Below are 72,089 nucleotides of genomic sequence, written 5' to 3'. Positions count from 1 at the left end.
TCAGGAGTGTGACTTGCAAATGTGTTCTTTCCTTCAGTAGGTTGTCTCTTTACTCTGTTGATTTTTTCATTTGTAGTGCAGAAGATTTTTGCACAGTCCCATTTGCCTATTTTTGCTTTTGTTTTCTCTGCTTTTGAAGTCATTTCTAAAGCATTATTGTCCAGATTAATGTCAAAATACCTTTCACTATGTTTTCTTATAACAGTTTTATAGTTTCTGTCTTAAGTTTACATTTTAATCCATTTTAGATTGTTTTTGTATAGGATATGAGTTAAGAGTCTAATTTTCTTCTGCATGTAGATATCCCATTTTCTCCACACAATTTATCAAAGAGACTCTTTCCTCCACTGTGTATTTTTCACACATTTTTTAAAATAAATTAACCAAATAAATCAGGCACAGTAAGACAAATAGTGCATTATCTTGCTTATATAAGGAATCTAAAATAGTTGAACTCATAGATGCAGAGTAGAATGGTGGTTGCCAGGAGCTGGATGTGGGAGTAAAATTGGGAAGGTTTTTGTTGAGGGCACAAAATTTTAGTTAGATAAGAGAAGAAGTTCTGGGATGATTAATAATAATGTATTGTTTCTTGAAAACTACTAAGAGAGTGGATTTTGTGTTATTGACACACAAAAAAAGATGTTTGTGAAGTAATACAAATGTTAATTAGTTTAATTTAGCCATTCCACAACTTATTCATACTTCATGATAAATAGGCATGATTTTTACCAATTAAAAATATAAATAGGCTGACCACAGACTAAAAATAAAATTTGCCAGTTACCAATTAAAAATATAAATAGGCTGACCACAGACTAAAAATAAAATTAGCCAGTCATGCCTGTAGCCCCAGCTTCCTGGGAGACTGATGCAGGAAGCTCAACTGATCCAAGAGTTTGAGGATGCAGTGAGTTATGATAATGCCACAGCATCCTAGCCTGAGTGACACAGTGAGACCTTGTTGCATACATATATATATATATATATATATATATATATATATATATATATATATGAGTTATGTATCCTTTATATAGTTATCTCCTATATATAATCTCCTATATTGATACATAGGATAGAGAGATATAGATATATATGTGTATATATATCTATACATACACCTACAATATATATTATTGATATATATTTCTAGCACATTAAAAATGATATATATATGTGTGTGTGTGTATATATATATTTAATATGTATAAACTAGAAAAACTTAAAAAGAACAATTGACTGTAAATGTGTGGATTTATTTCTGGGCTCCCTATTCTCTTCCACTGGTTTGTGTATCTGTTCTTACGCTAGTACCAAGCTGTTTTCATTACTATAGCTTTGTAGTATATTTTAGTCCAGGTACAGGTGGCGTGATGCTTCTGACTCCATTTTTGTTCAAGCTTGTTTTCACTATTCAGGATTTTCAGTGGTTTTGTAAAAACATGATTTATTTTCTATTTTTACAAAACATTTTAATGGAAATTTGATAAGGATTGCATAAAATCTGTAGATTGCTTTGGGCAATATAAACATTTCAACAATATTAATTTTTACAATTCAGGAACACAGAGTATCTTTTAATTTTTCTGTGCCTTTTTTGATTTCTTTCATGAATGTTTTCTTTTTTCAGTATATACATCTTTCATCTCATTGGTTAGCTTTATTCATAAGTTTTTTGGAAACTACAGTGAATAAGATCAGTTTCTTAATTCCTTTTTTGCACAATTTATTGTTAGTGTATAGAAATGCTACTGAGTTTTATGTGTTGTTTTTATCCTGCAGCTTTACTGAATTTATTAGTCCTATTTTTGGTGGAGTCTTTATAGTTTTCTATATATAATATGATGTCACCAGCAAACAGAGACAATTTAACTTTTTCCTTCTGATTCAGATGGCTTTTATTTTATTTTCTTACTTAATTGCTCTGGCTAAGACTTCCAGTAGTATTAGTAAACAGAAACATAAATTCCTAGGATGATATAACCTACTAAGACTAAATAATGAAATAGATAATCTGAACAGACTCATAATGAGTAAGAAAATTGAATCAGTAATAAAAAATCTCCCATCAGAGAAAAGGCCAGGATCTGGTAGCTTTAGTGTGGAACACTACCAAATATTTAAAGAACTAATTCCAATTCTTCTCAAACAACCAAAAAATTGAGAATAGGAGACTACTTCCAAACTCACTCTATGAGGAAAGAATTATCCTGATAAGTAAAGCCAGCAAAAGAAATCACAAGAAAAGAAAATTACAGCTCAGTATACCTGATGATCATAGATTCAAAAATCCTCAGCAATCTATCACTTTAAGCCAGTGAGATTTATCCCTAGGATGCAAGGATGGCTCAAGATATACTAAGTAATAAATAAGATATCATATTAGTGATGAGGAACAAAAACCGTACAATAATATCAATAGATGCAGAATAAACATTTGACAAAATTCAACATCATTTATGATAAAAACTCAAAAATTATGTATAAAAAGGACACATTGCAACACAATAAAGACTATATATAAACAAGCCCACAGCAAACATCATACACAATGATGAAAAGTTAAAACCTTTTCCTCTAAGATGAGGAAGAAATAATTTTATATTTATAATTTGACAGAATTTTACTTTAAGCTCTAGAAGATTCAATGTTAAACATCTTTTGTATATGCAGTTTGTCAAAACACAAGTGACAAATTGTAACAGGTGTGGAATGAAATTTATAACAAAATAACAAGCAAAAATAACCCAACATTGCTAGCTCTGATTCAAAAGATGTTAAGACATTGAAAAGTACTACAAAAAGGATGTCAATTTTTTTAACAGTAGACACAAGACACTAAAAAACAGCTTCAGAAACATTAAGAATCAATGATGTGTGAAATGTGGACATTTTCAGTATTTTCGTTCACACTGTTACACTGTTTGGAAGATGATTGCCTTTAGGATAAAATTCCCATCATTTCATGTCATACTTGAAAAATTTAAGTACAACAATATATATTGTCGTTACAAAATATACACAACTGCCTAGTCAGGTTCTTAACTCCTCTGGACTTAATAATATTTTTACTCACTTTACCAAGAAGTCTAACAGCTATATATTCCTATTATATTGAAACCTTGAAAATTAATGCTCATAAGAATGAGTGAGTAAAATGATTAAAGAATGGCCAGCTCACTGTGCATGATCTTGGCTCTTTTTCATTAAAATTATCTGTCAAGTACTGATAGAAACTTGAGACGCAGATAACCTGTAGATGTAGATGCTTTGTCATGCTACAATCTAAGCCATGTATGTATGCTAAATACACATTCATGTGTGACATTTATGAAGTGAAGATTTCAAATCTACCACAAGTTAAATAAATACAAATTGGCTCATGAGTGTCAAAATAAGACCATATATACATGAAATTACTTTGGTATCTATAAAATAATAACTAAGACAAATGATAAGAAATTCTTTCCCAAGAAAATTTTAGTGAAGTTTGCTCTACATGTATGCATTAATAAAAATCTCAACAGTGACATCCAATGGATACAGTTCACTATGTTTCCATTTCATAATCTTATGGTGCTTGTTCCACTCATGCTTGCAGGATGCATTAACTAGATTTCTACAGTCTGGTCTTTCCCGTTCCTCAACTATGTTATCATATTTTTTTCCATCTCATACCACTAAGTATCAATATAAACTATAAAAAGAGCATCAACTTAGCTTATGTCACATATTAATTTAGTGCCTTATCAGGAAATTTCCTGTTTTGAGTAGAAGAGGTCTGTCTCTATCCTTTTCTACTTTTATTTTTCAATCATAATGGACTTGAAAGTATTTTACTCATGCCTTGACAGAGCATCCAAGTACCTTATAATTTCCTTGCATTAACCAAAATTCTCGGCTTCTACTATCATAGGAGATTGGTTGCTGTCCCACACAACCAGCATCCTCCCACACACCACTATGTATAAAACATTTTAATAAGTTTAAGAGATATCAAGAGAAAGTACTATATGCATGATCTATGCCATATAGTATTTGATCTGTTACTACACTATAGGCATGATTTATGCCATTACACAGTTATGAATTTAATAGCCTCCTATATTATAATACCATAACCCAGATCTTTTAGTTCTTATGGCAAAGTAATGTGGAAGTTATTTGTAGTTACAGGTTTTAATAAACTATTCATGACAATAATTAAATTAAAATTGTAATTAAGTAAACAAATCATTTTGTATATAATTAAAATATATCAAATACACCTAATATATTGTTTAAAATAATTAAAATGAAAATAGATGATTCTTTATCTTAATTTATCTTACAAAAAGATCACTGGCCAATATATTAGCAGCTTGTGTGTGGTATGTCTCATTAAGCATGAAGATCACCATGTATACTGTATCATAGATTTCATGTTTTTCTCAAATGTAAGGCACCCCTTTAACTTTTCATAAACATTAACATATTCAGCATAACAACATATTTGTTTATAACATACTCAATTTAATAGTATGTGTCTGTATAAAACAAACAGATAATATGTATTTTAAATACCATTTGGGCTATATGAAACACCAGCCTCTTTATGTGAACCTTTCTCAACAAGAATCAATATGGGAACATTCATTCATATGTTTAAATTCTATTACTGAAAGCTGCTTCCTTTATCAGAATAAAACAGAATCATTGGTAGAAATATATTTTACTATTAAATAAATTCAAAACTGTGTTTCTACAGGAAGAACAAACTTAAATTCAACTACAGGACAGAGTAAATTTAGGAGACATTCCCCAGTTATGACTTTGAAAAAGAACAGAAGCATATTATGTGAGAGAATACATATAAAAATTTATGATACTATTGTATCTATACAAGAAATCTAAAAATGCCAAAATGGAAATGTCATTTATAGTGTTACTATGATATAAAATAGAATTAAGTCTAAAATCAATGAATATAGAAGGTATTATAAATATATTTTAAAATTTATTAATTGAAAACCTGTATCTATTAAAAACAGTGTGATAAAATGACAAAATATTTGAAATAATTTTTATTAGTGACATCGTATATCTTAGAATTTGAAATACATTTTAGAATAGTTTATGGTTTCTCATTATATTTTATAGTATGAAAGAATTAGATTTGTTCCCTATTAATGCCCTTACAAATTTGATAGCTTAAAACAACACAGATTTAATCTATTGTAGTTTTGGGGATTAGAAGTCTTGTCTTGAATGTAGCTGGGCTAAGGTTAGGTGTTGGCATGGTTCTGCTCCTTTTGGAAGCTCTAGAAGATAATCCATTTCCTGTTTTTCCCAATTTCTAGAAACCACCCACTTTCTTTGACTCAAGTCCCTTTCATTCATCTTCAAAGCCAGTCACTTCAAAGTGAGTCCTTTCCACACAATCGTGTCTCTGGATCTCTACGTGATTTTCTCTTCCACTTTTAAAGGACTCTTGTGATTATATTAGGGCTGCTCAGGTAATCCAGGATTACCTTTCATTGTAATATCCTTAACCTAATCACATCAAGAAAGTTCTTCCCCCCAGGTAAGGTAACACATTCACAGGTATTTGTTACATATTTTTATTTCTATTTATTTATTTATTTATTTATTTATTGAGATGTAGTCTTGCTCTGTCACCCAGGCTGGAGTGCAATGGCAGGATCTCGGCTCACTGCAATCTCTGTCTCCCAGGTTCAAGCGATTCTCCTGCCTCAACTTCCTGAGTCACTGGGACTACAGATGCACACCACCACTCCCATCTAATTTTTGTATTTTTAGTAGAGACAGGGTTTCACCATGTTGGCCAAGCTGGTCTTGAACTCCTGACCTCAAGTGATCTGCCTGCCCTGGCTTCCCAGAGTGCTAGGTTTACACGTGTGAGCCACTGTGCCCTGCCACATATTGTTACATATTTATAGGTAATTGCTTCAGCAACACTTTGTTTCCTGGTACAAAAGCTATATTACTTTCCAGTTGCTGCTATAAAAACTTACCATACAATTAGTATTACTGCATTAGAATCAAAGTATCACATGATTACTTCCTTTTTGAGGAATCTAATGGTGTACATTCATCAGGGTTCTCTAGTAAAGCAGAACCAATAGAACATTGTGTACACACACACACACACACACACACACACACACAGGGACATCAAAAAGTTTGTGGAAAAAATGGAATTAAACCAGAAAAAAATAAAATGTAAACATGATTTCTCAACATAATCTCCATCAATTTCATGACACCTTTGTAAGTAATGACAGCAGCCATTTAATCCATCCCTAAAGAACTGAGGTTCCTGGGAATTTGACCATGTCAATGTAGTCTTTTTTATACTATTAACCGGAAAAAAATATTTAAATATGTTTTTAAGATTAGAAAACAAAAATAACTCAGAAGGAGCCAAATCAGGACTATATGGTAGATGCCTAATGATTCTCGAAACTCATAAAATTGCCATTATTTGATGAAAGGAATGAGCACAAGACTATCATAATGGAAAAGGACTCTCAGGTGAAGTTTCCCCAGGCATTTTTTTTTTTTTCTGCTAACGCTTCAACAAACTTTCTCAAAACACTTTCATAATAGTCAAATGTTATTATTCTTTGGCCTTCCAGAAAGTCAACAAGCAAATTTCCTTAAGCATCTCCAAGGGAGTTTTGCCATGATTTTACTCCTGACCAGTCCACTTTTGCTTTGACTGGACCACTACCATCTCTTGGTAGCTATTGCTTTGATTGTGCTTTGTCACCAGGATATTACTGGTAAAGCCATGTTTCATACACCATTATCATTCTTCAAAGAAATACTTCAGGATCTTTATCTCATTGTTTAGGATTTCCATTGAAAGCTCTGCTCTTGTCTGCAGCTGACCAGGGAGCAATAGTTTTGGCACACATTAAGAGGAAAATTTGTTCAACTTTAATTTTTCAGTCAGAATTATGTAAGCTGAACCACTCGAGATCATCTATGGTGTAGGTTATTGTTTCTCCTGTTAATCATTGGTGCTCTTCAATTAGAACATGTACAAAATAAAATTTTTCTTTGCAAATTGATGTGAACGGTTTGCCACTGCAGACCCCATCTTCAACATTATCTTGTTTCTTCTTAAAACGAGGTTGGTATTTGTAAACTGATGATTTCTTTGGGGCACTTCCCACATAAACTTTTGGTAAAGTATTGATGATTTCACCATTCTTCCACCCACAGTTCACTATAAATTTAAGATTTGTTCTTACTTCAATTTTAGCAGAATTCATAATTCATTTGCAGTCAATTAATATTTGTCAAAGTTGCCAAGAAAACATAATAGAGGACGGAAAGTCTTTTCAACAAATAGTATTGAATAAACTGGATATTTACATGCAGAAGATTGAAATGAGACCCATGTCTTACACCATATATAAAAGTCAATTCCAAATGGATTAAAAACTTAAATAGAAGACCTGAAACTGCAGAGCTACTAGCAGAAAACAAAGGGAAATCTTTTTGACACTGCTTTTGGCAATGAATTCTTTTTTGGCTATAACCCCAAAAACACAGGCAACAAAAGCAAAAATAGACAAACAGAACTATGTCAAACTAAAAATCTTCCACTCAGCAAAGGGACAAATTTACAGAGTAAAAAGGCAACCTACAAAGATGAGGAAAATCTTTGTAACCATGTATGTAATCAGAAGTTAATATGCAAACTGTATAAGAAACTCAAATAAATCAATATAAAAAAAGACCCAGTTATAAAATGGGTGAAGGAACTGAATAGACATTTCTCAAAAAAAGACATACAAATGACCAACAGGTATAGAGTATAATATACAATGTCACTAATCAACGGAAAAATTAAAATTATAATGAATTATCACCTCTTGTATGTCAGAGTAATTATAAAAAGTCAAAAGATAAACATTGTTGGTAACACTGTGAATAAAATGGAACTTTTGTACACTGTTTTGATCGTAGTGTAAATTGGTACAGGCATTATAGAAATTTATGGCAGTTCCTCAAAAATTAAAAATAAAGTTATATAATCCAAGAGTCCCATTTTTTGGTGTGTATCCAAAAGAACTGAAGTCAGTATCTCAAAGAGATATCTGGAGTTTCAAACACATTGTAGCAGCATTTGTCACAGCAAAGATACAAAGTTAACATAAATGTCCATCTACAGGTAAATTAAGAAAATGTGGCTGGGTGTGGTGGCTCACGCCTTTAATCACAGCACTTTGGGAGGCCAAGGAGGGTGGATCTTGTGTCAGGAGTTCAAAACCAGCCTGGCCAAGATGGTGAAACTCTGTTTCTACTAAAAATACAAAAATTAGGCCGGGCGCGGTGGCTCACGCCTGTAATCCCAGCACACTGGGAGGCCGAAACAGGCGGATCACGAGGTCAGGAGATTGAGACCATCCTGGCTAACACGGTGAAACCCTGTCTCTACTAAAAATACAAAAAAAAATAGCCTGGCGTGGTGGCAGGCGCCTGTAGTCCCAGCTACTCAGGAGGCTGGGGCTTGAGAATGGTGTGAACCCAGGAGGCAGTGGTTGCAGTGAGCCGAGATTGCGCCACGGCACTCCAGCCTGGGCAACAGAGTGAGACTCTGTCTCTAAAAAAAAAAAAAAAATTAGCTGGGCATGGTGGCGGGTGCCTGTAATCCCAGTTACTTGGGAGGTGAGGCAGGAGAATCGCTTGAATCCAGGAGGCGGAGGTTGCAGTGAGCTGAGATCGCACCACTGCACGCCAGCCTGGGAAACAGAGCAAGACTCTGTCTCAAAAAAAAAAAAGGAAAAAAGAAAAGAAAATGTATATGTGTTTGTATATCACACATTTAATGGACTATTTCATGGAATACTTTTTAACCTTAAAATAGGTTAGTTGGAATACTATTTAACCTTAAAAAAGAAGAAATCCTGTTATTTGTTACAAATTGGATGAAAGGAGGACATTATACTAAGTGAAATAAGCCAGGCACAGATACCAAACACTGCATAATCTCACTGTATGTGGAATCATCTAAAAAAATCTGTCTCACAGAAGCAAAGAGTTGAATGATCATTGTCAGGGTCTGGGATGTAGTGGAAATAGGGAGATGTTGGTCAAAAGATACAAAGTTTCAGTTAGGCAGAATGAATAGTTCTAAAGATCTAATGTACAGCTTGGTGACTAAATCGCATGCTTGTACTTTGCTAAGAAAGTAAAAATCTTAAATGTTTTCACCACACACAGGCAAAATGGTAATTATGTGAGAGATGGACATATTAATTAGCTTGATTGTGGTAATCTTCTTAGAACATATACATATATCAAAATATCATAGAATACATCATAAACATATACAATTTCAATTTGTTAATTACATCTCAATAAATTGGAGAAAAATGAAAACATAAGGAGATAGAAACATCTAGTTTAGTATGTGTGAAATCCTTTCTTTCATAATATGGGCCATATTCAGTTAATCTTTCCATTATAAGATTGTATTAAATTAAGTTGTATTAATAAGAATACTTACATAATTTATATATTTCCTAAGAGTATTAATGATAGAGGCCTTTAAAGTTTTCACTTACATTTTTGATCTTTGCTCTGTTTGCACACTAATATAGAAGGCAAACATGTATAGCTATATTTTTGTGAGTGATGTTATCAAACGACTTGATATTTTAAAAATGAGAATATACTACACAATTATTCTGGTTTGTTGTAGTTGTTGTTGCTATTTTAACTTAAGAGTACATTCTTGTCCTTGCGACACTTTGCTGAGAATGACGGTTTCCAGCTTCATCCATGTCCCTACAAAGGATATGAAGTCATTTTTTATGGCTGCATAGTATTCCATGGTGTATACATGCAACATTTTCTTAATCCAGTCTATCATTGTTGGACATTTGGGTTGGTTGCAAGTCTTTGCTATTGTGAATAGTGCCACAATAAACATACGTGTGCATGTGTCTTTATAGCAGCATGATTTATAATCCTTTGGGTATATATCCAGTAATGGGATGGCTGGGTCAAATGGTATTTCAAGTTCTAGATGCCTGAGGAATCGCCACACTGACTTCCACAATGGTTGAACTAGTTTACAGTCCCACCAACAGTGTAAAAGTGTTCCTATTTCTCCACATCCTCTCCAGCACCTGTTGTTTCCTGACTTTTTAATGGTCGCCATTCTAACTGGAGTGAGATGGTATCTCATTGTGGTTTTGATTTGCATTTCTCTGATGCACATTGTGCACGTGTACCCTAAAACTTAAAGTATAATGAAAAGGAAAAGAAACCCCCCAAAAAACAAACAAACAAACAAACAAAAGAATACATTCTTAAAGTCTTTCTAGGCCAGATTTTATTAAGAGCTCCAAATTAGCATGTTACAAATACCACGCTGTTTACCAATGTCTTCTCTATTATTGAGACTTCAGGTCTCCTGATTTTGCTAACAAAATAACAAGCTTATAAACATGTTTCTATACAGAGCTTATATGACAAATCTTTTTACTGCAAGTGCTTTTACAGCAACATGGTGCTTAAAATGAAGTGTTAAGAGGTAAATTTATTTTTCAATTTGAATATATTATTTCAGATTTCCCTCCTAAAATGTTGAAGAAATTGGTCAATCTTTACGCATATTAGAATTATCTGCCTTGTGCCTACTAGTGGAAATTATTTTTCTTTGTAAATATTTTGCCAGCTAATGGACAATAGTGATATATCATAATAATTTAACTTGAAGTTCTAATTATTATCAAAGTAGATGCTACACTTTTGGTCTTATAAAGACCAAAATATACAATATTTTGATAATTTTTTACATATTTTTGAATACTTTACCTACTAATATATAGAGGCTCAAAGCACATTAGGAAAGTGAGCTATCTGGTTGCTATTTTGCCATATTTTCTCATATTATTTTAATTTCACTTATATTGATGTGTCAAAAGTTGTGCATGGTCCAGCTTTCTTGTTATTTATTTTCAGACACAAGAGTAATTGGTGTTTTTTAAGAAGCATATGTTTAACCCATATAATAGAATACACTTCTATTTCCGTCACATAGAAATATTGCTCATGGTTATACAATAGTTTGCCAGATAAACATAAATCAATTTATACTGATTGTTCTATTATTTTGTGTTAACATTCAGAAGACTAACACCTCAAAAAATTAGTCTCAAAGCATCCTGTTTTAAAAAAAATTTAAGTAAATATTGTATACTTCTCTCTTGTGTCATCATGCTTTACATTTTTAATAATATTTATTTTAAATAACAAGTATATATTCTGATATGTATATTCCAACACCTTTCATAGGTTTTGTCACAATTTTCCAGAGAATAATTTTTCATTTTCTTTGGAACCAACATATTATACTACAATTATTTTAATATACATGCTTTTATCCCTCCATCTTAGTAAGTTATCTTAGAAACTCTAGTAATTTTACAAGGTCTTCCTGTTTTTGTCACACACAATTATATCATTCATAAATCCTGATGATTTGGGTGTTAACACAAGTATGCTAATTATAATCTCATTACAGTAACTTTAGCTTTCTTCAATCATAGCTAACAATATTTGTTATAGTAGAAATGTTTATTTTACTGGAATTTTGATGAAAATTGTTTCAGCATTTTGTTATTTAGTAAAAAGTTTCCTGTTGATTTTTGGTAAATTTCTTTTAATATATTTATTTATTTTCATTCTGTTTTACTAACTTACCTACCTCATTGTTATATTCAACAATGAAAACAAAATCCATAAGGCTCTACCTGCCACATTTCTATAATTATTAAATAACTTTATGCATCCATTTGGTGATTAGAATTTCTAATTTTACAACAAGAAAGCAATATAAAGTAGATAAAACATGCAACATTGCATTTAGGCCTAGAATGTTAGTAATAGAAATAAATTAGAAAATATGTAGGTATGTGAACACAAAACATTGCTTTTTTGTGTGTGCATTGGAATAGAAAGTTCTCCACAAACTAATCAGAGGTAAATTTATTTCCACCTCATCAAACGACCTGAAAGGAGAGTCATTATTCCTTCTTTACCCTGCAGAGCAATATATACTGGACGTCAGAAAGATGAGAGATATTTCTATACGTGTTCTTACTTTTAAATAACTTGTTGAATAAAACTTCACCAAAGACCAATTTTACACACTTTTGAAGCAATTGTGAATGGGAGTTCACTCATGATTTGGCTCTGTTTGTACACACTTTTAATAAAAATAATTTATTTAGTTATTACATCAGTTATTGCATTTTGTTTGTAATATTAAATATGTGTATTTTATACATATAGAACTACTTTATTCAATAAATATTTCATAAGTGTATACATTATCTTTTCATCTGATTGTAAACCAGTACAGTATATCAGTATTCACAGTCTATTTAATGTGCTGAGTGTTTTTGTTTTTTGTTTTGAGATGGAGTTTTGCTCTTGTTGCCCAGGCTGAAGTGAAGTGGAATGATCTCAGCTCACTGCAACCTCCGCCTCCCAGGTTCAAGCTATTCTCCCGCCACAGCCTCCCAAGTAGCTGGGATTACAGGCGTGCACCATCATGCCCGGCTAATTTTTTAGTAGAGACGAGGTTTCATCATATTGGTCAAGCTGGTCTCGAACTCCTGACCTCCGGTGATCTGCCCACATCGGCCTCCCAAAGTGCTGGGATTACAGGCATGAGCCGCCGCGCCCGACCCAGTGTATCTGTTAAACAATGTTAACTTCTTTTATTTTTAACCTAGCAATGTGAATGGCAGTGCCTAAAGCAAGAAGAAAAGACATTTTCACTGTCACTGGATAGTTTAGTGATTTTTAATAGTGCAAACCAGTATAGCTAAATGATAGAGTTCTTTACATAATGAGTCTCCAGTTAACAATATGAGTTGGCCTTGGTTTGCTTTAAAATGAAACTTACCCATGCAAAAAGCATTCATTTGCAAGTAGGCTTGCACACACACTTTTAAGTAACACTTACACTGTATAAAGTGATGTAGATATGGGCCTATTTTCAGATTCAGTAATTTCTGTAAAGAGATGACTACTATATCTAGATAATGGCAAAGTTTCTTCAATTAGAGGCAAGGAAAGAATGGAACATAGAGTTCAATCATAATTATTGTAGACATTTCAATGGACTGTCACTATATACAGATTTAAAGTTCATTAGGTTCAAGTGGCAGTAACAATCTAAAATTGTATATAATTTCAAACAATAATCTAACAATGCTGAATAATGTCACTTGACATCAAACATTGACTAAAATTTCTCCTAAAATTATAAGCTTAGTATAGAATATTTCCACTTAAATACTGCCTTGCAGCAACAATAAATTTATCTAGTGCTACCACATGTCATCTTGTACTTAAATTAGGTGCATCATGCCCCTAAACAGCCTGTTCTTTTTTTTTAATTATATTATTATTATTATTATTATTATACTTTAGGCTCTATGGTACATGTGTGCAACGTGCAGGTAAGTTACATATGTATACATGTGCCATGCTGGTGCGCTGCACCCACCAACTCGTCATCTAGCATTAGGTATATCTCCCAATGCTATCCCCCCTCCCCCCACCCCACAACAGTCCCCGAAGTGTGATGTTCCCCTTCCAGTTCATGTCCTTTGTAGGGACATGGATGAAATTTGAAATCATCATTCTCAGTAAACTATCGCAAGAGCAAAAAACCAAACACCGCATATTCTCACTCATAGGTGGGAATTGAACAATGAGAACAGCCTGTTCTTACAACAATCTTCAAAAGTTATTTTAAGCTCAAACTCCTGTGTACAGTATCAACAAATTTATCACCTACTCTGCTGGTGAATCGTGTTGGAAATTGTTTATTTTATTTCATTGAGCTTTGAAAGTGATCATAAATTCTGTTCAATAAAAGGAGAATGCAAAGAATGTAGATTCACATGCCAGGTGGATATAGTAATAAATTTGACAGCTAGGATGACTATAATAAAATAAATAGATTTTATTGGCAGGGCAAGACTCTTGTACTAATATGTAAAAGACAAATGCCATAAAATATCTTATATTCAATGATATGGTATGTACATTTTTTGAAACATGTCATATTCTTTCAGAATCTTGCAATAATTGCTAACAATGAATGTTAACATAAAGTAATTATATCTTAAGGCAAAATAATACGAAAATTACAAAGTTATGTAGCCTCATTGAAGAATATAGAGAATCTGAGTAAACGATTCACTGCTCTGAAATTCCTGATATTAAAATAGTCTAAATAAAGGAAAAGCTTATTTTTTGTCAACAATTATAAGTTACTGAGAGCCTGAGTATTCCCTCTTGGCTTTTGTTTAACATGTTTTCCCTAGGAAATGAGTTAAATCTGGACAATAAGACCTTAGATAATATCTTCCTTTGTTGGGTGCAAGGCTTATCTTGGGCTTTCAGTTGATTTTTGGCATGTACAAAACTTCCAAATAAGCACAAAATATCATACCACCAGAAAAGTTTGGACAACTTTAAAATTAATTAATTTTATTGCACCCATCAGAGAACTGCGGTTTCAGAGTAAATTGCAATTCAGAAATTTGGAGAGACAAGTGCATATGAGTTTTAGCTGAACTTTGCTTACTTGAAGCCCAAGCCACCAAGTCATAAACTGATATGAACACTTAAATACTAATTTTGATGAGTAGCTGAAGGCTAAGGAAACAGCTGGCGTTCATAGTATTATAGGAGACCTTCACTTCCGTGACTTACCTTCAAGAATCCTATCAGGTTCTCATGGTGAAGATTCAAGAATAACCTTGTCTTAATCTGTTTTCTGTTGCATATAATAGAGTACCTAAAACTGGATAATTTATACAGAAAATGAATTTATTTCTTACAATTATGTAGACTGGGAAGTCTAAGTTCAAGGCGATGCATCTTATGAGGGCCTTCTTGGTAGCAGGGAATCTTCACAGAGTCCTGAGTTGACACAAGGCATCACACGGTAACAAGGCTGTCTGTTAGGGCCGGTCTTTCTTACTCTTCTTGTAAAGCCACCTGTTTCATTCCCTTGATAAACTATTGATCCAATAACCCATTAATCCATGAGTGGGAGTATGAAATTTTAATTTCTATAGTTTTCTTTGAATTAAAACTTTATGAATAGGCTGTGACCATTTTTATCTCTAATAATATATATGCCATACATTTTAATCTCTTAACGTGGCTTAAATAGCATTCTAATGGAAACCATGTGTCTGGCACATTGCTAGTATTTAGCAAATTTTTTATATTATGTTATTGTGATTAGTTATAATTGGAATTATTTTAATTTACTTTTTAAACATTTTCTTTTGTTATATATTCTTTTCAACAATTTCTCTTTCTCTTGCCTTACTTAATGTAATGATTTTTTAAACCTTAATCTATGATTATTCTCATCAGATTTGGGAGTTATACACCCTGTTACAAATAATTTTAATGGCGAGCATGGAATATAATTCATATAACCTAAGCTTCACGTCTTACACAAAAATTAACTCAAAATGGTTCATGGGCTTAAATGAAAAACACAAAACTATAAAACCTTAAGTAAATAGAAAATTTGGGGGATCTATGGTTAGGCAAAGTTTGGACTCTACAGTTTGGCAAAGAGTTCTTACACTAAACAACAAAGCACAACAAAGAAATGTTTAAAGTGAAATTCATCAAAATTTTAAAAATTTGTTCCACCAAGGGCATTTTTAAGAGAGAATGAAAAGATAAGCTAAAGAGAGAAAGTATGTTAAAAATATTCAGTAAAGAACCAATGTCTAGAATATATAAAAATACTGATAACAGTAAGAAAACAGTCTCATTAGAAAATGGGCAAAAATAAAAGAATAGCTATTTCACCAGAGAATCTATAGTTAGCAAATAAGCTCATAAAAATATGTTCTTTATTATTAGTCCTTAGGGAAATGCAAATTAAAATCTCAATGACATGTCATTACCTACCTATCACATTGGCTAAAATGAGAACAAGTGTCAATATCAAATGCTAGGAAAGATGTGGAGAAACCGGATCACTCATATATTGCTAATAGGAGTGTAAAATGCTACAACTTTTATTGAAAACAGTTTGGATGGCAGAGCCTTAAAAGTAAACATGCAACCACTATACAATCCAGCAACTGTACTCCTGAACATTAATATCAGAAGTAACAAGTAATGTTCATGAAAAACTTGTGTATGAATAATTATAACAGCAGTACTCATTATTGCCAAAATCTGGATAAGTCCAGATGTTCATTAATGGGTCTGTGGTCAAACATTCATAAAGCAAAATACTATTCGGGCCGGGCGCGATGGCTCACGCCTGTAAATTCCAGCACTTTGGGAAGCCGAGGTGGGCGGGTCACGAGGTCAGGAGATCCAGACCATCCTGGCTAACATGGCGAAACCCCGTCTCTACTAAAAATACAAAAAATTAGCCGGGCGCGGTGGCAGGCGCCTGTAGTCCCAGCTACTCAGGAGGCTGAGGCAGGAGAATGGCGTGAACCCGGGAGACGGAGCTTGCAGTGAGCCGAGATCGCGCCACTGCACTCCAGCCTGGGAGACAGAGCAATACTCTGTCTGAAACAAACAAAAAACTATTCAGCAATTTAAAAAGAAAAGAAAATAGTAATCTATTGACACACACAACAATCTGGATGAATCTTGGGGAATTATACAGAATCACAGAAGTTAATTCTGAAAAGTTACATACTACATAAATCCATTCACAAGTTGAAATGGCAAAATTACAGAAATAAAGAACAAATCAGTGGTTTCCAGCATTTTAGAGTGGAGGAATAGGTGTTACTATAAAAAGACATCATGAGGGATCCTGTGGTGCTGGCTCAGCTCTTGACAGTATCACTGTCATTATCTTGTTTATGATGTTGTATTATACATTTCAAGATGTAACCATAGGGGAAAAATAAGTAATGGGTATATGACAATTCTTTATTTATTTATTTTTTATTTTTAAAACTGCATGTGAATCTCTGTTTCTATGTTAAAAAGTTTAACTTTTGGAGGAATCTGTTTATTTCTTTTATTTATTTATTCTGTATTTTCTTCAACTTTTATTTTGGATTCAGGCACTACATGTGCAGTTTTCTTACCTGTGTATATTACATTACAGGTTTGGGATATGAATGATCCTGTCACCCAGGAACTGAGCACTGTACCCAAATAGATAGTTTTTCTACCCTTGCCCCCCTCCCTCCCTTCTCGTTCTAGTAGTGTCCAGTTTCTATTGTTGCTATCTTTATGTTCAGGAGTACCCAATATTTAACTCCCACTTATAAGCGAGAACGTGTAATATATGGTTCTCTATGTTAATTTATATTTAGTTTTCTGTGTTAAATTGTTTAGGATTATGTCATCCAGATGCAACCATGTTGCTGCAAATGAACATGAGTTTGTTCTTTTTCATGTCTGCATATTAGTCCATGGTGTATACATACCAAATTTTTTTATCCAATCCATCACTGATGGACATCTAGGTTGATTCCCTGTATTATTTATTTATTTATTTATTTATTTATTTATTTTTATTATATTTTTTATTTTTTATTTTTTTGAGAGGGCGTCTCACTCTGTCATCCAGGCTGGAATACAGTGGTGAGAATTCTGTTCAATGCAACCTCTAAATCAGGCTCTAAACCCTGGGTTTAAGCAATTTTCCTTCCTCAGCCTCCTGAGTAGCTGGGAATACAGGTGTGTGCCACCATGCCCAGCTACTTTTTTGTATTTTCAGTAGCGACAGGGTTTTGCCATGTTGGCCAGGCTGGTCTTGAACTCCTGACCTCAGGTGATCTGCTTGCATCGGCCTCCCAAAGGGCTGGGATTACAGGTGTGAGCCACCGCGCCTGGCCAATTCTTTGTCTTTACTATTGAGAATAGTGCTGTGACGAACATGCCAGTGCACATTGTGGACATTAATCCTAGAGAAGTAAGTAATATTCAAGCAAAAACTTGTGTATGAATAATTATATCAGCATTGCTCATTATTGCCAAAATCTGGATAAATCCATAAAAATAAATTGTAAATTATAAATCCATGATAATAAATCCATAATCCATAAATTCAACTATTGACCCATTAATGAGTCTATTGTTGAACACCCATAAAACAAAATATTCAACAATTTAAAAAGAAAAGAACAACATATACCTGGTAATGGATTGCTGAGTCAAATAGTAATACTTAGTTCTTTGAACAATCTCCAAGTTTCTTTCCTCAGTGTCTGAACTCATTTTCATTCCCACCAATAACATGTAAGTGTCCTCTTTTCTCCACAGCCTCACCAGCATCTGTTATTTTTTGACATTTAATAATAGCCATTTAGTATCTCACTGTGGTTTCTATTTGCATTTCTCTGATGAATAGAGATGTGGAGCACTTATTGATATATTTGTTGGCAGCACGTATGCATTCTTTTAAGAAGTGTTTGTTCATGTCTCTTTCCTATTATTTATTGGAATTATTTGGTTTTTTACCTGTTCAATTGTTTAATTTCCTCATAGATTCTGGATATTAAATCTTTTCTGGAGGCCTAGTTTGCAAATATTTTCTCCTATACTGTAGGTTGTATGTTTTCTCTTTTGATAGTTTATGTTGCTGTGCAGAAGAACTTTGGTTTAACTAGGTCCTACTTGTCAATTTTTGTTTTCCTTGGAATTGCTTTTATTTTTCCTTTTTTAAATTTTATTATTATTATACTTTAAGTTTTAGAGTACATGTGCACAATGTGCAGGTTAGTTACATATGTATACATGTGCCATGCTGGTGTGCTGCACCCATATATCTCCTAATGCTATCCCTCTCCCCTCCCCCCACCCCACAACAGTCCCCAGAGTGTGATGTTCCCCTTCTTGTGTTCATGTGTTCTCATTGTTCAATTCCCACCTATGAGTGAGAACATGTGGTGTTTGGTTTTTTGTCCTTGAGATAGTTTACTGAGAATGATGATTTCCAATTTCATCCATGTCCCTACAAAGGACATGAACTCATCATTTTTTATTTCTGCATAGTATTCCACGGTGTACATGTGCCACATTTTCTTAATCCAGTCTATCACTGATGGACATTGGGTTGGTTCCAAGTCTTTGCTATTGTGAATAGTGCCACAATAAACATACGGGTGCATGTGCCTTCATAGCAGCATGATTTATAATCCTTTGGGTAATATGATTTACAATCCTTTGGGATGAAGCCCACTTGATCATGGTGGATAAGCTTTTTGATGTGCTGCTGGATTCGGTTTGCCAGTATTTTATTGAGGATTTTTGCATCAATGTTCATCAAGGATATTGGTCTAAAATTCTCTTTTTTGGTTGTGTCTCTGCCCAGCTTTGGTATCAGGATGATGCTGGCCTCATAAAATGACTTAGGGAGGATTCCCTCTTTTTCTATTGATGGGAATAGTTTCAGAAGGAATGGTACCAGCTCCTCCTTGTACCTTTGGTGGAATTTGGCTGTGAATCCATCTGGTCCTGAACTCTTTTTGGTTGGTAAGCTATTGATTATTGCCACAATTTCAGAGGCTGTTATTGGTCTATTCAGAGATTTAACTTCTTCCTGGTTTAGTCTTGGGAGGGTGTATGTGTCAAGGAATTTATCCATTTCTTCTAGATTTTCTAGTTTATTTGCATAGAGGTGTTTGTAGTATTCTCTGATTGTAGTTTGTATTTCTGTGGGATCGGTGGTGATATCCCCTTTATCATTTTTTATTGCATCTATTTGATTCTTCTCTCTTTTCTTCTTTATTAATCTTGCTAGCGGTCCATCAATTTTGTTGATCCTTTCAAAAAACCAGCTCCTGTATTCATTAATTTTTTGAAGGGTTTTTTGTGTCTCTATTTCCTTCAGTTCTGCTCTGATTTTAGTTATTTCTTGCCTTCTGCTAGCTTTTGAATGTGTTTGCTCCTGCTTTTCTAGTTCTTTCAATTGTGATGTTAGGGTGTCAATTTTGGATCTTTCCTGCTTTCTCTTGTGGGCATTTAGTGCTATAAATTTCCCTCTACAGACTGCTTTGAATGTGTCCCAGAGATTCTGGAATTGCTTTTGAGGCCTTAGTCATATATGCTTTCCCATGGCCAATGTATATAATGATATTTCCTAGGTTTTCTTCTAGGATTTTTGTAGTTTGGAGTCTTACATTTTAATCCATCTTGAGTTGATTTTTGTATGTAATGAAAAGTGGGGGTCTATTTTTATTCTCCATGTGGCTAGCTGCTATCTCAGCCTCATTTATTGAATAGGTAGTCATTTCTCCATTCCCTACTTTTGTTGACTTTGTCAAAGATCAGATGGCTATAGGCGTGTAGCTTCATTTATGGGTTCTCTATTCTGTTCCATTGGTGTATGTATGTTTTTGTACCACAAGTACCACGGTGTTTTTTGCTACTGTAGCCTTATAGTAGAGTTTGAAGTTGTGTAATGTGATGCTTCAATTTTTTTTTTTTTTAGCTATTCTGGCTATTTTGGCCTTTGATATGAATTTTACTATAGTTTTTTCTAATTCTGTGAAAAATGATATGGGTAGTTTGATAAAAATAGTGTTGATTCTACAGATTGCTTTGGGAGATATGGCCATTTTAACAATATTGATTCTTCCAATCCATGAGCATGAAGTGTTTTTCCATTTGTTTCTATCATTTATGATTTCCTTTAGTAGTGTTTTGTTGTACCTGTAGAGATCTTTCACCACCTTGGTTAGATGTATTCCTAGGTATTTTAGTGTTTTGTTAATATCATAAATGGGATTATGTTTTTAATTTTGTTCTCAGCATGAATATTTATGTATATCTACTTTGTATTCTGAAACATTACTGAAATCATTTATCAATTGCAAGAGCCTTTTGGCTTATTAAATTTATACCTAAGGATTTCATCTTTGGGGTGCTAATATAAAGGGTATTGTGCTTCTACTTGTAAATTCCAATTGGTCATCACTAGTACATAAGAGAGAGTGATGTTGTGTAAGACAGCAAAATTTGCATCCTGCAATCTCACTATAACCATTTTATAATTTATTGAGTTTTTTTGTTGATTCTTTTATATTCTACATAGATGATCATGTCATCTATGAATGAAGGCAGCTTTATTTCTTCATTCCCAGTGTATGGCTTTTGTTTATTTTTCTTGCATTGCATTAGCTATTTCTTTAAGAACAATGTTGAAAAGGAGTGGTGAGAAAGGGCATTCTTGCCTTTTTTCTGGTCTTAGTGCAAAAACTTCTAGTTTCTCACAATTAAGTATGAGGTTAATATTATTTTAATGTTTGAATTTTTCTATTTTATTGACAGATATTCTTTATCAAGTTAAGGAACTTCCTTTTAGTTCCTAGTTCATTAAGAGTTTTTTGTTTCTTTTTTAAACCATGAGTAGAAGTGGTCTTTCACATTTAAAAGAGACTTATTCTTAAGTATTTTATATTTTTGATGGTAATTTAATTAGTATTACTTTTAAGTTTCAATTTCTAGTCTTTTTGGTAGTATATACAATATGTAAAAATACAATTGATTATTGTCTATTGTTCTTGAATATTGTAACCTTGATAAACACAGTTGTTAGTTCACCTTGGTTTTTGATGCTATATTTTTTCAATCCACAAATAAAAACAATGTTATTTCTACCTTTCACACTTGATGCCTGCTACTTATTTTCTTGATTATTACACTAGCTAGTTCCTCTACTACAAAGTTGAGTAGAAATGCTGAGAAGCTAGAATCCTCATCTTAATTCTGTTAGGAAGAAAATATTTTATTTTTTATTCTTAAGCATATTTTTATTTGTAGGCCTTTCTTAGATGTTCATCATCAGATCAAGACATGCTCTTCTACTATTAATTTGCTAAGATTTTTATTAGAAATGTATTCTGGAAACTATGTAATAATTATATACATTAAGATAAATAGGTTTTTTTTAGATTTTTATATAATGAAGCGCATTGTAATTTTGTAATGATAAACCAATCTCACACTATTCAGACAAACCCATGTATCTCCTGAAGTATCATTCTTTTAAAACATTCTGGCATTTTCCAACTAGCAAATACTAGCAGTCTTGGTCTACCTGAATGCTCAGCTCTCTCTCTTTAACTCAGGCAGTTTGGCAGACTTGCTTGAATCTACCATCATGGCTTGGAAACTGGGTCAATGCAGTGAGTTGATAAGGCTCAAGTCCTTTGCTCCCATACTTTAAAGATTTCTCTCCTTTGTTGTCTCAAATTCTATTTCTTGAGAACTGACATTTATTTTCTTTTTTCCATATTTGGTTGTTTCAAATGGGGGCCAAATATTGTCCCCGTTATCTCATTCTAACCAGAAAGATATTTTTCACAATCTATTCTTTAATCTCAGAACTATACCTTTTAAAAATTCCCCTAGTGACTCTCAGTTGGAATTTAATATAATTTTTTGTCTCCCCCTTGAATTGATAGTTTTAGTGGATATAGAATTCAATATTAACATCTATTTCTCAAAGCATGTTGAGAATATTCCTTCCCTTTTTTAAACTTTCGTTGCTGCTTTTGTGAAGTATTCTGTAAGTCTATTTATTACTCTTTAAGTGATCTATCTTATCTTTTTGATGCTTTTAAGTTGTTCTCATTTTTAGATAACCCGATTTTAATTTTATTGGTCTAATTTGTAGTCCTTTATGTTTATACTGTTCAGAATATAATCATTTTCTTAACTATATGTATGTTTTAAATTCTCTAAGTTTTTTTAATGTTTCATTTTTTCTCTTCTTCACTTTTAAAAAAGGACATATTTCTAATTAACTGCTCATAAAAAAAGCAAATATTTGTTTCAGTCTTGTATCATTGCCCTTCATCTTCCCTTATGTTGATATTACCTAGAATATTAGTTCCAAGTTATTTTATCTATTGTTTCTATCTTACAAATTTACCTTATGTTGAATGAGTGTTTTTCTTTCCACATGTAAAATACTTTATCAAGATGTGTGATCACATTGATTTCACATGCCCCCTACAGAATTTATAAATTTGTTTCTCTTATTTATGGTTTTGAATTTTCAATCAAATCTACCCTATAGCCTCATTTTTATATTTCGTACCCTAATTTTTTCCTATCATATTTTTCAATTCCTACTTTATTTCTTTATTTCTATTAAATATTGTGTGATATTTAATTTTATGTGTAAATTTGACTGGCACATGGGGTGCCCAGAGATGTGATGAGACATTATTCTAGCTGTATCTGTGAAAGTGTTTCTTAATGAGAATAATATTTGAATCAAAAGACAGTGAAGCAGATTGCCTTCCCCAACATGGGTAGGCCTCATTGAATCTATCGATGGCCTCAACAATAGGTTGAGTAAGGAAGAATTTGCTCCTTTGCCTGACTGTCCTTGAGATAAGAGTTTTCTCTTGCCTTTGGACTAAGACTCAGACTGGAACTTACGCCTTCAGTGCTCCTTAATCTCAGGGCATCAGACCCAAATAAAACTATGCTGTTTGTTTTTTTTTGGCTCTGCAGCTTTCTGACTGCACATCTGGAGACTTCTCAGCCTCTATAACTACATGAGCTCATTTCTTACAATACATTTCTTTCTGTATATATGTGTATATAAATATAGATCCATTTCTCCTAGGAACCTGAAGACATGTTGCTTTTATTTTATTTTTGTATCTGCTGTTCATGTGGGTCTGATTCTGCTATATTCATTTTTACTATCATTTGTGGTACTTTGTTTCTTTATGCTTCAGAGACTGATGTTGAGGAAATTTAATTCTAAAAAAAACTATTAAACTTTTAAAAATAATTTTCTCTAAAAATATTTTTAAATTTTTTGTTTGCTAGTTGTCTGAATGATGACAAAGCAGTAATTTTAAAATTTAAATTATATAGCCATTGTGGAGCTGTTTAGAACATGGTGATAGTGTAAACTAGGTCCTGAAATTCACATGAAGGTAAGATTGCTATTCGAATTTTGTGTGTGTGAGTGTGTGTGTGTACGACACACACACTTAGAATTTAAAGAAAAAATAAGTAAAAATTTTATTTTCTTCTGTAGAAGAATTATATTTTCTTTACATTTGTTAATCCTGGTTTTATGCATACTCTTTGATAAGATCTACTATTCTGCATGGTCTCAAATTTTGTCTTCTATTTGTAAGCTGTAGGTAACTTAGAGACTGACAGATGACCCGGAGGCAGCATCAACTCTAATGTTTGAAAATCATTTTTAATTTATGATTTCCCATAGTTTCTGGACTCTGACTTTTCTTCGTACTTTTCTGCTTATGAATTCATATAAAAAGTTGTTATTGTTATTTTAATTGTCAAGCATTTTCAGATATGTTGTACCAGGAAGTTGCTAATGAATATACTAGAAAACAAGTTACCAGAAAAGTAAGGCCAATGACATAAAATTCTTAAGAAGTATGAAAAAGCACTGTGCTATCCTATTCATTTGCTAAATGTTGCAAAAAAAAATGAATAGCCTAAGAAAACATAATATGTCTACACATATTGAGTTCATTTTAATGTTTACATAAAGTTTAGAATTAACTGAAGTCTGAATAGTTATTAAGAAGCTCCTTTTATGTGTTAAATACGTATTTTTTGTATTACATTTTGTGTAAGAAATTGTTACGGAAATACTAACATAATCTATGTCTCAGAATAGCTAGAAACAAACATGAATAAATGTGATGGGTTTAAATAAAATATTTTGGAGGTTGCAGATAATTGATTTATCTCTGAAAAAGGTTGAAAAAAGTCTTAGTGAGATTTGAGAAGACAAATAAAAGTTACTGCAACAATAACAACATTATCTGACTGTGGAAGAAAAAAATAATGCCTCTAATCTCTCTCCTACCAGTAGGGGAAGGGTGGTAAATGAAGAAAGGCCTGGAAAAGAAAGAACGAACTATTGAAGAGTATAATGCATCTGGATGGTCCCTAAGGAGGTTTAAGAATCTTCCTTTTTTCAATGACGTGTCTGTATTGCCTTTGATAGTAAATCACAGTTGCTTTTTAATAAAAGTTTATATTAAATTCTCTACTGAGCACTTCTTAAATGACAAAAGCAAATGGCAGTATATACTCTCTAGACAAGTGATGTCTTTATTTGTGGAAAAATGCAATTTTTGTAATAATGGCTGTGTAACCACTCTTCACCAAGCTAAAAGCAGAAGTTTTACACATGTGCCTCATCTTATTGCCTAGTAGCTGCCTAGTTTATTTTATGGTAGCAGCTCTTGGGTGTTAATCAAATCTGAAGTTCTCAATGCCCCTAGAACCAACAGTCGCCCATATTAGGTGCTTAAATGACTTTGTTGCAAGATTGGATAACTGAAGTGTCCTTTGGCTTAGACCTGAGAAATGAAAGACAAATATGTAAAATAAAAACATTACTATTTTCAATTCTTCAAAGATAAATCAGTAAATAAATTAAAATACCACTAAAATGTATTCCTATTATATGAAACCTACCAGCTATTTAAAATTGCTCCTCCATTCTACATTTACTATTTCTTAAGCATAAGAAAAGTCAATGATATCCTTTGAGAATTAGTCACAAATGCTTAATATTAAATGTATAGAAAACTTTCTTTCTGTGTAAATAAAATCTTATAATATTTAAAAAATAAAATCAAATAGTATGTTATATATGAAAAACACTATATGCTTTTGCTTTTTTGGGTCCACACTTTAAAAGATACTGGAAAAACACTTAGAAGGTCACTGCATGAAATGTTTTTTTTTGTTTGTTTGTTTGTTTGTTTTTAAGACGGAGTCTCGCTCTGTCACCCAGGCTGGAGTGCAGTGGCGCAATCTCGGCTCACTGCAAGCTCTGCCTTCCGGGTTCACACCGTTCTCCTGCCTCAGCCTCCCAAGTAGCTGGGACCACAGGCGCCCGCCACCACGCCCGGCTAATTTTTTGTATTTTTAGTAGAGACGGGGTTTCACCCTGTTAGCCAAGATGGTCTCTATCTCCTGACCTCGTGATCCGCCCACCTTGGCCTCCCAAAGTGCTGGGATTACAGGTGTGAGTCACTGCGCCCAGCCTAATGTTTTCTTACTTATTAGAAATGTGGATTTGGAAATAATCCAAAATGTTAATTAAATTTATTTTAATTTCTAGGCAAAAAATGTTTAAATTGTTTGTGTATCTCCTCATTTTTAATTATCACTGGAGACTGACTTAAAACAAGCTTAGTAACAGCTTTGTCTGTAATAAATAATCCCAAATTTAGAAAATATCTACCCATGTGTGTCTAATGTAATGGCCCCTTTGTGCTATAATTTAAACAATTTTTTTTTAGTTTATCTTTTATTTTAAAATCATTATTTTATTATAAATACATTTTTTTATCTCTAAGAACTGTTACACTCATAACTGTAGCATAAAAAGAAAAGGCCAATCTGTGTAAATTGATAAAAGCAAAACAAATATTTAAATTATGGATATAACAGTTTTCACATAAGAATTTTAACATACCATAGTTCAATTGTTACTACTTCTCACTCAACATTCTACATGCTTGAAATTTGTTTAATCTTCATAAATGGCACTATAAAATGTGCATAGCTGCACATGTACCTTATCCTACTGCCTAGTAGCTGCTTTAGTAGTAATTATTAGTATTTGCCTTATTTTACTGCCTAGTAGTTGCCTTAAAAGTTATTACTATTTTTCACATGAAGAATCTCAGTGCCCATAAGCACTGTGTAGGCATAATCAGAATAATGTGAATTTGAGGTGCCTTTCACATGTTTAACAACACAAAGGGACAATATTGCTTAATATGTAGATATTGAACAACACCTTTTTTCAGGATAAGTTGATGTAATATGTTCGCTATATGTTCCATGAGAAGCAATTTATAGTCCCAACTATTCTCTTAAAACCAAACTAGAGATACCATAATTAGTAGCTGCATTCAATGTCATCTACGAAGGTGGAGTTCCTTCTCCAGTTCTAGAATATGTGTTTGAATATCCAATGACCTGTTACATAAACTTTATAACTAAATATAAGTCAAATTTGTGGGCTGTTGCTCAACCCTTTGGATTCAAGTCAATTGTCTCTTATGACACATGGAGGTAAAAAGCAATGTAATTGTTTTCCATCTTTAAAAATGTGCTATAAACGTAGTGAACAAACACTTCAGTTTGCCCAGAAAAGTCTCAATTTATGCCTGCTGCAATTAAGTACCATAAGTGTCCCAGTTTGGATGATAAACTAGGTGGTTAACGCTGCCCATAAACTCACTTCTGATAGTGTAGTTGTTATCATACTGACTTTTATTTGGAGGAGAAAAATATTTCAAGATCAATACATATTTCCTCAGATGTAGGAGGTGTCCTGAAATGGCAATCTGCAGAAAATGGAAGGGTAAAAACATAGAAGTTTGAAAATGGTGACCAAAATTAATAAAGGGATGTATGATCTCCTAAATACCCCATAAAATGTTCTTGAAGTAAAATTTCACAGAACCAACTAACTATATAGGCAGGCACTATTGTTTACAAATTGATTCACAAATTGTAAATGGCAATGGGTGAATGAGCTCTCAGAGCATTTCACAGTGCTAAGATTAAAACACATGCTACTTCTCTGATTGCTGTAAACAGTAGTCTTTTTTATTTTATTGCAGATCTTTAACTCTACTATTCCAGAAATGACAGTTTTAAAAGTGTGATAAAAATGAAATTTCAATACACTGTCAATCATCCTGATTCCATATTGACTGAAGAAGAATAAAATCCACTTCTCAAGAATTTGCTTATTGTATGCTCATGTCTTATAATTATTGTCTCATTGATTCTGCCAAAAGAGAGTTAATTGAATTTTAAGCATATTGAAATGATGTTTTTATTATGACAATATCTTTATTCCTTACAAATAAATTTAGAGCATAAACAAGAATATATAAAATATTAGTTATTATTCATACTTCCCATGAAATATGAATATTTGATTACCTCTGTGACTTAGATGATTTATACAACATATGTATTGATTGAGATTAAAAATTAGACTGCTTAAATCTATTACCTATTTTCTTATTCCTTATCAACATTACTGATCATAATTTCTGGTGCTGAAATACTATTTAGAAAACTTTTTAAATGCAGTCATTTTAAAATCCTGTGCTTGAGGATAGGAATATGTTCTAAGAAATTCATTGTTAAGAGATTTTTGTCACTGTATGAATATCATAGGATGTACTTACACAAACCTAGATGATGTAGCCTACTGCACTCCTAAGGTATATGAATAGCCTACTTCTCCTAGTTTGTAACCCTGTACATTATGTTACTGTACTGAATACTGTGGGCAGTTGTAGTAAGACAATGGTACTTACCATTGTGTATATAAGCATAGAAAAGGTCCAATAAAAACATAGTATTATAACTTTATGAAACCACAGTCATATATGCAGTCCATCATTGACTGAAATATATAGTGCACGGTTGTACCATATTTATAATAAAAATATTGTGATTAATATTAACTTAATTTTTTAAATGTTTTTGGCTTTAATTACTACAATATCACTTGACTTATTTTTCTGTATACTCTTGTGTCAAGGCTAGCCTGTTAATTAAACTGTTTTAAGTTCCAGAAAAACTGCAAATGCAAATTCTATCATTTTATTCACGAAATTATCAAATAATTTATTCTAATAACACATTTACTTGATCTTCTCTTTAGATGACATTATAGTTATTAAGGTTAAGGTGTGCATTATGTTTCTATTTTATAATTACAAATATAGTTAATCTACTGATGTATTTTAAACAATACAAATTATACTAATATTAATTGCTTCTGAAAGACTCTAATAACATATTCTCATCACTAAATTTACAAGATACTTTGCTAAATTTATTTTTTTATAATACATATACATACACACACACTGTGAAATTTTGGAAATGTAAAAGTATAAAGAGAGAAATTAAACTGTCCTATAATGCCATTTATTCATAAATAACTAAAATAAACATTTGCATGTTTTCTGTCATTGTTTTTTCGTAACTGTTGATGTATTTTATACTGTAGACCTTTTATGTGATAGCTTTTCTGTGATCATATCTTCCTTTATTTAAGTAAATGTCAACGTCTCTAGTGTCTTATAATTAGGAGCCTATGTCATAGACAATAAGGGTGGTATTTCTACGCAGTTTTTCCTCTGCTGTCAGTAAGCCTGCCACTTACTGAACTTGAACCTGAGCTCATTTTCCATTTTGACATGCCAATTACGAGCCTAAAACAAGTAACTGTAAATAATACCATTTAACATTTAGAACAGTACAGAGTACAGCTCTCCAAATGAGTTTAGGAATACTTAGAGCCAGACTTGTTTGTGACAATGTAAGCTGGTACGGTTGACATTTAGGATGTGAACTCAAAGGAGCTAAACATCCTGCAATGTTCTGGTTATTTCCTACCAAAAAGACATAACACTAACATTGAGACACAGATGGGCATTTAAGAACAAATGTTTTTACTTAAAAACAAAACAAAAAAAAAACTTGCCTTGCTCAAGATATAAGAATGTATTCCCAGGAAAATATATGTTGGCTCTAAGTATCTTTCCTCTTTGCATGGTGTTTCAAATTATTTCTCAGCTATGCTTCATGGAACATGATTGGAGTTATGACATTTTTCCTAACTGCAAAGAAGGAGAAACATTTCTCCTCCGTTTTCTTATTGGCTTTGATTTTGTCAGTGGATTCAAGGAACAGACGTAAAACAACTGATTTTTTTTTAACCAGAAGCTTTAATCTCTACCAGAAAAATCTTTTTAATACATGAGAAAAAGTAAGTGGAAAAAATGGCACAATAATTTCTCTGAAGAGTGGGGATAGAATGCCAGGTATATTGGAAAGAATAGGCTACATTCAGGGAAGGGTCATGCCATTCATTACAAAAGAAAAGAAAAGGGTGGATGTGACTACCAGTAAATGATGATAACAGGGAATTATATTACTCCTGCTTATTCATGCTATTTTCTCAAACTCAAATCTCTCTACCAAAATCTAGACTGTTATATTCAACTACATTATTAACTTTGCTATTTGAATGGCTATTTTATTACCTAAATATTAATAAATCAAAAGCTGACTTTTTGACCATCACACCCAAACCTGCTCCAACCACAGCCCCCACCTCAGTTTACTAAAACTGCCTTTACAGTTGTGTAGATTAAGAACAATGGAGTCATTCTTGACTCCCTTTGCAATCCATGTTCAGTCCATCAGGATATTGTATTGAGTCTGTTTTTAAGAACATAAACAAAATATGAGCCTTCTTCATCTCTTCCACTGCTATAATCCTGGAACAAACCACCATAAGTTATTACTCAGATTACTGTAATAAGCTGCCAAATAATTAATGCTCTTTGTTTTAATTCTTACCCCAGAAAACTTGATTCTATTGCAGATAGTCTTTGAAAAATAAATGTGATATCGTCATTCCACTCAAAATGTTGCAATGTTTTTTCGTGTCATGCAGAGTAAATACCAGATCTTGTAATTGTCTTCTCTGAGACCTATCTTGGTAATTTCCCCTTTCACTCTGTTCTGAGCACATTGGTATCCTTACTCCTCCCCCAATACTCCAGGCACACTTTCACCTTGTGATGTATGCACTAGAAATATTCCTGGAACACACTTAGACTTTATATTTTCATGAATAACTTTTTCATCTCTTTCAAGTCTTTACTCACATGTTACTCTCTCATTGAAGGTTACAACTAATCACATTAGGGATATTACTCTTATACTTCTGATTTATATTACTTTTTCTTTCTTTTATTCATGTAGTTGCACTTCTTTCTTTTACTTATATAGTTATCTTTTATAACAAGATACTTTATTCAGTGATATAGCCTAAGTGCCTAGAACAGGGTTCTACACAGGAACTGGAGCTCAGGAAATAATCGTTGAATGGGTGAATGAATATGAACCTGAGAGGGAAGGTTATCCGCAGAGAGTGATTTAATGGCTGCTTTTCAATCTTCAACATGTTTTTCACCACAGAGCTTTTGACACAGTTAGTCTTGCCTTCTACTTGGAAATATTTCTCCATATAATCAAGGTTTCTGTCCTACCACTTTGGAAACTCCACTTAAATATGTTTCTTGCCTTTAAAATGTTGAAGAACTTCGCTTCTTATTACTGAACATGCTCTGCAGTTATTCTGGATGCTTTTTAAAAATAATCTTTGCATTTAATATAATTATATGGTAAGTATTCCCACCTATACATCTCTATTGACATATGTGAAATTACAGAGTCTTGCAAGTTGTAGCTGTAACTGTAGCTGGATATCTTCCCTACTTAAATTTTGTTGTCTTTTTAATCTCCATACTGCTAACCAGTTCTCTCTTTTTATTTTATCCTATACAGAGAAGCCAGAATCATATATTTAACATGTAAATTAACTTTTGTTACTTTCATCATACATATAAAACAAAGAATGGCTTTTATACTCAGTTAAGTCCTCCACGATTGGCCTATACCTACCTCTCTAAACATATTTTCTACAAATCTGATTCTTACTAAATCTGCTTAAGCCACAATGGCTTTCTCAATATCCTCATCTCAGAGTTGTTTCAGTTATTGTTCTTATGTCTTACTGTCCCCATAATTTATCCTAGTACCTGTTCACATAATACTTTCCTAAATGTTTCCTCCCTACCTAAAATTGCATCAACCTCTGTTTTTCTCAGCCAGCACTAACCCAGTTGAATATAATACCACATTTTTGTTAATGTGATTGTTTACCTCAATTTTCTGTTTTCTCATCAGGCTTCATGTGGGTAAGGATCATGGCTGCTGCATTTTTCTATAAAAAAAAAAAATTGGTAGAGGTCGGGCATGGTGGCTCATGCCTGTAATCCCAGCACTTTGGGAGGCCAAGGCGGGTGGATCACCTGAGGTCAGGAGTTCGAGACCACACTGACCAATATGGAGAAACTCCGGCTCTACTAAAAATACAAAAATTAGCCGGGCGTGGTTGCTCATGCCTGCAATCCCAGCTACTCAGTAGGCTGAGGCAGGAGAATCGCTCGAACCCGGGAGGCAGAGGTTGTGGTGAGCCGAAATTGCATCATTGCACTCCAGCCTGGGCAACAAGAACAAAACTCCATCTCAAAAAAAAAAAAAAAAAGAAAAAAAAATTGATGGCCATTATCCTAATTCACTTATAAGAGAGAACATGCAGTATTTGGTTTTCTTTTCTTATAAGTGACAGCTAAACTTGCATATGTTTGGACACAAAGAGAAAGAGAAGAACAATAGATGCCAGAACCTACTTGAGTTTGCAGGGTGGGAAGAGAGTGAGAGTTAAAAACCCTCCTATCAGGTACAATGCTCACTACCTGGGTAATGAAGTCATTTGTGCACCAAACCCCAGAGAAATGCAATTTACCCATGTAACAAACGTGCATACCTGTGTATATACCCTCAGAACCTACAATAAAAGTTGAAAAAGAAAAAATATATATATTTTATGTATGTGTATATATACATAAAATATATATTTACAGTCTTCTTAAGTCTTATGTATATATATATTTACATATATACATAAATATATGTGACTATATATAGTCTTAAGTCTTATGCATATATATTTTATATATAAACATAAAATATACATGATTATATATAGTCGTAAGCCTTATGTATATATATTTCATATATACTATATAGTTCATATATATACTATATATAGTTCATATATATACTATATATAGTTCATATATATACTATATATAGTTCATATATATACTATATATAGTTCATATATATACTATATATAGTTCATATATATACTATATATAGTTCATATATATACTATATATAGTTCATATATATACTATATATAGTTCATATATATACTATATATAGTTCATATATATACTATATATAGTTCATATATATACTATATATATTTCATATATATACTATATATATTCGTATATATAGTATATATATTTCATATATATAGTATATATATTTCATATATACTATATATATTTCATATATATACATAAAGTATAGATATTTATATATATATACCTAAGGTATATATATTTTATATATACATAAAGTATATATATTTTTATATATACATAAAGTATAGATATATTTATTCTCATATAAAACAAAGAATGCTTAAGAAGAGGATGGAATGCCATAAGCAGAAGATAAACAGGTATGTCAAGGGTCTCCAAGATCACCTTCAGGCTCAATGATTCACTAGAGGCACTCAGGAAAGTTGTTATACTCATGTTTACATTTTTAAGAGTGAAAGAATACAGATTACAATCAGCAAAGAGGTCTGTGGGACAAGGTCCAAGTAAAACCAGACTCAAGCTTCTAGGTGTCTTCTGTAGGTAGAGTTTCAAGGACCTGTTTAGATCTCCCAGCAACACCTTGTGACAACACATGGAAAGCTAAAGTGTTATCAATCAAAGAAACTCATGCAGCTTTGGGTGTCCAGCGTTTAAATTGCAGGCTGACATGTTTTGACTCTGTTCCCACCCAAATCTCATCCTGAATTGTAAATCCCATAATCCCCACATATCGTGGGAGGGATCCAGTCTGAGGTAATTGAATCATGGGGGCAGTTACCCCCATGCTCTTCTTGTGATAGAGAGTGAGGTGCTTTTATAAGGTTACCCCAAAATTTGGAAGCAACTTTGGACTTGGGTAACAGGCAGAGGTTGGAACAGTTTAGAGGGCTCAGAAGAAGACAGAAAAATGTGGAAAAGTTTGGAACTTCCTAGAAGCTTAGTGAATAGCTTGGACCACAATGCTGATACTGATACGGACAATGAAGTCCAAACTGAGGTGGTCTCAGACAGATATGAGGAATTTGTTGGGAATTGAAGTAAAGGTCATTCTTACTATGTGAAGAGACTGGTGGCATTGTATTCCTGCCCTAACTATCAGTGGCACTTTGAACTTGAGATAATTTAGGGGATTTGGCAGAAGAAATTTCTAAGTGGCAAAGCATTCAAGAGAAAACAGAGCATAAAAGTTTGAAAAATTTGCAGCCTGACAATGGGATAGAAAAGAAAACCCACTTTCTGGGGAGAAATTCAAGGCTGCTGCAGAAATTTGCGTAAGTAACAAGGAGCTGAATGTTAATCACCAAGACAATGGGGAGAATGTCCCCAGGGCATATCAGATACCTTCACAGTAGCCCCTTCCATCACAGGCTCAGAGGCCTATGAGGAAAAAATGGTTTCCTGGGCTGGGCCCAGGGCCTCCCTGCTGTGTGCAACCTAGAGACTTGGTGCCCCATGTCCCAGCCACTCCAGCCACTCCAGCCATGGCTAAAAGGGTTAGAGGTACAACTCAGGCTGTGGTTTTAGAGGGTTCAAGTCCAAAGCCTTGGCAACTTCCACATGGTGTTGAGCGTGCAGATACACAGAAGTCAAGAATTGATGTTTGGAAACCTCTACCTAGATTTCAGAGGATGTATGGAAATGCCTGGATGTCAATGCAGATGTTTGCTACAGGGATGAAGCCCTCATGGAGAACCTCTGTGACAGCAGTGGAGAAAGAAAATGTGGGGTCATAACCCCAGACAGAGTTAGGTCATAATCCCTGACAGAGTCCCCACTCGCATGGCCTTGTGGAGCTGTGAGAAGAGAGACATTATTCTCCAGAACCCAGAATGGTAGATCCACCAACAGCTGGAAGTGTGCACCTGGAAAAGCCTCAGGTATTCAACGCCAGCTTGTGAAAGTAACTGGGAGTGGAGTTGTACCCTGCAAAGCCACAAGGGAGCCAAAGCTCAAGGCCGTGGGAGCCTACCTCTAGCATTCACCAGACCTGGGTATCAGATGTGGAGTCAAAGAAGATTATTTTGGAACTTTAAGGTTTAATGACTGCCCTATTGGATTTCAAACTTGCTTGGGCCCTGTAGCCTCTTTGTTTTGGCCAATTTCTTCCATATGAAACGGGTATGTTTACCCAATGCCTGTAACTCACTGTATCTAGGAAGTGATGAACATGCTTTTGATTTTACAGCCTCATAGTTGGAAGAGACTTGCCATGTCTTAGATGACATTTTGGACTTGGACATTTGAATTAATGCTGGAATGAGTTACTACTTTGGGGGACTGTTGGGAAGGCACAATTGTGTTTTAAATTATGAGGATATGAGATTTGTGGGGAGCCAGGGATAAAATAGTATGGTTTGGTTGTATCCTCACCCAAATCTCATCTTAAATTGTAGTCCCATAATCCCATTTGTGGAGGGAGGGACACAGTAAGAGGTAATTGAGTCATGGGGATGGTTACCCTCATGCTTCTGTTCTTCTGATAGTGAGTGAGTTCTCATGAGATCTAATGGTTTTGTAAGGGGCTTTTTTCTCTTTGCTCTTCACTTCTCCTTGCTGCTGCTATGTGAAGATGGATGTGTTTGCTTCTCCTTTTGCCATGATTGTAAGTTTCCTGAGGCTTCTCCAGCCATGCTAAACTGTGAGTCAATTAAAGCTCTTTTCATTACAAATTACCCAGTTTTGGGTATGTCTTTATTAGCAGCATAAGAATGAACTAATATAGGGGCCTACCACATAGGCATCTAGTCCCTGAATGACTGACTTCAGCTACTCAGGTTCCAGTCCCTCAGGATGAATACATTCAGACACCATAAATCACAGTTTAAGCATAAACTACCTGATCACACTGGTCCTTCAGGACCAAAGCTTTAGGGATACATAAACACACTTATCAAACAAACCAAATATTCTAAGGTCTCAGAGATTATCTTTCTTCCTAAACTGTCAAACTACTCTGTTTTTCTGAATATGTAGAGTTTGAGCAACCTGCACATGCTGATTTAACCAATTCCTCCAGAAAATTAAGTTTAAATAGTAGGAGCTACTATTTTTTTAGGCTTTGATGTTCTCAAAGTACAGGTTTGAAATAAATAAAACCTCACTCTTCATGGAACTGATATGTGCAAATTTCAGTTTCCATGATTTAGGGAAAATAACACCAGTCCCCAAACAACAAAGTGCAGTTTTTAATTACCACAAAATGTAAACTGTAATTGCATAAAGTATAAACTTTGCTGCTGTTTCTGCAGCCCACAAATTACCATGTATACAACAGACTCATGTCCTGATCAATGACTAATCACGGCTTTTCTTGTGATTCAGTTTACACACAGATAACAAATGTGTAGTGTTGTTTCCTTTTCTCCTAGTGATAAACTTACGTGACATCTTATAAAAATGAAACCATATATTGTATCCATAATACCATTATGTATTAATATAATATAGTATTTTAATAGAGTATAGTATATATTAGTTGTATAATACCATTATTGTATTATATATACTATTGCCTATGTAAACGAAAAAGTATCTGAGAAAAGTCTCAATCAATTTAGAACGTTTATTTAATATTTTGCCAAAGTTAAGGACATGCCTATGACACAGCTGCAGGAGGTCCTGATGACATGTGCCCAAGGTGGGAGGATACAACTTGCTTTTACACATTTTAGGGAGACAAGAGACATTAATCAATATGTGTAAGATATACGTTCATTTGGTCCAGGAAGGTGGGACAACTCTAAGTGGGGGCTTCCAAGTTAGCAGTAGATGAGAGTCAAAAGGTCGCATTATTTTCATTCCTTGATTAGCCTTCCACTGAACACATAATTTGAGCTCTTGATCAGCTTTCCACTGAACACACAATTTAGTCTGGCTCAGTGAATCTGCATTTTTACATAAACTACATAAACAATGGGGCAGAGGAAGTAATCAGATATATATTTGTCTCATGTGAGCCTCAGAGGGATGACTTTGAGTTCTGTCCGTCCTTTGCCCAAAAGGAATTTCCATGTGGGCAAATTGTGAGAGAGATATGTAGATTTTTATATTTGTAGCAATCATATTTAGAAACACAATGGAAAGTATGTTTGTCTGACATAGTTCCCAGCTTGACTTTTCCTTTGGCTTAGTGATTTCGGGGTCCTGAGGTTTATTTTCCTTTCACATATATAATATATTATAATATTATATATAATCTCTATATAATATATAATATTTGTATAACACTATATAGATTTTTCAGGTGAAATGGCAGATTGTGGCAATGTTGACACTGCCACTGCTTGAAAGGCTCTAAATAAGCAGCCAGAGTAATTTAGTGAAGGTGAACTTATCAATGTAAATAAAGAAGCTGATTATGGTAAAAGGCTAGAGATGACATACAGGAAGTAAAAACAACACAAAACTTCACATTCCTATAACTCTCAGAGATATTTCTTAATGTTGAAAGTGTAAAGAATAAAATATTGGGGGCTGATCCAAATTTAGAAAGGAATATAACAATTCTCCAAGGCATACAAAAAGATGCTTGCTTAGTGGTATAAGTTATACAACAAGAAGGCAATCAATATTCAAAATATTCTTGGTAAGATTTTTTTACAAAAAAAACTTATTTTTTTAATTTTAAAAACTACAGTGTACTAAATAAATATTAGTTTTACTATTTTTTATTTCCCTATATATTTTTATCACCCACAGTAAGAGCATTTTAAAATTTTTAACAAATATTTTATAGGTCATGGAAAAATCATAATTTTCTCCATTGATTGTTAAGGTTTATTTGCACAGTTTCAGCTTTCATAGTAATTTTTATGATCTCACACTATCATCCAAAGCGAAGTCTGTTTGTGTCTTAAATTATCATAAAATTCTACTCATTTTTGTCTTTCTTCTTCTTTACCTTATTGATTGCTGAAGGACAGGACTTCGATTTGCATATTCTATATAATAAGTACCAGATAACAAAATTTGAATAAAAGTAAAATAATCCAATGAGCATAATTAATTTGACATAGATGAGTAGTTAACACTGAAATAAAATATGAGATATTGAATAAAAAATATAAATGTCTGTGCCATCCTGGACTTTTAAAATGTATTTATCTCATTAAAGCAAATATGTACCTAAAAGACTCAAACAGTTTAACTGTATTCACAGGCCCCAATTCCCTAATTACTTTCCACCTGTGCATGCCATTCTGCAGATTCTCACTGTATCTCTATAAAATTGCATTTTTTCCCTTAAGCTCCATGTATACTAAAAATGGGTAAAGATTATATCAGTTATCTGTTGCTACATAATAATTTACTCCAAATTGATCACCTTAAAACAAAAGTTTCTAATGACAGAATGCTTAATGTGGCTCAGATGAATACCTCTGGCTAAAGTTTATTGTTTTTTCAATCATACTGTTGTCCAGGGCTGGAGTTTTATCTGAAGGGCAACCTGGGGAGAGTGGAATGTCAAGTTCATTTATTTGGTTCGTGGCAATATTTAGGTCCTCAAAGATGTCGGATGAAAAGCCTCAGTTTCTACCTGGCTATTGTCTGGAGCCTCTCACTTCTTGCAATTTGAGACTTTTCATAGGGTATCTCACAGTATGACAAATGTCTTCCCAGAAAGTGAGAAAGCCAGAGAGTGAGGAAGAGCACCTTAGATGAAAGTCAACAGTCAATTTTGTAAAGTAGTCTTCCAAGTAATATCTCATTATATATGCAGTATTTTATTATTTAGTAGCATTTCAAAGAGTCCAGGTCACACTCAAAAAGAGAACATTTCACAAGGTACAAATACCAGAAATAGAGATACGTAGGAGCCAATTTAGAGACTTCTTATCACAAAGGCTTTTCAGATCTCAATTTCAACCTATTGATATTTGGGATAGCATCTGTTTATTTATAGGATTTGGGATCTGAGGAATAAGACCTGATTTTTTTTTTTTTTTTGGGCAAGCCTCTTGCCTATTCATTACTGACAGTCAAAGGGGAAAATATTGGCCTCTGTATCATCTTCCATTGCACACAGGCCCATGAAGAGTTTATGGGGAGACTTTGAGCTTGCCAATGGTGGTATAGCCAATTGAAAAATACAATTTATTTGAAAATATAAATTTTATAAATTGTCCAAAGAAAAATTAGTTTGTAATATATAGTGGTTATCAGAGAATATTGTTTTTCAACTTATTTTGATTTACTACACACACAAACACATACATATATGAAGAGATAATCTACAATATATTTTATGATTAAAGTAAAAGTATTAAGGACTTCCCCAAATCAGAGGTTATTCAGTCTAGGCAAGGAAAAAAACATGATAAACTTTCAGGATATCAAAATTATCAAAGATATTTTTCTTTATTCTCTGATCAAAACAATATTAAAGAATCATGAAATGTAATGCATAGTAGATTCAGTATTATGCTATCTTATTCTTTTATATTAAAATACTAAGTATAATTTCAAAATGAATATGGATGAGGAGGTTGTTTAAGTCATTTATTAAACTAGCAAAAATTACTGAAAAAAATCACACCTCCATTATCTTATGTGATGCTAGGTAGAAAAGGATTAACATAAAAGAGTGAATTAATTATCTCAATTAGGCATTCCTGTAAAATTATAATGACCTCCTCATAATACCAGATATAAATACCATTGATAAAAATGTTAATGGTATAAACTAGGGAAAGGCTGTTGTTTGGAGCAGGTGATAATATCATGGTTTGGATTTGTTATAATTTAAAATAAAATATATGAATTTAGGATGGCTGACTGGCTTGAAAATAGGGAGAAGCCTATAAATAATTTCTTTTCTCAATGCAATCAACAGTATATAAAAGAAAAAACATCCAAAACCGTAATAGTTTCCTTTTGTGAACTGTGTTTCTGCACACATTGTCAAAACTTCTTAATCCAAAATTGAAATACATGTTAATATAGGAGCAAAATGGTAGTTTTGGTTGCTCCATCTGTTGGTTTTGGGATCCTCCAGGAAAAGAATGCTTTATCTGTGCCCAATGCTTGCTTACGCCCTTTGAATATGTAAATTTTGATGCTGGGTAAAAATTATTATTTGCTTGAAACTGCTTTTATAATTCAAAACTTTGCATTTGATATTTTTCGACTAAAAGCTATCTTTTTGTTTTATAGTAACAAAATTAATCAATATACAGCAAAGTTTTTGACAGAGGCTATTCTCACTGGAAACTTGTAAGCTTTTGTATTTGTAGCAATTCGAGTACTTTATCTATTAAGAAATGTATAATGCATTAATACAGCTTGTTTGGATAGGGTGGAACCATTTCAGAATTCACCAAAATTCTATTGTTTTTCATTCTAACTGTACATTCATCAACTATAGGTGAATATTGGTGCTTTAAAATGTAAACCCTTAATTTTGTTGTTTTGCTTTATAGATTATTTTTTATAAAATCATATATATCTTCAAGCTGTTTTAGCATATGATGAAAGATAATAGACGTTGGATGAAATTTTAGGTGCACTCAAAGCTTTGAGCAGAACTATAACTGATTGACTCACTTAAGAATTAAACTTGAGGCCAGGCGTGGTGGCTCATGCCTGCAATCCTGGCACTTTGGGAGGCCGAGGTGGACGGATGGACTGAGGTCAGGAGTTTGAGACCAGCCTGGCCAACATGGTGAAACCCCATCTCTACTAAAAATACAAAAATAGCTGGGCCTGGTGGCAGGCGCCTGTAATCCCAGCTACTAAGGAGGCTGAAGTGGGAGAATTGCTTGAACCTGGGAGGTAGAAGTTGACGTGAGCTGAGATTGCGCCATTGTACTCCAGCCTGGGAGGGAAACAGTCTCAAAAAAAAAAAAAAAAAAAAATTTAAACTTGAGGCTTTAATGGTGCCCCACCCTGCTGCAATAGACTATTTAATATATTTTTCACCAAATAAATTTATTCTTTAATATTTTGTTCTCATTTACACTTTAAAAAAATTACAAAAACCGCTTCCTGTGGCTATCATTTTTGTCATATTTAATATAATTTCAATGTTTTAGAATAAATATATAAATACGCATTTATTTTTGATAGCAGAAAACAATGAACTGTTTTCTGCATTTATTTAAGTATATTCTTTAGTATGCTTCTATTATAATTTAAAAAAATTATTTTTTAAATATTTAGTTTCAAGCAATAATTATTAGAAAATGTTTTGTACAATCTATCTGGAGATATATTTTCTAAAAATTCTTCATGTTCTAAAAATTCTTCATGAATTTAATATGCTGATTATTCTTACAGTATTTTTTATACTTATGGCTGCTTTTGCAAAATATAAGATAATTTATCTTAGATTACCTTAACATATGATTAAGGACAGAGAAAATTTAACTTGATTGAAAATGTAGGAACTGATTTATACATTTTTAAAAATTGACTTTATTGGACCTTTGGAATCTTACTTTTTTCCTCTGAGTGGTTTAGTTATGCAGACTTCTGCATTGCATAGGTATTTTGTTCCCATATATTTTCTCATTGTAACTCTTTTCTTCAGCATGTTCTGTCCTTATTTAAAAAGGGGATTTTAGAATGTTAGCAGTTTGAATTTCAATAATGTGGTTGCTAGGAGAGGGGAAGGTATTCTAAGATACAGGGTCTCTCTTTTTTTGAATTTAAACTTTGAGTACAAAGGCTGAATAGGAAACCTACATGTCTTCATTATTACCTCTTGTGTAGGGTAAAAAATCCATATCTTGAATATGGGTTCACTATGTCACTAAGCAAAATTTGAGTTTTATTTCTGTATTTTATTGGCAGGAAAATAAAATTTTTATAAATAAATAACTTTTTAAATGGAGAGAGATTTCTGAAATTATTACCTTTAAGTTTTTCATTGTCCTCTTACTGAGGTGCTTTGTGGTGCTAACATTTTAAAGTCAAAAGATTTTGCTGAACCCAAATAAAAACATATAAAGATTTCAAGAACCTATTTTGGATTTTTAAATAGTTGCATTTAGTTGAAGAGATTTAAATTACCTATTTCTACCTAATCTTTTCATGTAGCACCATGTACTATGTTTCTGTATGTGTGCAAATGTGTACATATATATAAAATTTATGAAAAGTATTTCATATTAATTTAGTATTTCTCTTCTTTCTATTACTTGCTTTTATTTAATTCAGGTGAATATTGTGTGTGTATGAAATGGTTTGTCTGTGTCCCCACCCAAATCTCATCTTGAATTGTAGCTCCCATAATTCCCACGTGTTGTGGGAGGGACCTGGTGGGAAGTAATTGAATCCTGGGGTCAGGTCTTTCCCATTCAGTTCTTGTGATAGTGAATAAGTCTCACAAGATCTGATGGTTTTACAAAGGGGGTTCCCCTACACAAGCTTTCTTGCCTGCTGCTATATAAGATGTGTCTTTCTTCCCGTTTACCTTCTGCCATGATTGTGAAGCTTCCCTAGCCATGTGGAACTGTGAGTCAATTAAACCTCTTTCCTTTATAAATTACTCAGTCTTGGGTATGTCTTTATTAGCAGTGTGAGAACAGACTAATACAGTATATTTGCATGTCCATACACATACATATATGTATATATATATATATATATTACTATTTAAACTTATGTCTATAACTTTATATAAAATTACATTTTACAGCCAGGTGCGGTGGTTCACGTCTGTAATTCCAGCACTTTGGGAGGCTAAGATGGGCAGGGTACGAGGTCAGGAGCTTGAGACCAGCCTGGCCAACATGGTGAAACCTCATCTTTACTAAAAATACAAAAATTAGCCAGTTGTGGTGGCAGGCACCTGTAATCCAAGCTACTAGGGAGGTTGAGGCAGGAGAATTGCTTGAACTCTGGAGGTAGAGGTTGCAGTGAACCAAGATCGTGTCACTGCACTCCAGTCTGGGCAACAGAGCAAGACTCCCTCTCAAAATAAAAAGAAAAATTACATTTTATTATGCATTTGGAAAGATAGACTAATTCATAAATAAAAAGACCAAAATTATTAGTACATGCCAAATTACAACCTGTCTTTCTTTTGTCACACACAATATGTACTGAACAATTGAGACGATGATTTTATTCAGGCTATTGCAATACAGTGAACATTCATTAATGACAAATATCTTAAAAAAAGAAAGGAGGCTTAGAGTAGTATAACTTCAGGTATAAGGGAGTCATCCCCAAGACGTGGGGGAGTCATGGGGCAGAGTGACAGTAAGTCTTACCTGAAGAGTGGAGGTGGGTAGTTCTTGTCATATGTAAAAAGTAGGTGGTCCTTGGACACACAAAATGGTGAACAGATATCTCAACTTTTGTTATTTTCCAGAAGCACGATGATCAACTAAAGTCTAGCATTGCCATATATTTGATAATTATTAACCTAAAAAGGAAAAGAAGGTGAAATTACATTAAAAGTTTCATTAATTAAATGAATCTTGGTTATGGCACTTGGAAAAAATAGCAAAATTTTTACCAAAAGTGTTTTATTGGACAAATGTTTTGCTGAAGGTATTACAGTTTAGCTTGAGTATACTTTATTTACTTGATTTTAACATATATAAATAAAAGAGTATTTTGTTATTGTTATGTCTATATAATGTCTTCTTTGAAAAAATATTAATTTAAGAGCTAATCAAGCTTACCATTTCAATGAAATGAGCCAAAAGACACAACTTAGGACCAAACTATCTCTTAAAAATAATTTTTCTGTACAAACAAAAACTGAGTTACTTCTCATGTATTAATCTATGTAAATTTCCAGGCTTTGTATTAATATCTTTTAAAAATACATTAATGCCATTTTTATTGAATGTTTTATGAAACATTGAATACATCTAAAATCAACTAGTTTGCACTTAAGGACTTCATTATATTCTTTCAACTATATTGCTTCTAGAAATGTTAGTAACTTGTTCTAAAGAAGTATATAAAATATTTATTCTGTATGTAAAATGTTAGTATAAAATACAATGTATTTTGTGGCCTACTCAGTATCAATCAGAGGAGTAAAATGTAACAATATTAGAACACTAAGATTCATACTAATACAATAAGCATGTTTTAAATTCTTACAAAAAAGTTGAAGATGAAAAGTATATTTCAGGCAGTAAGATCAACACACTAAGTTAATATAATAAGATATTCAGCATTATGAGAATCATTCACCTTTTCATCAATGAATATATCAGGCAAAATGGAGTACAGAAGTTATTGGCTAAGATGTTTAAAAGGATGAAAGCCCAGAAAGTATAGATTTATGATAAATTCTGAAAACAGCAATTTACTGGAAGATGGGAAATGTATTTACTTTTATATTTTTATTTATTTATTTTGAGACAGAGTCTCTCTGTCACACAGGCTGGAGTGCCGTGGCCTGATCTTATCTCACTGTAAACTTCGCCTCCTGTGTTCAAACGATTCTCCTGTCTCAGCCTCCTGAGTAGGTGGGATTACAGGTGTGTGCCACCATGCCGACTAATTTTGTATTTTTATTAAAGACAGAGTTTCACCATGTTGGCCAGGCTGGTCTCAAACACCTGACCTCAAATGATCCACCTGCCTTGGCCTCCCAAAGTGCTGGGATAACAGGCATGACCCACTGAGCCAGGCCAGAAGATGGGAAAAGAACATTTAGTGAATAAGAATTCAACAAATTGCTTAAATATATTAAAGTATAATCGGTGTAAGGCAGTATACAGCGTTTCCAGTATAGGATTCCTAGTTCCGGAGCTGTCTGTCTGTGACACCTATGATGTTGTGCAAAAGGAATATTAATAACTACTAAACATAAGATTAGAATTAATACACTTACTGATAAACACACAAAATATCTAAATGTGTATATGTAAGTATTTTTATCAGAAGAGAAATTTTAGAGATATTTGCCTATATGTATAGACTTAAAAATATATAAATACAGTTTATTTGGTACAATAAAATCTGAATAATAATTTTAAAAGTACAAAAATAAAATTTCAAAAATGTATACACCAGAAAAACACTAGTCTTCTAAACTCTAGGGAACATTATTGCTTCATTTTGAATTTCTTCACGATTTTTTAAATTCTTACCTCACTGGCTGTGGGCCCTGGCTCATCTGCACTAGATTTAATTTCAGAATAATAAAATATAATGCATTTTTGCTTTTAAGGTTTAGAAATTTTTAAATTAAATGTGGCCTCTGTGTTTTTTCTTCATTGAAATACTTTTAATTATTCTCTTTATATAGAGGTTTTTTATTTATTCATTTTTATTCAAATATCTTTTTATTTAATGCCTACAATTTATCAAGCGCTATACTTAGACTATAATGATGAACAAGACTAACACAAGTGCTGTGCTAATGGAAAGCTTCAATATCATATAAAATATATATTTATCATGTAATAAATTTCAATTATAATAATCATAAAGAATTGAATTTCAGCATTCTATGTGAAGAATTAATAGAAGAATTTATATAGGTTTGTGTTCTCATGCAAATACCCATATAAAGGAATAGTAAGAGTTAAATGTCTATTCAGGTACAAAAAACTGACCTAGAGCTTGAAGTAACCATGACAAATAAAAGAACCAAATGAAAGTCAATGTAGCTAAGGTATGGAGAGTTAAAGGAATAGATATGTGAAAGGATCCTAGAAAGTTAGAAAGAAATCCCTGGATGGTATTATTTGCTAGATGTTGGGTCTGTTTAAATATCACTAGGAAGGCCTTGAATTGTTCTACACATCAGATGACCATCAGTTTTACATTTACAAAAGGAGATCTTAAAGAATGAAGAACAAATAACAAAGTAGGAAGAGTTAATTTTGAAACATCACTTAAGAGAATATTATAATCCAGAGAAGAAATGATGGTCGCTTAACAATGAGGAACAAAGTGGTGGGTGGGTTTCAGACATATGTATGATATAGAATAAATTGGATTTGTAATATAATTGATGACAAATAAGAGAATCAAGAATAATTCCAGATTTGGGGCTGAGAAAAAACCATTATGTAAACCATGGTTTAATTTTCTGATTTAGGCAACACAGTATATATATATATATACATATATATATATATATGTATATATATATATATACTGTGCAGCCATTGCACATCTTCTTCCTATTTCCCACTTCTCAATTGTCTGGAACGCTCTTCCAGTAATAAACTAGTAATTACATCCAACATGATCTTCTTCTTATTCCTATCTCTCCTCCCTACTCCTAGGGGCAGAAAAAGTGTAAGACTGAATATCAAGTAAACTGTCACAAAAGTGAATATGCCTCATCTAAATTGCTCTATTATAATCTTGACGTATAAAGCAGATCAAGAATAAAAGTCAGGCTGGGCCCGGTGGCTCACGCCTGTAATCCCAGCACTTTGGGAGGCCGAGGCAGGTGGATCACGAGGTCAGGAGATTGAGACCATCCTGGCTAACAGGGTGAAACCCCGTCTCTACGAAAAATACAAAAAATTAGCCGGGCATAGTGGCGGGCACCTGTAGTTCCAGATGCTCAAGAGGCTGAGGCAGGAGAATGGCGTGAACTCGGAAGGTGGAGGTTGCAGTGGACGGAGATCTGGCCACTGCACTCCAGCCTGGGCAACAGAGTGAGACTCTGTGTCAAAAAAAAAAAAAGAAAAAACAATAAAAGTCCAAGAAGCAGAATAAACAAATAACTTAAGCCTCCCTTAATCCAGTGGGAATTGATTGATCACCAATATTAAATTTATAATTCATACTAATATATAAATTAGCTATTTATTTCATTGGTAAACTAACTTATTAATTTATCTAAATTCACAAGCACAAATGTTTTATCTGAAGATTTAACCTCTGTACAATGGACTGTAATTAGAAATATATAATCTTTTATTTCAAATATCTCATAGTTATAATTACTTTTTTATTTTTCCTCACCACAAACAACTGCTACGTATGTCTGTAAATTTTGCTTTCTTTCTACCTTTCCCTTTGAGATCCTAAGTGTTCTGTTACTAAAATTTACATTTCCCATATTGATAGATATTTGATAGGTTTCTAAGTTTTTGCTGTTATAAACATTGTTAATATGAACAATTTTAAACATTTTTGGCGTGCATATATGAATATCTCTAATGAATATACATAAAACTGGAATAAGGAGTTATCCAGTAAACATATCCAACTTTCCAAGGTAAAGCATAATTATTTTCCAATGTGGCTAAGAAATTTATACTCTTAAATATTAATATTTCACAACTTCCCACTATATTTTACTTGCTGATTTTTGGTACTTTCAAACTATAAGTTTTAACATAGTGGCTATAAAATTGTATGTATGTAGTAATTTTTTGCATTTTCTTTGTCACAATTAAGGTTCAACATTTTCATATTGTTATTTAATAGTAATCTACTCCCTGAATTTAATTTATTTTTTAAACATGGGTCTTGCTAGATTTCAAAAATAACGTTGTTTAATTAATTGACATAATTCTATCTTATACCACTTGTTTAGGTTGCAAGTCAGTTCAATGAAATGAATCCATGTTTACTCTGTGTAATTAATTTCTAAGTCTTCATGAATAAGAGACACAAGTTATGTGCTATTTTTATGCTAGCATTATCCACTTTTTCTCTTTATGTGTTTGTATACATATGAAATGATATATTTGGCTACAAAAATTAGGATTATAAAGGGCTTCCAAGGATGCAATTAAGCATTTTGTGTGCTGAGCATCTCTGTTGATGCTAGTGGTTTCGGTAGCAGTGTTCTTCCAAGTTAAGGAAACATTTTTTTAAAAGGCAATGATTTGTTTACAAGATACACAGAGCTGGGGGCTTTGTGGAAAGAAATGAGGTCAGGAATTTGAGACTGGCCTGACCAATGTGGTGAAACCCCATCTCTACTAAAAACACAAAAATTAGCCTGGCATGGTGGCGGGCGCCTGTAATCTCAGCTACTCGGGAGGCTGAGACAGGAGAATCGCTTGAACTCGGGAGGCGGAGATTGCAGTGAGCTGAGATTGTGCCATTGCACTTCAGCCTGGGCGACAGAATGAGACTACATCTTAAAAAAAATCAAATTAATGTAGTTCTGTATGACAAAGTGCAGTCTATACACAGATAAAGATAGGTGCTGTGCTCTCTAGAGAAAATGGAAAATAAAAAAAAAGGACAGTATGTAATCCATCAATGAAGAAGCTGGAAAAATAACCACAAATGTCTAAAACACGTAGAAAAGAAGAACTAAAAGGCTTATTCCAGTACTGCAACGTGGTGTAAGGAAAATAGGAATCGAAAGGCCCAGAAATGTAGAAATACTTAAAAACTGTTCATTTTCTGTGGTTGAAGGTTGTTCTCTCAACTAAGGCAGCATTTTATATGCTGGTTTCATATACTGTGGATTATCCCTATGATGTGTTCGAAGCACTTTAAACCTTGATAGATTCATGGATGCTTACTACTTGAATGTGTGTAACTCTATTTTGTCTTATCACTTATCTTAGTCTTCTGCATTCATATAAGCAGATAAAATTACACTTATATGAAATTGTAATGTTACCTAATTAAATGCTTCCTTTATGAGATCAGGGCCAATGTCTGCTTGCTTACTAGTCTATGTTCAATGTCTTTCTGGATAATTACCACGTTAGAAAACTTAATAAATGTTCATTAAGAAAATAAAAACTAAAATAATTATTACCCGTTATTTATTATCAAATTATATTTATGTATAAATACAAATAAAAATTAAATTGTACTAAAAATTAAATAATCTATAGCCTCTATAGGGTAAATCCCACGTGATTTTCTGGCTGTAAAGTAAACAAAATAAGTATAATCCCTAAGGAATAAATAATTGTGAAGGCAAATGTGAATGAATATATTTTTCCAGTGGAAACAACGTCTTTGAAATATCAATCATATCTGGAAATAATTGGTTTAATTTAGTTTTAAATTATCAATTATGTAACACAGGGTGCAAGCATGTCTCTGTGTCTCTGTTGATATTTCTCAGAGAGAAAATAAAGAGAAACATCTATTCTAACTTAAATCTGATCTTTACTTTTGTTCTTCAAATTAAGTCCTTCCAAGAAAAAATAAATATAAAAGTCCCTTAGAGTTAATAGAATAACTCAAAACATAATCCCAAAGATACAGCACCTTCAAAGCTATTATTTACTGAAAACTTGTACTAGTTGCTATGGAAATAATCCTTATTAAGTTCATGTGTAGAGACAACATTTAGTGTAATTTAACCAGAAATGGTGTAGAATAACATAGAAGAAAACTAAAAATTGAATTATGGTGTGAAAATTTAACTAAGTAAGGTGTATTAATTCTAATAACATGTATTATCCATTGTCAGTATATGGTAATCAGATTATTTCTTCATTAGAAAGAGCTCATAAAATTGAAGGAAGCTTAGAGTAATTTTGTAAGTTCACTATGTTCTTGAAAACAACAGACTTACAAGGGAAAATATTCAACAACTTACTTAAGACTGTCAGTTATCCTTCCATAATATCTGTGTCACCAACTCATGCAGAATGTCATAGAATTTTATTTAGAATGTTTCATTTTATAAATTGTTTTATCCCATATATTGCAAGAGATTAAAATATTAACAAATGTAGATGGTTTAGATGAATACTAACATACATTTTCATTTGCAAATTATAGTTCATTTAGAGGTTGTAAGGGATTATTTTCTATGGATAAATAATATCATCTATAATAAAGTTTCAAATTGTTTTCCTCAGAAAGGTTGAAGTAACTTTTTGTTAATTAACTGTTATCATATCAGAAATGATTTAGCTAAAAAACACGAATAACTTATTATTGTCACAAATAATTATAATTTATATGATTTACAATTATGAATTTCTTATAATTTATTCTACCTGTTCAATTTATGTCATTCTTAGGTACTTTCTTAAATAATTATGAATCAAAACATATTGAGAAAGCATTAAAAATATTTTTATTACATTCCTAGGCATTAACTATCTTCCTTATATATTCCTTGACATACCTTATTACTTAAATAAAACATATAACTCTATTTAAATAAAAAATGTAAAATTATATTTTAAAACATGGATATTGTTTTTAAATTATGTATAATATCATTTTAGACATAATATTTAATTGTATTCATTTCAATGAATTATTTGATTTTGATTTTCTCTAGAGTCTTTTGTGGTCACACATTTAATCACAAAAAACCTGTGAATTATATAATCTTATTCATAAAAATTGTAGAAAAGAACCTAAGCAGAAGATGTTATTGCCAATTGAACTATGGATGCTTTGTTGTATGACTGTATTTACGAATTATTTGACCTCCTTTAGATTTGGCCTTATGTTGAATACAGGCAGCCTATCTTAAAATAGCCTTCTTTACATTTGTTTTCTAATCAGCACAAAACCATCAACTTCCACCTGGAGAATTGCTGTGAATTTAGAATTTGCAGTAAGTGTTGAGTTCTTCATAGTGAGAGAAACAATTTGTATTCATTTAGCCTATTTATATAGAAAAATGGTCTTGATCATACTCTAGATGATTCAGTAATATTATTCAGAATGATTTATAAAATATTTTCAATTTTTAGCCCTTTAGTTTGACTTGGATGAAATTTGAAAACATACTTTAACTTTGTTCAAAATTATTTTATTCCACTGTCGAGGAAGGTAAAATAATTACAATTTTTGTGTGAATCTTGATGATTACACATGGCTTAAAAATTATTAGCACAATTATTCTTTGAAGGAATGTTACTAACCTTAAATTATTAGACAACATTATACTATGATAATCAGTTTAAAGCTTTTTTCTGGGAAAAAAAAAGGGGGCATGCTATCAACTGTAATTTTGGAAATTGTGACAACGTTTAAATGTATATTATTTAAACACAAAGTTTTGTAGCTTTCTCAGCCTTCTATGAATGATGCACACATTTTTAACCTCTCATTCTATAACTCTATATACATTTTTTGAAAGAGTAAGTATAATTTATTTTTTCTTAATCCTTACATTTTTAATAAATCTTTTTCTTTTTTTTTTTGTTTTGTTTCGTTTTTTTTGAGACAGAGTCTCGCTCTGTTGCCCAGGCTGGAGTGCAGTGGCGCAATCTCGGCTCACTGCAAGCTCCGCCTCCCGGGTTCATGCCATTCTTCTGCCTCAGCCTCCCGAGCAGCTGGGACCACAGGCGCCCCCACCATACCCGGCTAATTTTTGTACTTTTTGTAGAGACGGGGTTTCACCCTGTTAGCCAGGATAGTCTCGATCTCCTGACCTCGTAATCTGCCTGCCTCGGCCTCCCAAAGTGCTGGGATTAATAAATCTTTATATCACTAATTTAACATTGTTATTAGTTGTCCTAGCTTATCTAAAACAGTTTTTGTATAAACATTATCCAGCTCTCATGGATATTTGATTTTTAAACATTTTATTTTATAAAAGCAGTCTTATGGTACAAATGTTCATTTTATAGTAGTGTTTCATTGATGATAATTCTATTTGATAAGTAAAGTTCATCTCCCATGTAAAGCAGAATATTCGTATACCATTTTAGTTACTGACTTTTTTTTATTTTTATTTTTTGCTTCTGATTTTATGAAAAAGAAGTACAAATTTGAATGATACAAGTAAAATAACCCAAGCTAACATCAGTACAGGAATACCTACTAAATGCACTTTTAAATATATGCATAAATTGCTAACTAGTTTTTAACTTAAGACTATAAACTTGAATGATGGCAGAGTATGAATATATAACCTCACAATTGTCAACTTACAAGACACAATATATTTATTTAAGTGAACAAAATTTTCCATATTCTTATTTTCTATTATTTGTAATCATCTGAATAAGTACTTAATGCTGAAACTATGTTTTCCCAATGTAATTAAGACAGGGAAATCCTAGAACGAACTCTAGGAAGGAACTTATGACTAAGTCTTCAAAAACAATTGTAACAAAAACAAAACTTGAAAAGTTTTAATCTAGTTAAACTAAAGAGCTCCTGCAAGGCAGGAGAAACTATGAACAGAGTAAACACACCACTTACAAAATGGGAGAAAATATTCACAAACCATACATCTGACAAAGGCCTAATAGTCAGAATCTACAAAGAATTTAAACAAATCAATCAAGAAACAAATAATCCCATTAAAAAGTAGGCAAAGGCCATGAACAGACACTTCTCAAAAGAAGATATATAAGCGACCAAGAAACATATGGAAAAATGTTCATTATTACTAATCATCAGAGAAATGAAAATCAAAACACGAGATACGATTTCACATCAGTCAGAATGGCTTTTGTTAAAAATTCAAAAAATAACAGATGTTGGCTGGATTGCAGAAAAAAGGGGAGGCTTATACACTGTTGGTAGGAATGTAAATTAGTTCAGTCACTATGAAGGGCAGTTTGGAGACTTCTCAAAGAACTGAGGGTTGAACTAGCATTCAACCCAGCAATCACACTACTGAATATATATACGAGAAGAAAAATGAATATTCTACCAAAAGACACATGCACCTGTATGTGTATCACATCAGTATTCACGCAGCAAAGACATGGAATCAACTTATATGCCCATCAGCTGTGGAATGGATAAAGCAAATGTGGTCCATATGCACTATGGAATACTATGCAGCCATAGTAAGAGAAAAAATCACGTCCTTTGCAGCAGTGTGGATGCAGCTGGAGGCCATTAGCCTAAGCAAATTAATGCCGAAACAGAAAACCAAACATTGCATGTTCTCACTTATAAGTGGGAGCTAATCCCTGGATACACATGGACACAAAGAGGGAACAATGGATGCTGGGGAGTACTTGACGGTGGATGGTGAGAGGAGGAAGAGGATAGAAAAACTACCTATAGGGTACTATGGTTATTATCTGGGTGACAGAATAATCTGTACACCAAACCCCTGCGACACACAATTTATCTATATAACAAACTTGTACATATACCCCTGAAACTAAAATAAAAGTTAAAAAATGAAGAAAAATACAGTGTTTCAGATCCCATCCTGGAACTACTGAAACAGAGACTCTGGAGGCGTGGTCCAGTAATTTACATTTGAAGTAACAATTGATGGTATATTTTTTTCCATCCTTTAAATCTATGCATGTTGTAGAATTTGAAGTAAATTTTCCAGTAAACAGCATATGGGTAGGCTGTGCATTTTATCCTCTCTGTCAATTGCTTCTTTAAATTGACATGTTGAACCATGTACAATTAAAAAAAAAAATTCTATATCAGAGAAACATTTCCCATTTTATTATTTATCTTCTGCTTGCTTCCTCTGCTTCTTATTCCATTGTTTCTCTTTTTTTTGCCTTCTTCTAGGATACTTGAACATGTTTTTAGAATTCTATCTTAATTTTTTTCATAATGCTTTGAGTGTATGTCTTTGTATATTTTTCTTAGTGGTTGCTCTGTGTATTACATTATTCATATGTGTCTTAGCACAGTCTAATAGTATCAACATTTTAACGTTTCAGGTGCAGTGTAGAAGACTGACTTTCATTCGAATATTTTACTTTCTGACTTTTAATTATGATTTTCTTTTTTATCTGATGGTGTCATTATTTTCAATCATCAATATGAATTATACAACTCATGAAGATAGTCTATTGCATGAATTATACAATGAATGAATTATCCAACTTGTGAAGGTAGTCTATTGTATGTGTCTACATATCTATTCTTTCAGTTGTATTTCCTTCCCGGTGATCCATGAGTTGTTCTTTTATAATTTCTGTGCTTTATGAAGAACTTCCTTCTGCGATTTTTCAATGATGTCCTCAAGATCTGCTACCCAAATTCTTTTACTATTTCTTTGATATAGAATGTCTTTGCATCCCCTTCATTCATGATAAAAATTTCACTGGATATAGATTTCATAGTTAATAGTTATCTTATTTATGCACTTAAAAATATTGTGCAATGTTTTTCTAGACACCGTCATGTCAGTTGAGAAGTACGCCGTCATTTGTATCGGTAGGCAATGCATCATTTCTCTCTGGCTATTTTCAACGTTTTGTTTTGTCTTCAATGTTCAGAAATTTCACTGTGACATGTCTTGTTGGGTTTTGAGGGGTCTTTGTTATATGTAGGGTTTCTTTGAATTTATCCTATTTACAGTTCACTCAGTTTCCTAACTCTGTATATTTATGTATTTTACCACATTTAGAACATTTCTAGTCATTATTTCATTGAATGATTTTGAAGCTCTATTCTCACTTCCCTATTCTTTGATTTTAATGATACAAAAGTTGGATCTTTTTTTCTGCCCCATTTATGTAAATACTGCAATATATATAGATGGACCCTGACGTCAATGATGGTTTAATTTAACATATTTTTGACTTTATAACTGTGCAAAAAAGATATGCATTCATTTAAAATCATACTTTGAAAACCTATACAACTATTGTGATTTTCATTCTCACTACAGTATTTAATAAATTACATGAGATATTTAACACTTTAGTACAAAATAGGATATTTGTTAGTTGCTTTTGCCCAACTGTAGGCTAATGTAAGTGTTCTGAGCACATTTAAGCTAGGCTAGGCTAAGCTATGATGTTCTGTAGGTTAGGTGTATTATATGCCTTTTTTACTTATAATGTTTTCAATTTATAACAGATTTATTGAGTTGTAACTCCATTGTAAGTCAAGCTGCATCTGAACTTATAATTTTAATGGAGCTTAATAAATGTTGTAAAAATTAACAAAATTGATGGGGGAAAACATTTGAGTTGTGATTCAAAGTCTGTTTTTAAATAGAAGTTGTTAATTTAGTAAACTGTATATATATATATCTTAAAATTAACCAAGAATACATTACTTGTGGTTTATTAGTAGGGTGATAAATGGCATAATAACATATAAATATAAAATATTTAATATAAAATAATGTTAAAACTAACATTAGCTTAAAATATATCTAACATTTTGAGAACATGTATAATTGGAAATATATTTATTATATTATATTTGAGGTATTTTGTTTAGAGACTATATATCAATAGAATACTTCCACTTATGATTCTTTATATCATTACTCCAATTTTGCCAAATAATTTATAATATTCATAATAAAATATTTTTAAGATAATGATTCTTGGGGAACTCTTAAGGAACTCTAATGATACTGCTGAAACTATTCATTACAATAAAAAACTCTCAAAATTATCATAAAATACTCAATGTTCTCTTTATACTTGTATAGTATAAACTAAAATAATGGAGTTATTATAAAATTTAGCAAATGCATTCTCCTTATTTCTCTGTTTGTATTATTTCATTCCATACTATACAGAGAATGATACTTACAGTAGGAAATTTAGATCATATATCCCTTTTATTAAAAAGCTTCTAAAGCCATCCCATTTCCCTGAGAATTTAATACAAATCTACCTCATGTCTTGCTCCTGAATGTGTCTCAACCCAACCATCAACACTGCTGTATTAGGATTCTTGTTAGCTGCTCCTGGAAGACTTTTTCACCAGATTCTGAATGCCTATGATGTCACATTCAGTGTAATAATAAAATGGCCCCATATCAAAGATGCCTGCCCTGGATCTCTTGTCTGAAACAGCCCATCTTTTAATCTTATTCTGCTTTCTTTTTTGAAACATTATAAATGGGTAAAAAAAGATATAAATCCTATGACACAGCACTAAATGTGGGTAACCAGGAAGCATTATGACAATAAAATTTGTAATTAAGATATTTTATGGGCAAAGTCCTCAATTTTATGATTAACGTTAACTAGTATATATATGTATGTGTACCTAGGGCCTACCTTCATGCAGGCAGTTGACTACTAGAGTATAACTTGAAAAATGCTAAAACATTTTCCATTTTTACTACAATGTTTGCCAAGTACATTATTTTGTTTTAAAGATAAGCTGTTTACTTTTTCTGACTTCATTCAGTTCACATAGAGTATAGTCTAGTCAATATTATCTCTGACTGCCCTTGAGAGATACTGAAAATAGGGAAAGGGGCATTTCTTCATTATTGTGTAGAATTGTGTCTAGAGTGGACTAAATTAGTTATGTATAGGCTGGAAAATGATTATGAATATTTTAAAACCTTCTTTATTGTTGTGAGTGACATATTTAGAACATTGATCTGAATGAAAGTCATTGTTAAACACATTTGTTGAGCCAGTAACTGCCAGAAACAATACAATATGAATAAATATGTCCATAAATTTATAAGAGAAAAGTCAGTTTTGGAATTTTGGGAATGGATTAAGCAAATATATTTGTATAGAGTAGAGATTTTTGAGAGGAGACTGATAGATATATAGGCTGGAGTAACAGAGGAAGTCAAAAAGGATTGAACATAAAGAAAGAAATATACCAGTACCAGCTTTCAAATGTTCTACATAGAGACCTAAGTCCCAAATAAAGTAATTTAAAATAAGTCTATGAGCATATATAAATGCTTGGACTAACATCATTCATTTTTTGTTAATGATTATTTTTTTAATCAATTTTTAATCATTTTTGTTAATCAATAAAAACATGATTCCTTTATTCTCAGCTTTATTGGGCTTATATTGATAAATATAAATTTTACATAGTTAAAATGTATAATTTGATTTTTTGATACACTATATATTGTGAGTCACCACAATCATCCTAGTTAACATGTTCGTCACCTCACATGTTAAACTTTTGGTGAGAAGACTTAAGATCTACACTTAACCAATTTCAAATATACAATACAGAATGATTACCTATAGTCAGCATTCTGTATATTAGATCTCCAGAACTTATTCATAGTGCATAACTGGAGAAATTCTACAGCATCAATCAGAAAAAATATAGCCATACATATTTATTTTCTAGGTTTGTGTGATCAAAGGTAAAAGAGTAGAATACTTAAAAATCTCTACCATTAGTAATCTTAGGACATAATTACTCTAGTTAAGTATTCTTATTAATACCTAGTTGAATACTACCTCAATAAAGGAAACATTAAGTGAATATGACACATCACTGTAGAAAAGACCTCATAGAGACTAAATTATTTCTTTCTTACATAATTATTTTTTTCTCAGATTTATAGAAGTATGATTGACAAATATAAAGCTGAATATATTCAATTTGTGATATATTTGATATTGAGTATACATATTTTTATCATTGCTATATCTGCCTATTCAAGTGAAAATTTATCATCATGTAATGACCTGCTTTGTTTCTTGAGACAAGTTATCACTTAAAGTCTATTTTGTATGATATAAGAATAACTATCCCTCTTCTCTTTTTGTGATTATTTTTTATGAAATATCTTAATCCTTTCTCTTTCAGCCTATGTGTGTCCCATAAATCTAGAAAATATCTTGTAGATAACATACATATATGTTTAATATTTATATATATAAATTTATTCAGCCACTGTTTCATTTGGTTGGTAAGTTTAATTCGTTTACATTTAAAATTTATTAAATTGATTTGATTTATAATAGATTAAATGGATCACATTAACTGTAACCCATTTAATCCATATACATTTAAAATAATTTTTGATAGGTAAGGAATTACTTTTGCCATTTCATTAATTGTTTTCTGTCTCTTTGTAATTTTTTAATCTTCTGTTTCTTTTTGTAGTTTGGTAATTTTTTTGTATGATGTGCTTTGATTCTTTCCCCTTTACCTTTTGTGTATCTACCGTACAATTTGTTGTCCAATAGACCCACATTGAACATTTTCTAGATAAAGAAGTCCGCTTTAAGCTGATAACATAACTTCAATTGCCTACAGATACTCTACACTTTATATTTTTTCTTGTATATGCAGTTTATGTAAATGATGTTACATTTTCTTTCTACAATGTATTGATATTTAAAAAATCCTGTGGTTATGGTTATTCTGACTACTTTCATCTTCTAGTTTATATACTGCTTTTAATGATGATTTATGTTCTACTATTACAGTATTAAAATATTGTTACTTTCTTTATCCTTTAAATTATATTTTTATACACTTTTATGTTGTTGTTTAGCATCTGTACTTTAAAACTTGAAAATCTTCCCTTAGCACTTCTTGTAATACAGGTTTAGTGGTTAAAAAACTTCCCTATTTTTTGTTTGTCTTGGAAAGTCTTATCTTTTCTTTATTCTTAATGTACAGTCTCACCCTGAAAGTATTCTTTGTTGGCAAGTTTTTTTCCTTTTGTTCTTCTAGTACTTTTGATGTATCATTTCATTCCTGGCCTGCAAAATTTCTGCTGACAAATACACTGATAATCTTAAGAGGGCTCTATTGTATGTGGCATGTCTTTTTACTTTAATTTCTGTTCTGACATTTTGCTGACCTAAGCTAATATGATTTGTATCTTTCTGGATATCATTTTTTCAGGTATCAAATTCTATTTTTCATGTTTACATATCTTTATAATTAAGAATTAACAGCACTATTAATAATTGATAAAAATCAGACTTAACTTTAGTAATTTATGCTTCCAATGAATGTAAAACAGGTACTGTAAAAATTTTTATTAATATAGTTGGGGGTTGTAAAAAAATGAGTTAGACAATGAGAGAGTTTAAGACTTTTACTAAAGAGCCTTTATTAAATCAAATGCTTCTACGTTGATAGAATTGGCAGTTGTCATAATAAAGCCTCCCATACTTTTATGCTGTTTTGAAAATATATAATGTAAAACTAACTTTTATAAAAATGTTTTTTAACAAAAACTATGCATTTTTAATTCAGTTTGGTTGTTTTTTTTTAACTTTTTTCCAGTGAATGTTAATATATGTTCTTTGAATAAATACTCATTGTGTTCATAGTTCTATCTGAATGAGGGTTATATCTAGCCATGACGGAAGAATCTCTTGGTATCATTGTAGGTTTTGATATACATTGATATGCTGAAAGTTACTTTATGTAAAAAAAGAATCATGATGTTATGAAAGAAAAAAACAGAAGAATTTAGACTCCAAAATTGTTTTAGCTCAAATATAGGTTATCTCTGTTCAAAGAGATGAGAGTCTAACATTTACAAATTCCAAAATCACCTTTGTCATTAGCATCCAGTTAGTGAAAGAGGAGAAAATACAAATTATCACTTTGTTGGATATACTTAAGAATTGGGCCAGAGAGAGACAAATATTACCTCTGCCCACATCCCATCAACTATAACATTATTATTATGGTCACCTAACCCCAGGGGATACTTGGAATATAATCTATCTCCATCTGCACAATATATTGCAGATATATGTTCTGCAGATATATATATATCTGCAGAAGGGAAAATAAACTGTGATAATCAGGTATCAACATCTTACACATCTGTTTTTTTCTTACCTCACACTCATGCTTTACACTACATAAATACTGTAACTACTCTTGTTATCACTATTAGCACTAAATAATAGCAATAATGATGAGAACTACTGACATTAAGCATTATGTGCTAAACACTGTTTTGTATGACATTATCTATTCCTCCCAACAATCCTATTTTTAGATCATATTATCATCATTAACTTGCAAATGTAAAAACAGAGGCCCAGAAAAGGAGATAATTTGCCCATTTTTACACAAATAATAACAGAGTCTATATCTACATGGAGGAAATATAAGGCAAGATCATCTATTCTTAGGTATATACAATCGGAGATTATTTAACACTGTGCTTTGGAGAAATACCTTAAACTCTGCAAATCTGGTTTTCTCATCTAAAAAATGTGGGTAATGTGTATATTCTAGGGTTAGTGGAAAATATAAATTATAATATGTCTAAAAATGGCCCCAGCTACTGGGGAGGCTGAGGCAGGAGAATCTCTTGAACCCAGGAGGCAGAGGTTGCAGTGAGCCAAGATCGCGCCACTGCACTCCAGCCTGGGTGACAGAGCGAGACTCTGTTGCAAAAAAACAAACAAACAAACAAAAAAAACAGGCAAAGTCAGTTCTTGATACAGACTTTCAAGCTAAAAACTAAAATTTTAACCACAATGTCATCATTTTTTAAATTCATCATGCAAGAGAAGATATACCCATACTTGATTAAGCTCCACTTTTACTTTTGTGAAAAAAAAAATTGACTGTGAAATTCTTTCCTACCATAATTACCACCATCAAAATTTTGATATTATAAACTCATGTACAAGCATGAAACGTTGATTTTAATATTTAATGTTTTAACATGTGGAATTTGAAATAACATGATAAATTTTAGGAGATTATCATTTAATCATGTTTTGTTGTAAATAAAGTTAAAAGATTAGCTCTCCTCATAGTTAGCTGTGACTCTCATTCTGAAAATATAAAAACTTTAATTGATATTCAGAATAAGAAATTATCTTAGCAGATATGGGCCTTACTCAGGATGAGTAAATATATATAAACTAAAATGTCACACGAGAAATGAGAAAAAGTGGCATATTAGGAAACTGATGAAGTGTCCAGGAAGATTGGTCTTTTTGAACTTTATTCAACCCTCTGTTAAAAAATTGAATTGGTTACCATTACTCTTCAGGTAAATATCTAAATCTTCAGTTGATTGTATGTCCTACCTCAGTTCTACTCTATCTCTAGAGTGATATGATGTTATTACAAATATAGCAAAGTTCCCTATGCTACATTCATGTGAACTTTCATTTCTTATTGTTCCAAGCTCATTTCAGTATAAAAAATTTATAGAATGTTTGTCAAAAGCGACCCCATATGCATTTTTCCATTAACTGATTTATTCAATTTTCAGCTCAATTGCAACTTTATAAAAAGAAGCTTTCATTTGTTTATCATTTTTAAAATTTCCATTATACATACATTTTCTGTAATTCTTCTCTTTAGAAATTATTAGAGCAGAAAGTTATATATGTTTAAGATTATTTAATTAACTCTTTAATTCTATAAGTTAATTCCATAAAGGTCCATGAAAGTAAGAATTATGTATGATTTTCTCAAAATTACTTTCTAGCACATACCACAAATGGTATGTGGTAGAGTTTTGTAAATAATTGCTGAATAGATAAATGGTTCTTAAAAATATTTATGATATAAATTGAATTAGATTTCATTTTTACATAGTTTTTCCCATTGTATTATAATGCCCTTTTCCAACAATATTCACAAAAACAAAGACACTATTATTGTAGTTACACTGTATTTTTATTTATTTATTTATTTATTTAGAGACGGTCTCTCTCTGTCACCCAGACTGGAGTGCAGTGGAGCGATCTTGGCTCACTGGCAACCTCCACCTTCTGTGTTCAAGCGATTCTCCTGCCTCAGCCTCTGAAGTAGCTGGGATTACAGGCACATGACCACCATGCCTGGCTAATTTTTGTACTTTTAGTAGAGCCAGGGTTTCACCAGGTTGGCCAGGCTGGTCAGCAACTCCTGATGTCAGGTGATCCACCGCCTCAGCCTCCCAAATAGCTGGGATTACAGGTGTGAGGCACCACGCCAGGCTCCATTATTGTAGTTACACTTTAGGATGCTATTGACATTAGATCATAGACTAATGTTGCTCCTGAGAGTTGGGCAGCATGATGCAACTGAGTGAGCAGTATGTAAACTACCAAGAATATTAAATTATAATTTGTATTGACATAAAAAAATAGAAATGTGAGATGTCAGGAAAGCTGGAATAATTCTGTATTTTTAAAACATAAAGATTCTAACAAACCAAAACAAATTACGTATAAAACAGACATATTTACTGGCTAACTCTAATTTCCAAAGCAATGGTGAAGAAAAAAACCAAAAATAAATCTCATAAACCAACTCTTCCTTAGGCTAATGATTTCTAAAATGTAATGCAAGTTACATAAAACTTCTGAAATATTTCCATAGACATAAAATGCTTCTGTGGGTTAATTTAAAATCAATTCTTTAGCTAATTGGTACAAAAGCCAATGAAAGCTGCTACTGATTTTTGAGAAGACTCAAATAGAAAACAGTCATTTGCCAAATCCTCTGATAGTGAGATTCACAAGCATAATTATGTGCCAGGTTTTCATCTCTAATCTAAACCCCAGTGAACATTTTCTTTGAGGAATCAATAATAAATTCAAAGAGAGGACAGAATCCATAGGGTGAGAATAAAAGATCAACATCTGGCTTCAATTCTTCTAGTATGCATGTATCCAAGCAATTACACAGACTGAGCAACTGAGAATTGAGTTTACAATCTTATTGCAAATTTTTAAACAACTTCAAACTTTAGTCCTTTCCTTTTCATGTGACTTAATCTATGTTCACGTTCCAGCCTTTCCTCTGAATTCCTCAGAGCTGATTTATTTTTCTAATGTCATATGTGCCTTAGGCAGCATCCAGCTATCAGGTCTCTGCACACCTAGGAGCTAATTGGTGGAACTGCTTTCCATAAAATATTCATACCAGTAACTATTTTTAAAGTTAATTTAAAAACTATTTGTCCATTTTAATCTCAAATATTGCTAGTGAAATTTTATGTGATATCTTTACTTACAGACAATCCCAAAAGGTATTGAAAATTATGAACTTTCCTTAGAGGAAAAGATGGTATGACTTCATAGTCAGTGCCTCATTATCCTATACTGCAGTTTGGCTTTGAACCACCAATCCCAGAAGACACTACAATAAGTTATATATGCATTTTTTTGAAAGAAATATGATATATTCAAGTAAAATATATTTAATTTTCTGTAAGTTCCTTGGCTCTGAAAACGATAAAACAAAATGCCATACCGTTATACAAAAATTAGCACATCTCTATTCCTTAATTTTGTTTCATTTTGTATTTTAAAGTAATCATACCTGTTTATACTTCTAAGAATTATTACACAAAGATAACATGGCATTTCAGAGGTCCCTGAAATTTACTGTAAATAATTTCTTTTACTTGAGAATGAATGTAAGCACACACCCAAATTCTAGCTCGAACAGAATTTACTTAATATTTTAAGGTTCAATTTTCATCAACAGAATTAGAATAATAATACTAACATCATAATATTAATAGAATGATTAAATTTGGTAATATATTTAAAATTCCTCCAAAACTTAAAAATTAAATAAGTGCTACCAATCGCAACATTAGTTTCTTTTGATTATGAGCCTCAGTGATTACATGTGTGCCTATATTAGAATTATTTTTACTGCAATAAAGAAATATATTATAAAAGAACTGTTCAAGTCTTATGTGTTTATTGGCACCTATTAAAAAAGTAATTAATAAAATTTAATATAAATGTATTCCAAACATTTGATTTTCTAAATATTGTTTAAAGCCCTCTTTTACAGAAAAACCATAAAGCATGTTGTTTTTATGAAAATTAAAGAAAGTAGAAACTGAGAGGAAATATATGTACAATCAAATATAACTTGTAAAGCTAAATATTGGCTCTAACTGGCAGCAATTTAAGTCCTGAAAGTAGATATGTCATGCCATACGGATGAGCATAACATCAAAAAATAATGTTTCCTGGATAGATTTTTATTGTGTTTATGCCCTATGCCTTGTATGAAAAGAACATATGAACTATAAACAGAATTATGTTGTCTCCAAAGAGATCAGGGAACACACATTAGACACCACTCTCTGTAAACCTACTTAAACTGAACTAAAATATTTAGCCTGTGAGGCTATTGACTTTGACTAATAATTCTAATAACAATTAGAATCACTCTTTTTTTAGATACTTAAATTTCACAACTGACATGGATTTGCTAATGATAATATTGTCTTTATACTACAGTTATCATTTGCAGCAATAATAAATGTAGATGGTTTCTTACAATACATTAGATAGATAGATAATATTAACACACACATATATACACACACACGTATATATACACACACACACACAGACATATATACACACACATATGAAATTATGAAATTCTGGAATTGAGCTCAGAAATTTGCATTTTAACAAGCCCTATTTTAACAAGATGTTTCTGATGCATGTCAAAATTTGAGATGTACTGGTTTAAACAGGTGTCTTTTATATTTACTCATTTATTTACCTTTTTGAAGATCTTAATTCTTCTTATACCTTCTTTAGACTACCTGAGATAACTTTTATTCAGCCTGAAGAATTTCCTATAGTATTTTGGTAGCGTTGCTCTACAGGGGACTAATACTATTAGCTGTTGTTTGTCTAAGAACATCTTTATTATGACTTTTATTTTGAAGGTTATTTTTAGTTGGGTATAAAATTCTAGATTTGCATATTTGGGTGGGAAGGCTTCAAGCCAGTTCCCAAACTGAATCAGCAAATTCTGTAGATAGGAAGGCAATCAGTGATCAAATTATAAATGAAACCACTCTCATATATATATATATATATATATATATATACACACACATATGTATATAATTTTGTTCCCACAAATGTGATTCTTGAGATTTTTTATCTTTTAAAAAAATTATTGCAACAGTTTTAGAACAAGTATTCTGTTTCTTAACCATTCCAACCAACGAATTAAATTTCATTTATAGTGATAATAACTGAGGTAAATTTTCTTCTATTATAAGCCAGTATTTTGAGAATGAAAGTAACAGTTTAGAAACAAAATGTTTAAGCCTCCTATAGTTTCTACTATGGAAGGATGCAACTATCACGCCTCATTCATTGCACTAAAGAGGAGAATTTAAGAAGATGCAAAATCTATAAAATAAAGACAATTTAACTACTAAACCAAGTAAACAATGAAAAATAATAATTCAGAAATTGATTAAGAAAAACTTATTTGATAGAGGATAAACTGGAGTCTACACATCAAAATGCCTCTTCAAGAGCCAGAATAATTTACATATTTAAATATCTATAAAAACATTAGTTTGTGTTATCATTACGAAACAACAAAACAGAAACCATCAAAAGCGCGCATTAGCTAAGTTTGCCAAAATATGAAAATATCAAATTGCCATTATAACTATTTGTAATACAAAGAAGTAAAGAAAGGGCCAGAAGAAAAGAAAGGAATGGAAGGGAGAAAAGAAGTCAGGCTTTACAGAAAAGAAGAGGAAAATGAAGGACCGGAGGGGAGACATGGGAGCTTCCAGCCGTTGCACCTTGCAGGATTAATTCCCCCACCACCCTCATTTTTCTCCTGCCAGGGAGAGCCTCAGCATTCCGGACCTACACCTTGTGTGGGACAAATCCCTCCAACCTCTGCAAGTCGCCTGTCAAGGTGAACTGTTTTCAGGCAGAGGGAGCTTTTGGCTAAGTTGGAAAAGGGGGAAAGAGAGAGAGAGACCGACAGAGACAGAATGAATTAAGGCCCACATACAAAAGGCACATATCCACACTCACATGTACAAATAAATGACGTACTTCCAAAGAAACTCCCGTTTAAGAGGCTGGGTAGAGTCTCAAATCCCTCACCTCAGATTCAAACGCCTTCCCTCCCCACCTTCCCCACGGGCGACTAAGTCCAAACCGAGCAAAGCCCCACAGGTGCCACAAATACAAACGCATAAAATGCTCAAATGGTTTCACTAGCGGCCAAGTCTAAATAGAGTAGAGCCCCAGCAACAGTTCAAAGGGGGCAGAGGATGTTCGGGTGCACTCCAACTGAGTCACTCAGTTCCGAAGTTCAAAGTTCCAAAATTCTAGTTTCAAAGTCAGTCCACTTCTCTAAAGGTCACTTTGTTTGAACCAACGAAGCACTGAAGGCAACAGACACTGCAACAGGAAAAGAAGGAGAGGATCCTCCTAAGACAGCCTCAAGGAAACTCCCCACTGTTCCAGCTAAGGGGTCAGCTAGCCACAAGCAGCTGTATTTCACAGGCAGCAGGCAGCCGCATGCTTTGTCTGATGGAAACCAGACCCTCCGGCTCAGACCCCGGGGCACACAGGGTATGTCACCAACTGAACAAATCAGTTCCGGATGCTCATTGCTTGCAGAGTCCAATTAACAAGAGTGAGGTCTGGTAGAAAGTAACTTATTATTAACCAAACCTAGCAAAGGGGAAGTAGTTGGATTGCCATCCAAAGTAACTACTTTGACTTTTTAGGGGCGTGGGGGGGAAGGCAGGGGTTTAAAAAGAAAAACTTGATAAGGAAGGCGTGTAAGAATGGGTATGAGTATAATGGCTGTGTGTCTTGTTCAGCTGCCTATCTTGAGTTGCAGTCTACCTGGACCTCAGGCTGACAGCATGTCAACAATGGCTGGGTTGTTAATTAGCCAGCTTGAAGCAATCTCTGGAACTTTGCAGCTGGGTCTGCAGAATTGGTCTACCTGTCTCAAGATTAGTCCCTGGAACATTTAAGAAGACATGTAATTAGATACTAGCACACAGTTAGATAAATGTAAAGGGAGTATATATGATGAAAAGGGGAGGGATATAGAGTCTATTTTAAGGTTCATAAAAAAAGGTTCTGCATTTTGCCTCAAGGTTATATCTTTAAATGCAAGAGAAGGAAAAAATAAAATAAATGCATTTTGAGGTCAAGTGGCTGGGCTACAAGCAAAGAGCCCCCTGTTTTTAGTTCCATACTTCAGTTACAAAGACCCACTTAAAATGGCATATGATAACCAGGGTAGCCCATATTCAATGACTAATTGAGGTGGAGGCACAAAGATCCTTATATTTTGGCCAATGTGGGATTATTCTAACTGGATTTTTGTGTTCCAGTTCTCACAATATAAGGTTGACCAAGGCTTTGTTGAGCTTGCATCATAGTTTAACTTCTTTCTCTGCCCAACCACATACCTTCATCCCCATCTTTTTCACAAATACTTATCACTTATAAACGTTATGCACGCTAAATTCCATCTCAGTGTCTACTTGTGAAAAACACAACCTGTGGCACATACAGCCCTCTGTGACACTAAAGAAATGAAAAGACAAAAAGGAAGAGTCCAGGTAGAGATGCATGCTAGATATTGAAATTTCCTGTGTATAATACTTACATAAAAAACAATGTGATATTTTTTCTACTTACATTATTACAAAACTTGATACAGAATTTCTCACACAACAAAAAATCCTGGAGAGTGTTTATAAATACCTGCAATTGTCTTATTTATATGCTTGTTAATTTACTTGTTACAAATTGTATGCTCTATGAGAGCAGGGAAACTTTAAATTATATGCATGACTATATCTTCAAATAGCAATGAATAAAAAAGTGTCAAGCACACAGTAGATTGCAGATCCTTCCGTATACTAAAGATAGAGAAAATCTTAAAAGACCAACAGAAGACTGAAGAAAAAGCACAAATGACTGTACACATATCAAAAGACACCCAATTTTATTAATAATCAAGAACGTTCAATTGTAAATGTTAAACCTTACTGTTAAGGAAAAGAATGCATCAGTGGGAATGCTCAGACTCTGATGATGTGAGTATGCATCATCAGATGTGTAATGACACACTTCATTAGAAGGCAGTTTGGCATTATCAGAACAATTGAATTTGTGCTTACTTCGTGATCCTGGGATCTCCCTTTTAGGCCTAAACCCTAAATACATTCTTGCATATTTGCTCAAGGAGACATGTAAAATTATATCCATAAAAACAATGTATATAAGTTTAATAATGTAAGGAACTCAAATGACCATCAACAGGATAATGGACAATTTTTGTACATTCAGTCATGCAATAACTGACAGAAGTAAAAATCAATGACAAATAATTTTATGAATAAACAAGAATCATTCTGACAAATATAACACTGAGTGAAAAAAATGTCAGAGAAGGATATATATATACTGCATTATTAAAAACACATATTGTTGGCTGGGCGTGGTGGCTCACTCCTGTAATCCCAGCACTTTGGGAGGCCGAGGGGAATGGATCACGAGGTCAGGAGATCGAAACCATCCTAGCTAACACTGTGAAACCCTGTCTCTTCTAAAAATACAAAAAATTAACAGGGCATGGTGGTGGGCACCTGTGTCCCAGTTACTTGGGAGGCTGAGGCAGGATAATGCTGTGAACCCAGGAGGCGGAGCTTGCAGTGAGCCGAGATTGCGCCACCACACTCCAGCCTGGGTGACAGAGCGAGACTCCATCTGAAAAAAATAATATATATGTATATATATGTGTGTGTGTGTGTGTGTGTGTGTGTATATGTATGTGTGTGTATATATGTGCATGTGTGTGTGTGTATATATATATATATAGTTTAAAATTGTGAAAAGTATCTTAAGCTTTCACTGATAAGCAGATCTCCAAAGAGAAGTGTCTGGGCACGTAGGCACAGGAGCATGGCCAGGTAGGGGAACGCCAGTTTTTGACAGCAACTAGCTTGAGAGACTGAAATGCACTGGCCGTGCACTAAGTCTGATTTAGGGTAGACAACCTCTACCCTCCCACCTGCCAGGAAAGCTTTAATTGTCTATGGTCAGACCTGAAAAACTAATCATAGAGTTTGGAGTAAAATTGAAGTTCTCAAATTAATTTTAACAAATTCTCAGCCATTACTTTTCCCAAATATATATTTTCCCTCTTTCTCTCTTTTTACTCCTCCAATTACAATTACATATGTTAGAACATTTGCTATTGTTTCACAGCTGTTGGATATCCTCCTTTTGTTCCCTCACTAGATTTTTTTTTTCTTTATGTTTCAGCTTGGGTATTTCCCATTGAATAAGCATTAAGTTCACTGAGACTTTCTTTTGCTGTGTTGATTATATTGAGGAGCCTAGAGAAGGGGTTCTTTCCCATTATGTACTTTAATTTCTATAAATTTCATTTACTTCTTTCTTATGATTTCCAATGGTTTGCTAAAATAACCAATTGGATCATACACACTATCCTCCTATTTTTGAAGGTTTTAGAATTTTACGTGTATTAATTATTATTTTAAATTTCCTGCTTGATAGTCACATAGTTTCAACATTTGTGTCACATCTGAATCTGGTTATAATAATTGTTCTTTCTCTTGAAGATGTTTTCTGTTTGTTTTTATTTTGCTGTGGCTTTTTTCTTTGCCATTTTAAGCTCCCTTATAAATTTTTGTTAAAAACTGACATGTTGTGTAGAGCAATAAATAATAGTAAAACTGAGGTAATAATTACATGCTGCGAAATCATCACAACTCTTCTTTTGCTTAAGCCTTTAGTTCAGGAGTTTTTAACCTTGTATCTAGGGTGGTTGGTACTTCATAGGAGCACAATTTATTAACATAAGATTCAGAATTTTAGGTTTTCCTTTCTGCTGTAACTCAGAGACAGTATTGTTTTATGTTCTTTCCCTTTCGGCCATCTCCTAACAGTGTGCTGCTGTCATTGTAACTCAAGTAATCTGGTTTGGTTGTAGTATGAGGGTAATGGAGTATCTGTTCTTCTGTTTAAGACTCAGCCTCAGGCATGCACAATGTCTCTGGCCTTGTGCATGTGTATAGCTTTCTCAGTTCTCCTTTCTTCTACTGCTTTAAGTTCTGAGCTCAGTGCTTAATCCTTACCCTCTTCCAGATGTAAGCTTTATCTCTCCCTCCTCCTTGCTGTCCCTCAGCTGAAATGAGGGTTCACCAATGCATTTGGTCTAGCTGCTAGCAGCATTACTCTTCCTTCTATGCATTGTTTTTTGTGTAGAGTTAGAAGGGTAGGTTCTTGGAGGAGTTGTTTGTCCCTTCTGTGTGGCCACTGTTCCTCTCCTCCAGGTCTGCACCACAATCAACACAGCTCCGGGCTTTTTGGTTCTGTTCTGTGAGGTGTGGTAGGGTTTGTGGAGAAATGACAGATAAGAGGGTACAAACTCTGCCACATTTCTGCAGCCCAAAAAAGTTCCACAATGTCTCTACAATTTCTTACTGGTGTGTGATTGTATCTAACACTGTTGACTGCGTGAGCACCTCCTCTTTCCTGCAGGCAGTGTCTTTCTTTAGAATTTGGATCAGTTCACTTGGTGACCACAGCTTTTTAATGAGCTCACAAAGTCATGAAGTTAGTTCAGCTTTTTTATTGCTGTTGTAAAAGCAGGAATTCTTTCTAGATTTCTACATTCTGGAGAGGAACCTAGATGTGCAATAGTTAATTTTAGGTCAATAAAAGTTATCGTGTTTCTGTGAATGTGTAGGATTGCATATTACATATAATGCAGATGGAAATTGGATTATTAGAGGCATTTTCTAAAATCTTTCATAAAATGGTTAACATTGTTTATTTTCCTTTGGGAAAAAGCAATTTTTAGTGCCATTTGTAGGACCAATTATTGATTTGACAAGTTAAATAATTAACTCAGAAAGTGTCTGAAATGCAAAGCTAATGCAAATCACTTACTGATAACAATTTAGAAAATATCAGTGGTTTTCCATCAACAATTAAGTAGATTATACCTCATTCTGAGGCCACTGTAAAATAATTTGAGAAATTTTAATTTGATCCAGGGTGTAATCAGTGTTAATTGTTTAGAAATAGCAATGTAAATTTAACCCATAATAATATTTCAATTTTGTGATTCCTTTCCTTTTAATGAGTACAACTCTGTCATTAGTAAGTGAAACCTTTGCTGTACAAATTACAGGATAATACAAATTGACTCAAAAGAGTTCAAATATATTGCAGGATAATGACATTTACTCAAAAAAGGTTCAAATTCATTAACCCTACAACTCAAATGATATTAACCTATGTCAGGTGAAAATAGCAGGCAGGTGTCACAGATAATTTCCTTAGGAAGCTATATAGAAATCAGAGAACAACCCACGCTGAGAGCTCTCTTTCCTATTCTCAGTTACTTTAAAATATTTTACCTATTTTCAAAGAACCCCGGTAAACACAGTAAGCACATACACATCAATTTAACCAATATTTAATATTCTATTTTTCATATATCTCAATTCGAAGTGCTGCTTTTGTGTTGACTATTAAGTAATTATATATAGAAACTGATTCATTCCTTTGCAGAAGCTATGCCATTGCTAACTTCACACTGTGATATTAGGCTATATGACAAAAAGGATGAATCATCATTCTGGAGATCAAAGAACTAATTAATAGGAGAAATATAGGGGATAAAACAGGATTCAGTGGATTAACGCCATAATAGAAGAATGGCCAATTTAATTTGGGTATGTCTCATAAGAATTATTGAACTCTGCCTAATAATGACTAAAGAAAGACGAAGGTGGAGAGGTAAAGGAGTCAGACTGTATAATCCTCATAGTTTAATAGCAAATGCAAGAGGTTAAGGAAGGTCCTTAACTCAGATTTGGGGAGCATAAATTAAATTCCCCCACATTTGGGGTAATATTTCTTTAAAACAAATAGCAATTCAGCCACATGAAATATTCGTGGAGGTATTCCATATGCAATAAAACATAACAACCCCAAGTGAGTTACGGTTTTGACATAAAAACAGGGTGTCAGTCTGAGATTTTTCTGCTGCTAGTCCAGACCGTGTACCCACCTTAGAAATTCTCTGCTACCCACTACATTTTTTCAATAATTTTTTCTTTGTATTTCTTCAACATGTATTGTTTAATTGCTTTGATACTCTTCACAAATATATTCATCTGGCTAAAAATACATATTGTTATGTAATTATTTAATAGTGGGTAAATGTTTGATTAACACTATTGTGGGAGGCAGAATAATAATCTCAAGAAAGATGGTCATGTCTTAATCCCTGGAAACTGTGACTACGCTAAGTTACATGACAAAGGAGAGTTAATGTAGCAAATGAAAATAAGGCAGCTACTAAAATAACCTTAAATCAAGGAGATTATCCTGAATTATTCAGGTAGGACCAGTGTAAACACTAAGGCCCTTAGTGAGAAAGTGTGAGACAGAAAAAGTCAGAGTAAGACAAGAAGATACGATGATGGGAAACAAGGTCAGAAGGAAAACAATTTCTGGGTTTGAAGATGTACATGAGGGCCATGAGCCTCAGCTTATAGACTTTGTAAAAGACAGTGGAATGGATTATCCCCCAAGAGCATCCAGAAAGAAACACAGCACTGCAGATACCTTGATTTTAGCCTAGTGAGACCCATCTTCGATGCTAAAATACAGAACTGTAAGATAATAAATTTGTGGTGTTTTAAGCTATTAGGTTTTTGGTAATTAGATTTCAAGCACAAAACTGATACAAACAATTTTAAAAATGAATACAGCTGCTCAACATATTTAAGAAATAAAATAACATAATCTCATTTTAAAACAGACTTTCCTGGTGGGATACCATAACATGGAAATGTTCGTTGAGTATGGAAGTATCTCGTAAGAATAGAAGTCAACAAAAGCCACATAACTGAGAGACAAAATAGTTGACTACATGATAGACAAAACTGTCTGATTCCCAGGATCTTTG

The 72,089-nt window shown here is 32.8% G+C and overlaps 1 long non-coding RNA gene across 1 annotated transcript; it reads right to left on the bottom strand.

Annotated features, from left to right (window-relative positions):
* Positions 1–19,799: 19,799 nt before the first annotated feature.
* On the bottom strand, positions 19,800–55,379 carry LOC129035623 (uncharacterized). Its single transcript, XR_008502247.1, has 4 exons — positions 55,275–55,379; positions 43,091–43,245; positions 27,275–27,380; positions 19,800–25,373 (listed from the first exon to the last, which is right to left on the bottom strand). It is a non-coding gene; the product is annotated as an uncharacterized LOC129035623 (long non-coding RNA).
* Between the last annotated feature and the right edge of the window lie 16,710 nt (positions 55,380–72,089).

Source organism: Pongo pygmaeus, chromosome 1, assembly GCF_028885625.2.
Source record: "Pongo pygmaeus isolate AG05252 chromosome 1, NHGRI_mPonPyg2-v2.0_pri, whole genome shotgun sequence".
NCBI classification, from domain to species: Eukaryota; Metazoa; Chordata; class Mammalia; order Primates; family Hominidae; genus Pongo; species Pongo pygmaeus.
Note: the sequence above shows the minus strand (reverse complement) of the source record. Positions and strands in the feature narration are given on the sequence as shown.